The following is a 72,089-nucleotide window of genomic DNA, read 5'->3' as shown; positions in this document are numbered from 1 at the left end:
GTAGTTCAAGGATATTCCAATGCCAGCTTTCAATCTGACAAAGATAATAGAAAATCCTAGTTTGGTTATATTTTCATACTTAATGGTGGTGCTGTGAGTTGGAAAAGTTCCAAACAAGAAACTACAGCAGATTCTACAACTGAAGCTGAGTACATCTCTGCATCTGAGGCAGCAAAAGAGGCTGTTTGGATCAAAAAGTTCATCACTGAACTTGGTGTGGTTCCTAGCATTGTTGATCTAGTAACTCTGTACTGTGATAACAATGGAGCCATAGCACAAGCTAAGGAACCAAGGTCTCATCAGTGATCCAAACATGTACTTAGGAGATTCCATTTGATCAGAGAGATCATTGAGCGAAAAGATGCAATGATAGAAAAGGTCCACACTGAAGAAAATCTTGCAGATCCTCTTACTAAGGCATTGTCCCAGCAAAGACACGATCACCACCTGTAGGGTTATGGTATTAGATACATGGGTGATTGGCTTTAGTGCAAGTGGGAGATTGTTAGTGTATGTGCACTGCAGCCAATGTGTTAATTGCAAGCGTGATCACTTAATTCATATATATATACTTTATTCTTAATAAAAGGCTGCTTTATCTTTAATGTTTAATTTAATTTTAATGAATATTAATTAATAAAGATAAAGTCCATGGGACTTATATGCATAGCAGTGGAAATTATAATGTTGTTATAATTATGAGATTCTGACTGCATTATAGCATTGTTTCAAAAATGTTTCTGGTCAATGTTATATCAAGATCGGATATTGATATAACTGTTGAGACCAGTACACGTTGCATTCTTTCCTTTATGAAATGAAGCAGCAGTTCTCATTAACCTGAGGTATGTGAGATACCTAGAACCAATGTGTAAGTGCTTGTGATGACAAGTTTACTAAACTGACCCGCACAAGGATTCTATATGGAAGTTTACCTGTGTCTATGGAAGGACTCACGTGACAGTCATGTAAATGATCCTTAGACTTGAGACATTAAGTTATCTTATATAGGAATTACTGTATTTTGATACTGCTCACATGTCATTCTATATAAAGATAACGAATGTGGCAGCTGTTGGATATAGTATGAACTATGTGGAGATATTTAATTGTCAAGATAGAATTCATCACCTTAGGTAATTAAGGAAAATATTTCAATTGTTCTTGGCCAGTATGGATTGTTAAATCCTTGCGCAAGGTAAAATAAGATTGAGATCTTATTTAATTAATCAATCATACTAAGAGGACAGAAATAATTTATATATAGCAGATACATTCCATGCGTCAATGTATAAATCGAAATATTATGATGAAGGGATATTAATTACACTGACAGACTGATCACAGAAAGGTTAGTCAAACCACTTTGATAAGTTCTAATATTTGGGTGGTCGTTACACATTATTAGATGTCAATAATGATCTACAAATATAATTAATTAATTGTAAATTGATGATAAAATTAAAGTATTAATTTTATTTAATTATATTTATTGCCAACATATTAGGAACTTAATGGGTCACACACATAAAGTGAGGAATTAAATTGAATTCTCAAGTTGGACTTGATAAAAATAATTCTAGAGACTTAAGGACTGAAGTATAAGTTTTATTTAGACTGCTTAATGTCCTAATAATTGAGTGTAGACTTAATTTAACATTTCTAGAATTATAGGAATTAATTGTGTGAATTATAATTCCTATAGGGGTCAATTTATAGTTAATAAATTTAAAGGGTTAAATTTATAATTATAAAATGTTATTCCCTATAAATAGGGAAGCTTATCTTCTATTCAAAGGTGAAGAAAGAAAAAGAAAGGAGCTAGCACTCAAAACTCTCAATATTCTCTAAGAGTGTCTTGGAGAATTTCCTCATAACCGGTCTGTGTGGATACCATCAGAGGCCGGACATCTAGACGGCTGGTGGTTTGCTACAACCCGATCCGGTGTTCAAAAAATTCCTCAAACTGTTTGAGGTAATTTGCTAAATAATAAAATTTTAATTATCACCATTCCATTATTAATTAAAGTTGATCTTATTTAATTAAGAATTAATGGTTCCTAACAGTTTTTGGGATAGGTGGAGGGCAAAGGAAATGACTTGAATATATACACACAAAGAACAGAAGCAAGTCCCTTTGATGGAGCTCCAATGCCATGTGATTGGTGGATGCGTGGGCTTGCTGGGGAGGTGGGCATGTCGGCTTACGTTTTGAAATCAACCCATCAAGGTGGACCATAGGATTGTCGTGTATCTAATATAAATCATGACCATATAAGATAGCCGTAACAACGGACAAGAGTTGAACCTCTCAAGACCAGATGAATTTGAATCTACTTTTGAAGGGAACTTAGCTTGTAGAGTTGTGCAAGTTTGGTTTCGTAGTGTAGACATTACTAACGAAAACGACAGTCCAAATAACTGCTGAACACGAATGGTAACGTTGCGTGCCTCCTGTCTATATTATCAGATAATTCTTGCTTACATCAATAGCATTATGCCAAATTATACCAAACTAATGGACGAGAATTAAATCCCATAACTGTTAGTTACTAATACTTTGACATTCACTTATTGATACAATATTTAAATATTGATTTTTTTAATATATTTTATGTAACACCCCATTTGTATAGCCTGGTATATTTCATTATTCCGGTGACCGGTGTCAGTCCGGACAATTAAGGGGATTAGAACCACACTTAAGTCAATTAGAGAAGCCATAAACACAAATAATTAGTAATGTTCAATTAGTTAAGTATAAATAAGAAAAATAGAACATAAGAAGTTAAACGAGCTGAGAGTCACAACGATGGGTGACCTTCTCAGGAACGACTGCGAAGTCATTTTAAACTCAAATTTCGAACCGTAAAATGTGACGCCGCGGTCCTTAGGACCCTTATAAACACAGTGGAAAAGAGAAAATCATGAAAAAGAACTGTTAAGCCAGTCAAATAATTAGGTCAGGGAGCCGAAAGAAATATGGAATTATTTGCAAACCGGGATGAACCGGCGAGGGGCAATTTGGTCAATTGACCCCCAGAGCTGACTCCTGACCTAACTGTCAAATAAAATCGGAGAAAAGAAAATTTCAGAATCGAGAATTAAATTAAAGAACTAATAGAAAAATAAATGAAAAAGAAAAAAAAAAGCTTTATTTCATCATCTTGTTGACATCACAAATGATGTCAAAATAAAAATTAATTTTGCCCAATAATTGACCAAGTCAAATGGCTAATTTAAGAGATAAATAACATAAAAAAACAAAAAGAAATTCATTTTGCTTCTTTCTTTCTCCTTATTACCGATTCATCTCTTTCTCTCATCTCTCTCATTTTCTTCCTCCACCATGAAAGCTTGTGTTAAGCTCTCATAACCCTAAAAACCTCCATTAATTTCACAACTCCCTTAAGAAAAAAATTTCCCTTGAGCTTTGATTTGAAGATTGAAAAAAAAAAGATAAGGAAAATTGAAGGATTGAAGAAGTGGAAATTCACAAATTTAGGTAAGTCCATTTTCTCTTTTAAATTAAGTATTATGAATGGATATGAGGTTGAATAAGTGTGAATTGCATGGAAAATATGGAAAGAAAAACAATTGTTGAGGAACTATGTATGAAATTGGACAGCTAGGGTTATGTTTGAAATGGATGTTTTGATGCAAACAATGAAGTTGTTAAGTGTAAATGAATGGATGAGTATCACATATACAATTAGAATTCAAGTAAATGCAAAAATTAGTGTGAATTAGGGTTTGGATACTTAGGGTTTAGAGACCAAAAATGTGAAGAAGTGCTAAATGATGTCTTTGACATAGTTTAAGGAAAGAAATGGTTATTTGTGACCTAATTAAGTGTGTTAGAAGTGTTTGAATCAAAGTCAAATTCGGATTGGGTATGCACCATGACCAAAAATCTCCTTTGAGGGACCAAAAATGAAATTTTACAAGTCCAATGGATATGGGACCAATTGGGGATGAAAATAGGCACTAAATAACACAATTTTCATTTAGGAAGCCTGCCCAAAAAGTGACTAAAACCTAGTGAACAAAGTGGCCGAAGTCGGAAAATCGCAGGCTGTCTCTGCACAAACTGACCAAATGAACAGTATTTGTTCATTTGGTCATAACTCGAGCTAGGTAGGTCAAAATGACCTGAAATTTTACCAGTAATTAGATAAGATATAGATCTAAAACTTTTATGAAGAACACCAACCCAAATTATGCCATTAACCCAATCAAAATACTGAGCAAAGTGTGTGACCTGAATCTGCAGAATTGCAGATTGCCATATGAATATGAACTAACGGAGGGAAATCTCCATGTGTTACTTGTTCAGGAGATACCCTAACTTCAGACTGAAATGGAATAAGGGGATCGCTCAGTTGAGCAGTCTGTTGAAGCTGAGGCACAAGAGGAAGCCCCAGCTTTACCGAATGTATGTGGGTCAGTAGCACTAGCCCCACAAATGCCGCAGTTCCCTGCACAGTTTGCACAGCAGATGGCGGCAATGTTTCAACAAATGGCTGGGGGTATGCCTGTTCAAACTCCACCCCAACCACCTGTGGCATAACCACTGCCTCCAGCCAGACAGTATGATAAGTTATTGAAGTATGGGGCTGCAGAATTTAAGGGTACAGTGGACCCTTTGGAGGCAGAGTAATGGCTTAAAAGAATGGACAGAGTATTTAAGAAGCTGCACTGCCAAGATGAACTGAAGTTTGAATACTCTGTGTCGCTACTGCAAGGGGATGCGTATGATTGGTGGAAGACCATCCCCCACAGCTTGGTTGAACCACGGTCTTGACACAGGATGACTTCATCGGAGAGTTGATGCAAATACATCCCGGATGCATATGTTGATCGAAGCGCAAGAATTTTTGAGTTTGAAACAAGGAAATCGATCAGTGGCAGAGTATGAGAGGGAGTTCTCCCGCCTGAGTCACTATGCGGGGAGTCTCCTTACTACCAGCAAGGCAAGGTGCAAGAGATTTGAGACGGGTTTGAAGCCCAGCATAAGGATGCAAGTTGTGGGATTCCGACACAACAACTTCTCAGAGCTCATGTCTCAAGCACTTGAGTTGGAAAGAATAGAATCAGAAGCAACCCCAGTGAAAGAAAAATCAGAGAAAGCTGAGAAATCAGAGAAAGACAAGGGGGAAAAGTTAGTAAAGCCGAGTTCTGGTGGGACTTCTAGGAAAAAGAAGAAATTTAGTGGAGCCAGCAGGGGTCGACGTGGAAGATTTGGTAGGGGCAGATTTTCTGGACAGAGACACCCTAGGTGCAGTCGTGATCGGCAGGGTTCACATTCTGCCCGCCCCTGTGAGACTTATGGCAAGATTCATGGGGGGGAGTGTTATTGGGCCACTGGAGCCTGCTTTAACTGCGGAGGCAAGGGTCATTTAGCAAGAGACTGTACTAGTGCTCCGTCTCCGAGATATGGTCCAACTCCTACTACTGCCAAGGGATCTATTCAGAGTCCTGCTCCCAGAGGCTCACAGTCATTTGGCAGAGGAAGAGGCAGAGGTAGAGGTAAGTCTGAGCGAGCAGGCACGATTGGTCGATCGGCACAAAGAAGTGCTTCAGCCAGAGTCTACACAATGAGACAGCGAGAAGAGGCTGAGACTTCTGATGTGGTAGCTGGTACATTCTCTATCTCTGATCAAGATGTATTTGTGTTGTTTGATCCCGGTTCAACCCATTCATATGTTAGTGCTAGCATAGTCTGTTCACTTGCTGTTCCATGTGTGCAAATGGGTTTTGAAGTGCTAGTAACTAGTCCGTTAGGACAAGAGATTCGGGTCAACAGAATTTATAGAGACTATCCTTTGGTGATCCAAGGACATGTTTTCCTATCAGACTTGATTGAAATGCCCTTCAGAGAGTATGATATCATCTTGGGCATGGAGTGGTTAGCCAGGCATCACGCCATGATTGACTGTAGACTGAAGACAGTCACTTTTGGTCTCCCTTTGTTCGGTGATGTGGTAATACATGGGGAGAGGCATTTACTACCATCAAACATTATTTCGGCTGCACTAGCTAGAAGGATGATTAGAAAGGGGTGTGAAGCATACTTGGCACATGTGATAGACACTCAAGTGGGGAGTCTAGCACTGAAGGACATCCCTACTGTATGTGACTTTCCGGATGTATTTCCTGATGAATTATCAGGATTACCTCCAGAAAGAGAGGTGCAGTTTGAAATTGATGTTATGCTTGGTGTGGACCCAATCTCCATAACACCATATAGAATGGCACCTGCAGAATTGAAAGAGTTGAAAGTGCAGTTGCAAGAATTGCTTGACAAGGGCTTTATCCGCCCTAGTGTGTCACCTTGGGGAGCGCCAGTATTATTTGTAAAGAAGAAAGATGGCACTCTCCGCTTGTGTATTGATTATCAGCAGTTGAATAAGGTGACAATAAAGAATAGATATCCATTGCCCTGCATTGATGACTTGTTTGATCAGTTGAGGGGTGCAGCTGTGTTCTCCAAAATTGACCTGAGATCAGGTTATTATCAGCTAAAAGTACAAGAGCAAAGTATTCCTAAAACTGCCTTCAGAACCCGCTATGGCCATTATGAGTTTTTGGTTATGCCATTCGGGTTAACTAATGCTTCGGCTACTTTTATGGATCTGATGAACACTATTTTCAGACCATACCTCGACCAGTTTGTTGTGGTATTCATAGATGATATATTGGTCTATTCGAGGAATGCAGAAGAGCATGATAGACATCTGCGGATTGTACTGCAGACTTTGAGGGAGAAACAGCTATATGCCAAATTATCGAAATGTGAATTTTTGCTGAAGGAAATATCCTTTTTGGGGCATGTAGTATCAGAAGAGGGCATCAAGGTAGATCCAAGAAAGATTGAAGTTGTCCTTAATTGGAGGCCACCCAGAAATGTCACAGAAATTCGTAGTTTTCTGGGTTTAGCTGGATACTACAGTAGATTTGTGAAGGGATTCTCCATGTTGGCATCTCCATTGACCAAGCTGCTTAGAAAAGATGTGAAATTTCAGTGGACGGACAAATGCCAGCAGAGTTTTGAAGAATTGAAGAGATGTTTGACTGAAGCTCCAGTCCTGACTTTACCTACTCCGGGTAAAGAATATACAGTATATAGTGATGCTTCTCACAATGGGTTAGGCTGTGTATTGATGCAAGATCGAAATGTCATTGCCTATGCATCACGCCAGCTAAAACCGCATGAGAGGAACTATCCAACACATGATTTAGAGCTTGCAGCTATTGTGTTTGCTCTTAAGATCTGGAGACACTATTTGTATGGGGAAAAGTGTTACATCTACACAGATCATAAGAGTTTGAAGTATTTGGGCACCCAGAAGGAGCTGAATTTGAGACAGAGGAGATGGTTAGAGTTGATAAAAGACTATGATTGTTTGATAGACTATCAGCCAGGGAAAGCTAATGTTGTGGCTGATGCCTTAAGTCGCAAGACTGTGGCAAGTCTACGGGTTACTCCTTTGTCTTTAGTACATGAGTTGAGATCATTACATGCCAGCTTAGAGATTAATGATGATGGGCAGACAACAGTTGCATGGCATGTATAGCCAGTGTTGATTGATCAGATTAGAATGGCTGCTCAGAATGATCAGAAGTATCAGAAGCTGTTGGAAGAAGTCCGACAGGGCAAGAAACTAGAATTCTCAATCAGAGATGATGGTCTACTGCTACACCAGGGCAGAATATGTGTTCCTAATGATGTTGAATTGAGGAAGATCATTTTGAAGGAAGCACATGAGTCTCCTTTTGCCATGCACCCTGGTGGCACAAAAATGTATAGAGGGCTAAAGGAGCATTACTGGTGGATGGGTATGAAAAGAGATGTGGCAGAGTTTATTTCTAAATGCCTAACTTGTCAGCAAGTGAAGGCAGAGCATCAAGTACCTGCTGGGTTGTTACATCCACTACCAGTACCAGAGTGGAAATGGGAGAGAATAACGATAGATTTTGTGATGGGACTTTCGAGGACACAGAAGAGTCATGATGCAGTTTGGGTCATTATTGACAGACTGACTAAATCTGCTCATTTTCTGCCAGTTCGGATGGACTACAGTGTAGAAAGATTGGCCAAGTTATACATCGATGAGATTGTGAGACTGCATGGAGTGCCAGTATCCATCGTGTCAGACAAAGATCCTAGGTTCACTTCTAGATTCTGGGGTAGTCTTCAGAGAGCCCTAGGAACTAGATTGAACTTCAGTACTGCATTCCATCCACAGACAGATGGCCAGTCTGAGAGGGTAATTCAGATCTTGGAGGACATGCTACGGGCTTGTGTGATTGAGTTTGAGGGCAGTTGGGATACACACTTGCCTTTGATTGAGTTTGCTTACAACAACAGCTACCAATCAAGCATTGGGATGCCTCCATATGAAGCTTTGTATGGTAGAAAATGTAGAACCCCGTTGTGTTGGGATGACGTGGGTGAAAGAATGATGATTGGACCCGAAATTATTCAACAAACTGAAGAGAAAATCAGGGTGATTCGAGATCGACTTAAGACTGCATGAGACCGTCAGAAGTCCTACATTGATCTGAAAAGAAGGGATATTGAGTATGCAGTGGGTGAGAAAGTTTTCCTCAAGGTTTCTCCTTGGAAAAGAATTATGAGATTCGGCAGAAAGGGGAAACTGAGTCCTCGTTTCATTGGGCCATATGAGGTTCTGGAAAGAGTGGGTCCTTTGGCATATCGGTTGGCACTACCTCCAGAGTTGGAGAAGATACATAATGTCTTCCATGTGTCTATGTTGAGGAGGTATCGATCAGACCCATCTCATGTACTACCAGTAGAGGAAATTGAAGTGAATCCAGACCTCACATATGAAGAAGAACCCATAGAGATTCTGGCTTATGAGGTGAAGCAGCTACGGAATAAGCAGATACCGTTGGTGAAAGTGCTGTGGAACCATCATTCGGGCCAGGGGGCTACTTGGGAACGAAAGGAGGACATGAGGAGACAGCACCCATAGCTGTTCAGAGATTGATACCAGGTAAAATTTCGAGACGAAATTTATTTTAAGGGGGGGAGAATTGTAACACCTCATTTGTATAGCCTGGTATATTTCATTATTCCGGTGACCGGTGTCGGTCCGGACAATTAAGGGGATTAGAACCACACTTAAGTCAATTAGAGAAGCCATAAACACAAATAATTAGTAATGTTCAATTAGTTAAGTATAAATAAGAAAAATAGAACATAAGAAGTTAAACAAGCCGAGAGTCACAGCGATGGGAGACCTTCTCGGGAACGACTGCGAAGTCATTTTAAACTCAAATTTCGAACCATAAAATGTGACGCCGAGGTCCTTAGGACCCTTATAAACACAGTGGAAAAGAGAAAATCATGAAAAAGAACTGTTAAGCCAATCAAATAATTAGGTCAGGGAGCCAGAAGAAATATGAAATTATTTGCAAACCGGGATGAACCGGCGAGGGGCAATTTGCTCAATTGACCCCCAGAGCTGACTCCTGACCTAACTGTTAAATAAAATCGGAGAAAAGAAAATTTCAGAATCGAGAATTAAATTAATGAACTAATAGAAAAATAAATGAAAAAGAAAAAAAAAGCTTTATTTCATCATCTTGATGACATCACAAATGATGTGAAAATAAAAATTAATTTTGCCCAATAATTGACCAAGTCAAATGGCTAATTTAAGAGATAAATAACATAAAAAAACAAAAAGAAATTCATTTTGCTTCTTTCTTTCTCCTTATTGCCGATTCATCTCTTTCTCTCATCTCTCTCATTTTCTTCCTCCACCATGAAAGCTTGTGTTAAGCTCTCACAACCCTAAAAACCTCCATTAATTTCACAACTCCCTTAAGAAAAAAATTTCCCTTGAGCTTTGATTTAAAGATTGAAAAAAAAAAGATAAGGAAAATTGAAGGATTGAAGAAGTGGAAATTCACAAATTTAGGTAAGTCCATTTTCTCTTTTAAATTAAGTATTATGAATGGATATGAGGTTGAATAAGTGTGAATTGCATGGAAAATATGGAAAGAAAAACAATTGTTGAGGAACTATGTATGAAATTGGATAGCTAGGGTTATGTTTGAAATGGATGTTTTGATGCAAACAATGAAGTTGTTAAGTGTAAATGAATGGATGAGTATCACATATACAATTAGAATTCAAGTAAATGCAAAAATTAGTGTGAATTAGGGTTTGGATACTTAGGGTTTAGAGACCAAAAATGCGAAGAAGTGCTAAATGATGTCTTTGACATAGTTTAAGGAAAGAAATGGTCATTTGTGACCTAATTAAGTATGTTAGAAGTGTTTGAATCAAAGTCAAATTCGGATTGGGTATGCACCATGACCAAAAATCTCCTTTGAGGGACCAAAAATGAAATTTTACAAGTCCAATGGATATGGGACTAATTGGGGATGAAAATAGGCACTAAATGACACAATTTTCATTTAGGAAGCCTACCCAAAAAGTGACTAAAACCTAGTGAACAAAGTGGCCGAAGTCGGAAAATCGCAGGCTGTCTTTGCACAAACTGACCAAATGAACAGTATTTGTTCATTTGGTCATAACTCGAGCTAGGCAGGTCAAAATGACCTGAAATTTTACCAGTAATTAGATAAGATATAGATCTAAAACTTTTATGAATAACACCAACCCAAATTATGCCATTAACCCAATCAAAATACTGAGCAAATTTGGTGACCTGAATCTGCAGAACTGCAGATTGCCATATGAACAGTAAAGTTTCAATGGCTATAACTCTCTCTAGAAAACTCTGATTTAGGCAATTCTTGAACCGATGGAAACCTAAGACATAGTAGAACATTTCATATGAAGAAAATTAGACCAAATTATGGACTTAACTTGATCAAATTACTGAATGAAGTTGGATCAACAAATCTGCAGAACCAAATTCTGCAGCATGAACAGTAATAGTAATTTGAGTATAACTTGAGCTACAAAACTCCAATTGGAGTGATTCAAAAAGGAGAATAAACTTAAGACAATAAGGAACATTTTCTATGAAGAAAGTTTTGCCAAATTCTAACAGTAAACTGACCAATGAAATAGTACAATTAAGGACACCAAAACTGAAATTTTGGCAATTTTGCCTAAAAGACCTAAGTTTTGAGAAAATGACCAAAACTAACAAGTTTGGTGACCAAAATGTGGTATGTGGGTAAAGTTGGAATTCCCATACCTATTAAGCCTTAGAAAGTCAATAATTTGACTTGAATAGTATAGTGAATAGTAACCCGAAATACAAAATTTCAAGAACGTCGAATTTAGCACGTTAGAGCTAGGTAAAAGTGAAGTTAAATTTATTTTTAGATTTATGTTAAATTATGGTACTGAAACACTGTAAAATTGTGTGTTTCAGTTGAAAAGAATACCGGGAAAGAACCCGAGGAACCGAGTCAAGGCCGAGAGGCGACTCGCTTGAGGTTTGTGCACAACGTATACTTTTTATAATTATCTTCTGCATACTGTTTTGAATAATGTGAAATATTGAATTATGGCATTCTTATGATGTTTGATTTAAATTGTGAAAGTTATTGTGTATATTTGAAATGAAAATGTTTAGCAAATTATTAAGATAAGTTTTGAAACCACAGTGTCATGACCATATATTTGAACACCTCACTAGCATAACTAGTGGGGGTAATTAGTTTCGAATTTTGATTCCTTCTCTGGAGAAGTGTTGAGGTGTGCCAGTAGAAGAGGATGTGAATGGATATCCATATATTTGAGCTAGCTAGCCTTGTGATGTGATTTCTCTTTAGCCTCTGGTTATTGAGATTCTATTTGTTTCGAATGGCATGATTTAACTGTGGGTTTTATGAAATGTGTTTTGATACTTTGAAATGAACTTGGTTTGCATTTAAAATCTCATAATGCATGATTTGTACTTAATTCTCATATTCAGCCAAATTTTTGAATAAATGTGATTTAAGTTTTGCATAAAGATTATTTTAGTATGTTGTGCACCACTGAGTCCTAGTACTCAGCGATAGCTTTTATTGCTGTCGCAGATTTAGAGACTAGAGGAGCAGCAGACTGAGCTGCTGAAGATTGAGGATCATTCAGCTTGAAGTCTTCGAGTATAATTTATACCCTAACTGTAAATATTTCTTTTGATGTATATATTGCACATAAATGTGTGGACATGTAAAAATGGGTCTTGAGCAGTTTGTATAAAATTTGTATAAAGTTGTAATATATATTGTAGTTTGAAATTCTCTTAATGTAAATTTTGTAATGATATATCTAAATTGTTTTGTTTCTAATGAAATATGAATGAAACTATTTTATTTAATTTGAATGAAATGTATTGCTAGTATGCTGAGGATTATTGAATTTTGAACTTGAGAAATTTATTGAAATGATTGTGAAATTGATTGAGTTTGATTGTGAAATTGAAGTAATGGTTGAGAAAAATTTTTAGAAGTGCTTTTGACAGGTATTTGAAGAACTATTTTCTCAAAATACAGAGGGAACTCTATCAAAATTTTTATAAAATTTGTGAAAAATAAAATGGACTAAAAATATTAATTAGATTTACTTTTAATCATATGTTTTAAATACCTATTAGAAAATGCTCACCACTTAACAAAAGTAAGAAAATTGTTTTAAAATCCCTTGTAGGGTACTTAATGAGTTATCGGTAGGTGAAGTGCGGTAGTTCATTAGGTATTTTACGGGATCATGTTATGCCTTACAGAGGGATAATGTGTAACATTTTATTTATAATTAAAATATTTTTAAATTTGTATTTATTACTAAAAACAAAATTTTAAAAATATAATCCAATATAAATTTAAATTAATCTACTCCCAACTAAAATTAAAGAAGATGCATAATCACGAGACTCTCAAATAAGAATAGGCAGATCTTGAAGAGCTAGGTTGAGCACCCAATTTAATTCAGGTTGGACAGAAGGAATTGGTTCCTCAGATGGCACTGATTGATGATTATTCATGGTGGGCATCTCCATGCAGTCACTATAACAAACTTGATCTCTATATCCATAGATGGATTGAACAGGTGGGAGAGAAGGAATTGATTCCTCAGTTGGCATTGATTGATGATTATTTATGGTGGGCATCTCCATGCAATCACTATAACAAACTTGATCTCCACATCCATAGATGGGTTGAAAGTCACAGCTATAAGAAGAAGGGAGATAGGATTGGATTGGTGGCACATTATAGACAACAAAGCTATTGCTGAATGTGTTGTTCACTGGTGGAGGATCATAGTTGAAGTTATGATTCAATGTGTTGTTCATTGGTGAAGGATCATAGACAAAGTTATTCAATGTTAGATGAGGAGGATAAGAAGACCCAAAACCATTCTCGTTTTCTTCGAAAATCATCAAAGAATTATCATACTCTGGAGGTGCAGTGGAATCATCAGCTTTTGGGATTTTTGTTTCTGAATTTATAGCAATCCCTCCATCTTCATCATTATTGTTTTTCTTTCTTTTTGCTTTGGTTTTGTAGATCTTGCAAAGAACCCATTCATCCAACTGACCCAAAAAAATTAAAAAAAAAACAAAAAGAAACAAAGAAATATATCATCACCCTACTTGAATCGATTTCTAATCACTCTACTTGGATTTGCATAATTATTTTATTTATCATCAACGAAATTAAAAAAAAAAAAAGAAAAAGAAGAAATTCTATAAATGCCAGCATAGGTTGCAATGGGCATTTGGGTCTGGAAGTAGTAGCTGAAGAAATAAGCTTTGGATTAACCAAATACTCATGCATCTTCCAGTCCGTTTTCCTTCCTTCAGCTTGCTTCCTTGAATAATAATCCAAAGATTTTCTAAAACCAACAGGATTTTTGTTATTTGGGATGGCTTTATCAGTTCCTGTAGGCTTCCAAAATCCATCTCCCGCACTCCGATTCGGTCTACAACCATTTGGGTATTTTTTCTCCCTCAAAGTGAAAAAGTACCACTCGCTTTCTCTTGCTCTATTCAGTTTACAGATTTCTGCATAGTTCATAGATAAAACGGACGAATGAAATTATAACCGAGGACAAAAATATAAATGATTATAATATTTAAAGATTAAATAATAATTTATATTTAAAAGAATTTAAGTTTCGAATTATAGATATCCAAAAATTAATGACCGTAAAACTTAAAGATTAAATAGAAAATTTAAACTAAAAATTTCACTAAAGGGTTAAATATTTTAAATTTATACTAAAAATTTCACTAAAGGGTTAAACATGAGAATTTATTGAATACATGTTCATATCTAAACCACTCCCAACTAAAATTAAAGAAGATGCATAATCACGAGACTCTCCAATAAGAGTAGGCAGATCTTGAAGAGTTAGGTTGAGCACCCAAGAAGTTATTTTTCTCAGCAGCAGGTTGGACAGAAGGAATTGATTCCTCAGATGGCACTGATTGATGATTATTCATGGTGGGCATCTCCATGCAGTCACTATAACAAACTTGATCTCCGAATCCATGGATGAGATGAACAGGCTGGAGAGAAGGAATTGGTTCCTCTGATTGATGATTGTTCATGGTAGGCATCTCCATGCAGTCACTATAACAAACTTGATCTCCATATCCATAGATTGACTGAATAGTTGGGAAAGAAGGAATTGATTCCTCAGTTGGCATTGATTGATTATTATTTATGGTGGGCATCTCCATGCAGTCACTATAACAAACTTGATCTGGACATCCATAGATGGGTTGAAAGTCATAGCTATAAGAAGAGGGGAGATAGGATTGGATTGGTGGCACATTATATACAAAGCTATCGCTGAATGTGTTGTTCACTGGTGGAGGATCATAGTTGAAGTTATAATTCAATGTGTTGTTCATTGGTGGAGGATCATAGACAAAATTATTCAATGTTAGAGGAGGAGGATAATAAGACCCAAAACCATTCTCGTTTTCTTCAAAAATCATCAAAGAATTATCATACTCTGGAGGCTGTGCAGTGGAATCATCAGCTTTTGAAATTTCTGTTTCTGAATTTATAGTAGTCCCTCCATCTTCATCATTATTGTTTTTCTTTCTTTCTGCTTTGGTTTTGTAGATTTTGCAAAGAACCCATTCATCCAACTGACCAAGAAAAAAAAAACACAAAGAAGCAAATAAATATATTATCACCTTACTTGAATCGAATTCTAATCACCCTGCTTGGAGTTGCATAATTATTTTATTTATCATCAACACAATTAAAAAAAGAAAAGAAAAAGAAGAAATTCAATAAATACCAGCATAGGTTGCAATGGGTTTTTGGGTCTGGAAGTAGTAGTTGAAGAAACAAGCTTTGGATTAAGCAAATACTCATGCATCTTCCAGTCCGTTTTGCTTCCTTCACCTTGCTTCCCTGAATAATAATCCAAAGATTTTCTAAAACCAACAGGATTTTTGTTATTTGGGATGGCTTTATCAGTTCCTGTAGGCTTCCAAAATCCATCTCCCGCACTTCGATTCGGTCTAGACCCATTTGGGTATTTTTTCTCCCTCGCAGTGAAAAAATACCACTCGCTTTCTCTTGCTATATTCAATTTATAGATTTCTGCATAGTTCATAGATAAAACAGATGAATTAAGTTATAACTGAGGACAAAAATAATAATTATAATATTTAAAGGTTAAATAATAATTTATATTTAAAAGAATTTAAGTTTCAAATTACAGATATTCAAAAATTAATGACCGTAAAACTTAAAGATTAAATAGAAAAATTTTTCTAGAACACATATCAATAATCTTTAATTAAATATTAATTAAAACTTAATATAAAAGACTTATTTAAACTCTTAAAGTTTAATTAGCCTTTAAAGTTTAAACATGTCTCTCATGTTTTAATTTCGATTAGATAAGGTGTTAAAAAAATAGTAAAGTCGATTTTAATAAATAAAATATTACTTTTTACATTTAAAATTATTAAAATATGAAGAAAAATAGCAGATTGTTGAAAAAAAAAAAAAACGATATTACACTTAATATTGCTGTAAACTTTCTCCTCCCACCCACCGCTACCGCTTCTCAACCCCCTGCCACTGTCACGGCCTACTCCTGTCGCTGCAGAGGCTGTCATTCTCTTGCTGAATTTCCTATCACTCTCGCCGGAATACCACAATGGAGATACTGACTTCGGCGATGCCCAAATTTCTCACCACTATTTGTTACTTATCAACACAGAGCTAGCTTTGACAGCCAATGCAACCAGCAAAGGGTGCTTTAACAAACTTAACTTTGCAGTAATTACGTGGGTAAATTCACAGGAATTGCAAATAACCATTTAGGTAAAATTGGGATAAAAAAATGTGAAATTTAAAATTTTCGTTAATTAAAAACCCGTGGAAAACTTGCATCTTTACAATATCACATATGCGAGGCATCAGCATATGAGATGCCCTCCATCATTACATTGGAGATTGTCCAGTAGTAGGTTCCAAGTTGATGGCCAGCAATCTTGAGACTTGAAGAGTTTATTTGGAACTCTAAACACTTTAAGAATTTTTACGATTATTGGATAAAATTTTAAAAATCTAAATACGTTTTTTATTAAAATTTAATGATTGTATTAACACTCATATAATTTAATCTAAAAGAGATTAAAAATTATAATTAAAATTACTCCCATTTAATTCCTAAAAAAATAGAGTACTTCCACTTAAAATAAATAAAAGTAAATAAAGATGAAAAAGAAAACGCATAGATGCATGCAACTTAATACTAACCAGTGAGCTTTCGAGGGCTATATTTATACAAATCAACCTCATGAATCCTGTTACGAGGCAAGGGAAGTTTCTTGATCTTTTTCAGTAAGTAGTCAAGAATCAGCTCATCATCATGAGGTGCGAATCGATACCCAACTGGAAGTGAATTGACATATTTCTCATCATCGTCATCACCACTGCAATTTGCGGCAACTCCCTTGTTCTTATTATGATTTTCCTCCATTATTTGTACTGCAAACACAAACTCAGAGAAGGGTTTTGATCAACTAATTGGTTTTTGCTGCATGTATATATATATATACCTCGAATGTTCAGACCATTACCAAGTAAAAATAGGTTTCCTTCTCCTAATAGAATTAGAGGAGAGCAAGATAAGTAAAATACATTAATTTTCTTGCAAAAATCAATATCCTGAGGATTAGTAGCCAACTTTATGCCCTTTTTTTTTCCTTCCTGTCTTCCCTTCATAAAACGGTGACGTTCTATAAAACACTTTCTTTGTACGGTTTTTGATTTTTGATTTCGATTTCTTCTTTTTGTGCTGTTTTTCTTATATGTTTATGTCATTTTTTTTTTCAATCCTTCTCCTAATAAAATTAGAGGAGAGCAGGATAAGAACGGATTTTCCGCTTAATTATTATTAAATATGGATTGATAAAAAAAAGAAAAGGATAAAATTTCGGATAAAATCTGATTTGTACATAAACTCTTCAGAAGCTACAAATTGGTATTTTAAGGTATGGAAGTCAGTAATGGAAGTCGAAGACGAATAACAGAAACTGCTAGCTGTGGAAGTCAGTAATGCTTTTTCTACGTCTCTGGTGACCTGCCCTTTGATCAAAGTGACGGCATATTCCATTAGCTCTGCCTAGCATGGCAATGTGAGAGGTCCTTTTCTTTGCAATCCGAACTCTTCTTCTGCCATGTCGAATAGCTCTGATGATTTGGTTTTTTAAGGTATTTCAGAGGAAGCATGAAGCGCTTTTGATCTGCAGAGTACACAACAAAATAACCCTTCTCAGCTTTTGCTGTGCAGGAATTGCTTGTATCTGTGTTTCCAATGGTTTGTGGGAATGCGATTCTTTTTCGCCTCGTAGCAGCCTGCTTATTCTGCCATATCATTGCCAATTTGAGGAGCTTCTTGGGACTGATCATCTTGTTGAAAGGCAAAGATCTATGGGTAATCTGAATGCCAATCATGTGATGGGTTGAATGCAAGGGAAGCAGTGGCTTGGTTATATAATCACAAGGCTAGGCATAAGTCTGTTTCATGGAGCTTCCACAGTGCAGGGATAGATGGGAAGCAAAGCCATGTCATAGTGGTTGTAAGAGCCTGTTTGGGAGGTGGGTATGTTGGCTTATGATTGAAAATCATCATTTCAAGGTAAAGCATAGGTGTAACATGCGTATATCCTTCTGCCAAGTAGTTAAGCACCAAAAAAGATATATATAAGACATGTTGAATTGGCTCATGAGCCTACAGACTTTGTGAACCACAACAAGAGAAAGATCAAAATGATTTAGGCCCAATATTAACTCAAATATTGCAGAGAACTGGCAGAGTTGTGCAAATTTGGCTATGCAGTCTAGACGTTTATGTGGCAGAAGACACGTCAAGTTGGGTCCAATATGTCTGAGAACTACTAAACAGAGATGCATCACTTCCGAGTGCTTCTTCTTTTTAATCATATTAGAGATATCTTATTCAGTTCAAAGTGATCTGCAGTGTTCTGTAGCACAATTCATTGATTGTATTCTACAGAAATTGCAATCAAATACTTCTTTTAAGCTTTGGTCGTGAAAGCCCAAATTTTATTGCTTGAGATTAGAAGAAATTGATCAAATCAATATTTGCTTTTTGATGTTTCAAATATTTTAGTATTTTAAAATTTTAAATATATTTAATTTTTAAATTATTAAAATTTAAAACACTTTAATTCTTTTTTTTTAATTTCTCATTAATATTGGGATAAAAATTAAATTATTAATTTTGAATCACTAAAAATTAAAATATATTTTAAGACAAATCTTAGGATTTTCTATAATTAACTTTTTAAAAAAAAATAAATAAAGGAAACTTTTCCCTCTCATGGAAACTTAACTGTTGGGGACGTTGGTGTCACCAACCGATAAAAGCCTTATAGAAGAATAAGAGCATGGTGATAAAAAAAATAAGGGAATTTTTCTCTAAATTCAAAATTTGGTATTCGAATTTAAATGAAGAAAAATTAGCAACTACAAAGCTTATGATGAAAATGAAACAAAGAGAAAAAGAACTAACCCATCAGAGGCACCAACATCATACCCACAGAGGCATCCGTTAAGAGCTTCTACTACCACTATGCAAGCCAAGATGAGGTATGCTTATTTAGATACTTTTCCAAGAATTACAAAAATCTACGCCACCAAAGGGGTGGTTGTCTTGGAAATTGTAACTTTAGAGACTACACCATTGCCATGGAGTCAAAGTTCATTTCTAATTTTATCTGGAAATTTCTTGGGAAAATGGTGTCAATGGTAACTGAGACTTTAATTTTGGTTTATAATCTCTTGATTTGCATTTTAAACCGATTCCCAGATGTCAAAATCATATGTGTCAGATGATTTATTGGACAACACATATCATTTATAGTGATTTTGAAAATTATGGATAGTGATAATAACTGGGCAGGAGCAGGAGAAAAAATTTTGTATTTTTTATGAAATAAATTGTACACTTGTATGTGCGTCTTTACAAATCTATTGTGACTCTTCAGAAGCTGCAAATTGGTAGCTGATGGCTTGTTGCTTGATGTTGGAAATGGAAAAATGATGAGCAGCAACTGCTAGCTATTGACATCAGCAATGCTCTCTCTAAATCTCTAGTAGCATTCTGTCTGATCAAAGTAATTGCATATTCCATAAGGTTTGCATCGCAAGGTAATGTGAGTGGCCCCTCGCTTTGCAATCCAAACTCTTCTTCTGCCATGTTGAATAGCTCTTTGATCATTTCACTATTAAGATATTCCAAGGGAAGAAGGAAACGTTTTTAATATGCAAAGTAGCAACAAAATGGCCTTTCTCAGCCATTGATGATGTGCTGCAACTTCTTGTGTCATTACTTCCCATGTTTTGTGGCGACGTGATTCTTCTTCGCCTGATAGCAGCCATTTTCTGCCATTTCCTCGTCAATTTAAGAAGTTTCTTGGCACTGATCATCTTGCTAGTATATAAGAATGGAAATTTATGAAGGAAATAAAGGAAGAAACCTTTAAATTCTAAAATACTAAATGCTAATTTTTTGATGGGTAGAAGGGAAAGTAGGTGGCTTGTTTATATATTCACAAGGCCAGACAATCCATTTCATGGAGCTCCCACAAGGCAGGGGAGCGTGTAAGCAAAACTATGTGATAGGTGGTTGTGAAAGATTATTAGCAAGATTTGCATGTTTGCTTACGCTTGATAATGAACCCATCAAATTGGCGCATAGGCATGTAATATCTATATCCTTTTGTCCAGTTATTTACCAGCAAAAAGAATGGTGGGTCATGACCATATATCATAAACTATTTAAACCACTAACAATGAAGAGAAACTTATAAGCTGATTTGAATCTGGATCTACTTTTGATGGGTCCTTTTAGTGAATGCCAATCTGTAGATAGGAAATTCAACTATTGGTGAAAGTTGGGAAAGTCCTTCAAACTTAGTGCTGTGTTCTTCACTAATATGTGGTAGAAGTGGTAACACAGAGCAAGTTGGACCAATTATGTCTGGGAACTGCCAAAGAGACACATGGAATTTATGGCTCACGTAAGACATGGAATTGACTATTCACAAGTTCTGTACAATATGTGCAGGTACAGCCATTTGTTGGTGTGATTATATGTGTTACACTATGTCCAGGCACAGACTTAAACAACTTTTCTAACAAATGTAACAAAGACTAACTTCAATTCGATAACTTCTAGCTCAAGTTATGCCTTGATTAGCTAGTGCAGAAACCATTCTCTGCTTAGTCATTGTAACTTACTCTAATAAATTCTTCACTAAACAAATACATATTGCAATGAAATATTCTGTTTTCTAATAATTTGCAAAGGCTGGATAGGTAGAATCTCTTTATATGTGGAATATTATATATGATATTATGGGTCAACTTGAGGTCTGATTATTTAGACAAAGTTCTTGAGTCAAAACTAGAAATGTATCTCCTAGCAAATGTTGTTGTTTCATTCACAATATATTTTGCATGGGGAATTGTTGAATGATACAGCACATAAATTAAAGTTAACACTACAGAACTAAACTACTTCAATAGCCGCAAATTAGTAATCAATGATCTATATGTCCTTGATGGAAACCAAGAGAAATTGAGCAACAACTTGTTTCCATGAACATAATCAAAGCTTTCTTAACGTCTTTAGCTAAACCCCTTTTGATAAGGGAAACCACATACTCCATGAAGACAGCATCACATGGAAATTTGGTAGCACCTTCACTTGGGAGCCCAAACACGTCTTCAGACATCTTGAATAGCTCTCTGATGACATTATTGCTGAGATATGCTAAGGGAATAGCAAATCGCCTGCAATCATTGGTGTAGATGACAAAATTTCCTGTTCTAGTTGATGATGATGTATTGGGCAAATCTGCAGTCGTGTTACTACTAATCCTACGAAACGAAGTTCCTTTCCTCCTAACGGAAGCTATCCTATGCCAATTTCTTGATATTTTGATGAGCTTTTTTGGGCTGATCATGCTTCTTGTTTTGTGTTGAAAGGAAAGATTTAGATCTTAGGATGGTATTGATTTGGGTTGTGAAGGGCATAAAAGTTTGTTACTTATATAGTTAAAAAAGTTTGAGATATTCCATTTCATGTAGATTTCCTTATGTTGATATTTTCAATACAGAAGCATGTGGTTTAGTATTTTGTAACTTTCCATAAAGATTGGAAATTGAATAACATCATAGGTGGTTCTAGATATCTTTGGTCATCTCCAACTCTTAGGAAAGCTAGAGTGAATAGTGCCTTAAATTTTGATTTCAGTTAGTAATCATATGAACTAAGCATATTATAACTCTTGAGCTTTCTGATAAATTTTATCACTGTACTTTTATATATCTTTGTTTACGAATCTAATTATAACTCTATGAAGAGATATCCAGTATATGAAGTTTCTGAGTGTAAAAGATCACAAGCAAATAATGCTATCTGTTAGATGTTAATACAATGGCTGAGTAACAGCAAAGTTAAAGTTTGATTAGTTTGTTTTTAAATTTCCTCTGTACTTGTTACTGGAAAAGTTGCAGTCAATTCCTTGTGATTTTGATAATGAAGAAAATAATAATAAAATGAGAATGAAACAAAGAAGAAGAAAACCCAACCCATCAGAAACACTAGCATCATACCCAAAGAGGTATCCCACAAGAGCTTCTACTACTACTATGCAAGCCAATATGAGGTATGTATAACTTAATTTTCTCTAGAATTACAAAAATGTATACTACCATCTTACTAAATGTATATTACCTTGTCGAAACCACAGGGGTGGTTGTCTTTATTATTTTTATTTGGCTTTGTGTGGAGTTGGAAGTTGGAATTTGTACCCTCTCAGTGGCTGTTTAGAGACTAATCCACTGCCATAGTGTCAAAGCGCATTTCTAGTTGTGTTTTGATAATATATAAAAGAATTTTCTTGGGAAAATGGTGTCAATGGTAACTCGAACTTTAATTTTGGTTTATAATCTCTTGTTCTGCTTTTTAAACTGATTCCAGATGTCAAAATCATAAGTGTCAGATGATTTATTAGACAACACATATAATTCATAGTGATTTTGAAAATTATGGATAGTGATAATAACTGGGCAGGAGCAGGAGAAAAAAGTTTGCTTTTTCTATGAAATAAATTGTACACTTGTATGTGTATCTTTACAAATCTATTGTGACTCTTCAGAAGCTGCAAATTGGTAGCTGATGGCTTGTTGCTTGATGTTGGAAAAGGAAAAATGATGAGCTACAGTTGCTAGCTATTGACACTAGCAGTGTTCTCGGCACATCTCTAGTAGCATTTTGTCTGATCAAAGCAATTGCATATTCCATGAGATCTGCATCCCAAGGTAGTGTGAGTGGCCCTTTGCTTTGCAATCCAAACTCTTCTTCTGCCATGTTGAATAGCTCTCTAATCATTTCATTGTTAAGATATTCTAAGGGAAGAAGAAAACATTTTTTATCTGCAGAGTACACAACAAAATGACCTTTCTCAGCCATTGATGATGTGCTGCAACTGGTTGTATCTATACTTCCCATGTTTCGTGGCGACGTTATTCTTCTTCACCTGATAGCAGCCATCTTCTGCCATTTCCTTGCCAATTTCAGAAGTTTCTTAGCACTGATCATCTTGTTAGTTTGTAAGAACAAAAATTTATGAGGGAAATAAAGGAAGAAACCTTTAGACTCTAAAATACTTAATGCTAATTTTTTTAAAGGTAGAAGGGAAAGTAAGGGGCTTGGTTATATACTCATAAGGTTAGACAATCCATTTCATGGAGCTCCCACAAGGCAGAGGTGCATGGAAGCAAAACCATGTGATAGGTGGTTGTGAAAGATTGTTATCAAGGTTGGCATGTTTGCTTATGTTTGATATGAACCCATCAAGTTGGAGCATAGGCATGTAATAAGTATATCATTTTGTCTAGTAGTTTACTAGCAAAAAAGAATGGTGGGTTATGACCATATATCATAAGCTATTTGAACCACTAACAATGAAGATAAATTTATAAGCTTATTTGAATTAGGATCTACTTTTGATGGGTACATTTAATGAATGCCAATCTGTATTTCGAAAATTTGAGTGTTGGTGAAGTTGGGAAAGTCTGTTCAAGCTTAGTGCTGTGGTCCTGACTAATAGAAAAATGTTTTTATTGGGGACCCTCCAATACCTAAGTTAGAGGTAATCCATTTATATATAAAGAATTGATAGAATTTTAGAATAGACAGAATAAGAAAATGAGTACCAACTTTTGCTTTACCAGAGGACATACATATAGGAATAGGGGCTGGGGGGTTAATTTATTAGGGTAATATCTTTGGCTAAATAATTCCCCAAGCATACATTCATATATGTTTTCATCAATGCAATTATTATGTATGAAGAGATGTCCAGTATAATCATATTAAGTTGAAAGTTAATGCAGTGTGCAGAAGTATAGAATAAGAAAATGAGTACCAACTTTTACTTTACCTAAGCACATACATATAGGAATGGGGGGTGGGGGGGGTGGGGGGGGGGGTTAATTTATTAGGGTAATATCCTTGGCTAAATAATTCCCCAAGCATATACATTCATATATGTTTTCATCAATGCAATTATTACGTATGAAGAGATGTCCAGTATAATATTATTAAGTTGAAAGTTAATGCAATGTGCAGAAGTAGACTTCAATTAGGATCTGAGTTCATTAGGTTCTAACCAGAGTGTTTGGTAGTTGAGTTTAAAGAAGAAAAAGAGGGAAACTGAAATGATAGGTGGTCAATTTGTAATAGAGTTGCATATGTTTATTGTTACTTTGTTTTGTGCAATTATGATTTAGTTGTGAAATAATCTTGTGGAGGCCATGGCATGATGTGGACTTATTTTTAGGGACAAAAGGAAATAGGAGTTCTTAGATATCTATAAGTGTCTCATTTGTTGTGCTTATTGTCTGCAAGTTCAGAAATAGTCTTCACCTATTAACCTAGGATTGTAGAAGGTAGGTCAACATGATCATGGTGAATTAATGATTTTACTTTGTTTCTTCAATATTACATTTTCTTGCATTCCCTTAAATGAGGACCACAAGGCACATGTTTCGCTGATTCTGATCAGACTAACAAAATAAGTAACAGAGTTGTTTTTTTTTTTTTTTTCCCTAAAACTCATACATGTCATGAACAATGATTATAAAATTCAAATTTCAAAGGTGAATGTGGAAAATTTCTCATGAAGAAGAGTAATATTATGCTGATTATGGTGATCAGTAATTGAGGCCTGTATGGGTTATAATTTACTGTTACAAACCAAAGTTCAAAACAGTACACATGATAATTCCAAGTATACTTGTGAATTTGCTGCACGCCAGGTAGTGTGAGCATATGCAGGCCTACACTTTGAGTTAGAACTTGTCACGACCCAATCTATGGGCCGGACCGGCACTAGGACCTGGGCCAGCCTAAAGCCCCCGAGGCCCGTAGTAAGCCTAACTGTTCATTAACCCAACTCTAAGGCCCATTTGGGCCCAATTTCAAGAAACCAACCGGACAGAGTCCGGCCATAAAGTGGACCTTTCAACGGAGAATTTTTGACTCACCCGACCTGTAAACAAAATATATCATCAATTGGGGAGCTCAGCTCACCCTCCACATACTCATATCAGCATAAAAATAAATGGGAGCTCAGCTCCCTCATCCAATCCATCAAACATGCATATAATTTTACAGGTCTACATGACAATTTATATTACAGACCCGAATCATTTAAATATTTCTAACACATGCGGAAATTCTAAGATTTAACAAGTTTATACAAACAGTAATAATCGACCTGCGAGGGAGAAAGCAGGTTAACCTCAAAAAAATATCCTCCTGTGGCCTGTAAAAATTTTTGAACAGGAGTGAGCATTCGACTCAGAGAGTAAAATATCAATTTTAACCATAATCTCTATAACTATCTAGTACTAATGCAACCTGTGGAGTGAAATGCAACAGCAACAACATTTTCACATCATAACATCAAAAAGGTAATTTGGAGCACTCACGCACCCTGTAACATCAATCATAATATATGGGAGCTGATCCCCTATCTGACTCTCTTAAATCCAACTTTGGTGCCGTGAAGAACTCACTCGGACTTCCACTTAATAACCAAATCGGGGTCCCGAAGAACTCAAGCCGTGACTACCCCAGAAGGATCGGGTCCCAATGAAGAACTCAAGCGTGACTACCCGTCCTATCCATAGTCCACACCACATCACACGCACGCCAACGCACGCTGCTTGCTCCAAATTACCACAACAACACTCATGGCACGTTAACAGTTATGAATGCAACATAAATCGTGCCTAGAGTTTAACTACATAAATATATGCATATAAGTGATGCATGGGCATGTTGAACATATAATAATATCGAAATTACAATTAAAATTAATATTTTACTCACAGACTTGACGGTGGTCACTGAGGCGGCTGGGCGGAGGAAGAAGGCTGTCCCGGCTCACCTGACAATTACATTACAATTATTTAACACAATTGACTCAATACAAATTATGAAAAGACCAAATACGTCCTAAGTCGTGCCGAAAATCCGGCAGAGTTTCCCCTATACCTAGGACCTACCCAACTTGCAAAATGGCTCAAAACACACTTTTATATTTACAATCCATATATCCACAGCTCAATCATATCACACAGCCCCTCCTGGGCCCATCAAATCAATCATCCATCACAGTATGTAATATTTCAATTTAGTCCTTATAATTAACCATTTTTGCAAAAACTGCCCAAATAAGCTCTAAAAATTCTAAAACTTTGCCCCGCGGTCCTTAGCAATATTACTAAGCTATTGCAAAAAGAATCATAATTTTCTAAGCTACCACGAATATTTTACGGATTTTTAATCCTATTTAAGCACTAGAAAATTACGTAAAAACAAGGTTCGGGTTTACCTTTGCCGATTCCGACTTCGGGAACGCGCTCGAGACGTCTGACAATGGGGGGGGCTAGCCAAAACGTCGGTCCAATTCGGAGACTTTTCCGGTAACGGGTCTGTCGGGCCGGAATTTCACAGACCCGGTCAACTGTCGAATTTCCACGAATTGAGGATACCTACACGAAGCCCATAACACGGGGGTTAGTACATAAATTTTTCAGAATTTTCTAAGCTCATTAAATGCTCGGAAAAATACTGCAAAGTTCCGTGGGACCCACCGAAAAACGGTGTCGGAAAAATTCGAAATTTATGTCGCCGCGAAGCTCTCGACGAGTGGAGCGTGCTGGTACCCTCGGTTTTCTCGTGGGATTCACGGTTTTCGAGAAATCTAGCCCAAAAGTCGAAATGGGCTAAAAACTTCCCGAGCAAAAATCGGAAAAACTGCTCGATGGATTTCGGCGTTCTTGGTGTCTATGGAAAGCTCTCGCCGAGTAGATGATTTTAGACACAAGACCCGGTCCAATTGGCGGCCGGATTTTGGCCGGGAAGCCCAAGAGTCGCGCGCGCGCTGCGAGTCCGTTCTAAGGCCGTTTTCCGGCGTTCCAGGCGGCGGCCGGCCGTGGGGGAGGGCCGAGGTGGGGCGCCGGCGAGGTGGGGACGCAGGGGAGGCGGCGGCGCGGCAAGGGGAAGAGGGAGGAGAGAGAAAAGAGAGAGAGAAGAGGAGAAGGTCGACGCGCGCGGGAAGGAGAAGAAAAAGAGAAGAAGGCCGGTCCGATTCGACCGGTCCGATCCGGTCCAGTTCGATTCAGAATACAAAATTTTAAATTTTTACTCTACCTCGGGACCGAAAACGAGGTCCAAAAATTTCGAAAAAATTTCAGAAAACTCAGAAAAATACGTAGACTCCAAATATATTTTTAGTTTTGCCACGTGGTCTTTAAATTAATTTTTAAAAATCATCAAAGTTTATATTTTCGGAAAATCGAACCCAATTTTTAAAATCCGAAAAATCTCAAAAAAAAATTCAAAAATTTAATAAAATTAAAATACCAAAAATGCTCATAAAATTTAAAATTTTGGGGTGTTACAGAACTAATCATGAAAAGAATTTGAGATTTCTATTAAATTGTGTTCATTGCATACATTGTTTTTTAATCTAATTGTAACTCTTCAAAAGCTACAAACTGGTAGTTGATGGCTTGTTTCTCTCTGTTGGAGATAGAAAGACGATGAATAGCAGCTAGCTATGGACATTATTAATGCTTTTTCAATGTCTCTAGTAACCTGCTGTTTGACCAAGAAAATTACATACTCCAAGAACTCTGCATCGCATGACAATGTAAGAGGCCCTTTGCTTGGCAATCCAAACTCTTCTTCTGCCATATTAAATAGCTCTTTGATAATTTCATCGTTGACATGCTCCAAAGGAATCAAAAATCGTTTCTGATCAGCAGAGTACACAACAAAGTGGCCCTTCTCGGCCATTTCTAATGTGCTACAACTGCTCGCTTCTCCAATGGCCTACGGCGGTGTGATTCTTTTTCGCCTTATAGCAGCTAGCATATGCCATTTTCGTGCCAATTTGAGTAGTCTCTTGGTGCTGATCATCTTGCTACTAAAGGAAGGGATTTGAGGGAAATTGTGAGGTATGAAAGAGAACTTTAGAATTCAAAGTTGCAAATGCTGTTCTTGTTAGTGTATGTGCACTGCAGCCAATGTGTTAATTGCAAGTGTGATCACTTAATTTATATATATATATATATATATACTTTATTCTTAATAAAAGGATGCTTTATCTTTAATGTTTAATTTAATTTTAATGAATATTAATTAATAAAGATAAAGTCCATGGGACTTATATGCATAGCAGTGAAAATTATAATATTGTTATAATTATGAGATTCTAACTGCATTATAGCATTGTTCCAAAAATGTTCCTGGTCAATGTTATATCAAGATCGGACATTGATATAACTGTTGAGACCAATACACGTTGCATTCTTTCCTTTATGAAAGGAAGCAGCAGTTCTCATTAAGCTGAGGTATGTGAGATACCTAGAACCAATGTGTAAGTACTTGTGGTGACAAGTTTACTGAACTGACCCGCACGAGAATTCCATATGGAAGTTTACCTGTGTCTATGGAAGGACTCACGTGACAGTCGTGTAAATGATCCTTAGACTTGAGATATTAAGTTATCTTATATAGGAATTACTGTATTTTGATACTGCTCACATGTCATTCTATATAAAGATAACGAATGTGGCAGCTGTTGGATATAATATGAACTATGTGGAGATATTTAATTGTTAAGATAGAATTTATCACCTTAGGTAATTAAGGAAAATATTTCAATTGTTCTTGACCAGTATGGATTATTAAATCCTTGCGCAAGGTAAAATAAGATTGAGATCTTATTTAATTAATCAATCATACTGGGAGGACAGAAATGATTTATATATAGCAGACACATTCCATGCATCAATGTATAAATCAAAATATTATGATGAAGGGATATTAATTATACTGAGAGACTGATCACAGAAAGGTTAGTCAAACCACTTTGACAAGTTCTAATATTTGGTGGTCATTACACATTGCTAGATGTCAATAATGATTTACAAATATAATTAATCAATTGTGAATTGATGATAAAATTAAAATATTAATTTTATTTAATTATATTTGTTGCCAACATATTAGGAACCTAATGGGTCACACACATAAAGATTGTAAGTGAGGAATTAAATTGAATTATCAAGTTGAACTTGATAAAAATAATTCTAGAGACTTAAGGATTGAAGTATAAATTTTATTTAGACTGCTTAATGTCCTAATAATTGAGTGTAGACTTAATTTAAAGTTTCTAGAATTATAGGAATTAATTGTGTGAATTATAATTCATTAATTCCTATAGAGGTCAATTTATAATTAATAAATTTAAAGGGTTAAATTTATAATTATAAAATGTTATTCCCTATAAATAGGGAAGCTTGTCTTCCATTCAAAGGTGAAGAAAGAAAAAGAAAAGAGCTAGCACTCAAAACTCTCAATATTCTCTAAGAGTGTCTTAGAGAATTTCCTCCTAGTGGTCTGTGTGGATAGGACATCAGGCCGGGACGGGTGGTTTGGTGGTTAACATTTCTCGGTGGTCGAAAAATTGTTTGAGGTAATTTGCTAAATAATAAAATTTTAATTATCACCATTCCATACTTAATTAAAGTTGATATTGTTTAATTGAGAATTAATGCTTCCTAACAATGATATCAGAGCCATTTTAATTAATTGTGGAATGGTTTGTTGTTGTTGGTGTTAGTTTGATTATTAAATTCATGTGATTATATATTATTTCTCCCATTTTTTTTTCTTTCCTCTGCTCAAATTTGGATCTGAAAATTTTGAAGATTTGGTTTTGTTTCTTATAGATTTTACTCTATAAAAATTAATTATAATCAAAGTAATTTTGAAATTTTCCTCATAAAATTGAAAAAGGAAAAATCTGGAATTTTTTTTTCTTTTTTTTCTGTTTTTGAAACCCATTTGAGGGTCTTCCAGATCGAGCAAGGAAGCTCATTTGCTGCAGATTGGCTATGCCAAAGGACCATCCGGAATGCATGTTGAACGTCCGGTGGTCTTCCTGGTGGCGATGCGTCGTCCAGCCGCCTCAAATGCAGCAGATTTATGGCTGTCAAAGCCATGCGAAGCTGCTAGTTGTGCGATAAATGGCATCTTGATGCTACTGCTGGCTAGTTCTGGCAGTGTAAACGACACTCCTGCGGCCGGAAACAACCATGGAAATGGCTAGTGATGGCTGCTGAACCTGCTGCACTTGGTGGTTTCAAGTGTGAGCTGCTGGTTTTTTTTTTGGAAAACCAGACTGGACGAGGAAGGAGAAAGGGGCAGTCTGCTGCCCCTCTGTTTCATGATATTTACAGTTTTACCACTGTGTAATACTGCCATTAATTTTGCTTGTAATTGCAAAACTGCCACTGCTATTTATTTACAGAATTAAATAGGTTCTTGTTTTGGCAGAATTTGCAATTATGCCATTATGATTTCCTTATTCCAGTTTTGCCCTTGAATTTCCTATCGACTAAAATTAATAAGTACATAATATTATTTTATTAAAATTAATTCTACTTTTGATTTTTAAATAAATAAAATTGTGATTTTATTTTAGTTCAATTGGAAAATAAATTAAAATTGTTTAATTTAATATTAATTTTAGAAATTAGTTTCTAAAATTAATTTAGGGCATTTGAAATAAAGGAATTTATTGAATTAAATTGTTTAATTCAATATCAATTTTGGAAATGTGTTTTCTAAAATTGATGGCAAATTATGGAGCATCTAAAATTGTTTTAGATTTTAATTATCTAATTAGATTAGATATTGAATTAAATTGTTTAACTTACATATATATAATATTAGAAAATTGTTTCTAAATTATATATTGCATTGGGTAGTGTAAAATTTGATTTAATTGTTTTGTTAAATTAATAGGTATTTAATTGTGATTAAATTACTTATTAATTAAAGAAAATTGTTTCCAAGACAATTAAATAGAATTATTCAGTGGGAGGAACATTATATATTTTGATTTAATATTTCTAATTGTTAGAAATATTATTTTAATTACACATGAAACCAACAACAACAATGAGGATGATTAAATTTATTTATGCATTTTAATTTGATTATAATGTATGAGGGATGGTTATGGACTAAAGAACAATGTGATTGCTCTTTATATGGTTGAATGTTTGTATATTCATAAATAGGGACTGTGTTTCCTGCCTTCTCTTATATTCTGTGTTGTAAATTCTTTTCTCATCTTACTCCCCTCGAATGTAACTTGAGGTTTCTATTTCTGAAATATGTAAACGTTATATAATTTTAGAAAGAGTAGATAAGAAAATTATTTGTGAATGTAAGCAGAAAGAGGAGCTAATGAATATACTTCAAGGAGCTATTAAGAAGACTTATGAAGTCCTACAATGCTTTTACCTAGGTTTTTGACACAATAATTCTCTCAAATGGCTCGAGAGAATTATTTAGTAAAGTCCATAATCATCCAATTAGAAATGCACGCTAGGGGCGTGTGTTATATATATGTGATGTATGATATTGCTAGCATGTTAATTAATGAGACCTAAAAATTGGCATAGACCTAAAATCCCTCATTCAAATATTAAATACATGTTATGAACTTGATGCCTTCCATTGTTATATTAAAACCTGAGTTTTATATTAAAGTTAACTTGTCGAGCACACTTAAGGTTGCTTTTCTCTCGAACATGTTTATGGCTATGAAATATTGGATATTTCTGAACAATGGGTTTTACTTAACTGATTTACATGATTTGGATGAGCATACTCATGATCATGTAGAATCAGAGGCATAGTTAGAGAAACATAAAATTATGTTTAGACAAATAGTTATCATCTAACTGATCTAGGAGTCACATAAAGATGTGATTGATAAATAGTTATCTACCTAATTTAATTTTATTTTGATTTGTTGAGCACACTCAAAGGTCAAATAAAATTAAATGGGGTCCTAGCCCACTAAGGAAATTAATGCGTTAAATTTCCTGAATTAATGGTGAGGGCTATTAATTTGAGTAAAATAGTGGGAGACCAAATGGATATTAAAGACCTTATATTAATTTGGTTAATGAAAATTATATACATGAAATTAATACAAATTTATCTTTGCATTTGTAGATCACTAGTATCATCATGAGTAACAACCATTCTCTACGTAGCATACTGGATGCTAATAAGTTGACTGGACCAAATTTCTTAGACTGGTACAAAAACTTGAGAATTGTTCTCAAGCAAGAAAAGAGGCTATATGTCCTTGAACGTGCCAAACCCAGTATTCCTCCTGTTGATGCTCTTGAAGAGGTACTAAGTGAGTTTATTCGTCACACAGATGATGATGAGCAAGCCACATGTGTGATGTTGGCTAGCATGTCTCCTGAACTTCAAAGGCAACATGAGAATATGGATTCTCGAACTATCATTTTGCATCTCAAGGAGTTGTTTGATTCAAAATGCAGGAATGAGAGGAATGAGGTATCAAGGGAATTGTTTCGCTGTAAGATGAAAGAAGGATCTTCAGTGAATGTTCATGTTCTGAAGATGATTGGCTATATTGAAAAATTAAGCCAATTGGGTTTTGTCATGGATCATGAGTTAAGTATTGACTTGGTCTTACAGTCTCTACCTCCTAGCTTCTCACAGTTCATAATGAACTTCAACATGAATCTGTTGGAAACTACATTGCCTGGACTGTTGGGGATGCTAACTACTGCTGAAGGGGAACTTAAGAAGAGCAAGTCCCTTGTTCTTATGGTTCAATCTTCTAAGACCAAATCCAAAAGGTCCAAGAAAAAGAACAATAAGAAGAAAGGGACTTTCCCTAAAGCACTTAAGCCTACTGGGGGCATTAAAAAGGACAAAGGTACTTGCCATCATTGTGGCAAAGAAGGTCACTGGAGGAGGAAATGTGCTGATTATCTTGCTGCACTGAAGGAGAAGAAGCTTAATGAAGCTTCTAGTTCAGGTATGTTTATGATTGAGATAAATTTATCTATGTCAAATTCATGTTCTTGGGTATTAGATACCGGATGTGGATCTCATATTTGTAATAATATGCAGGAACTAAGAAGACCTAGACCTTTACAGGAAGGTGAAATGGACCTACGGATTGGAAATGGAGCAAGGGTTGCTGCTTTAGCCGTAGGAACATGTATTTTGTCTCTGCCTACGGGCCTTTTGCTTGAACTTGATAACTGTTATTTTGTTCCAGTACTAACTAAAAATATCATATCTGTATCTTGCCTAGCACTGAATGGTTTTAAATTTATTATTAAAGGCAACTGTTATTCCTTTTATAATAATGATATTTTCCATGGATCTGGTGTTTATGCAAATGGTTTGTATATGCTTGATCTTGAAAGGCCTGTTCTTAGCATAAATAGCGAGAAATTAAAATCAGATAATCAAAATCCATCCTATCTATGGCATTGTAGATTAGGTCATATAAATGAAATAAGAATCACAAAGTTACATAAGGAAGGATATTTTGATCCTTTTGATTATGAATCATATGAAACATGTGAAGCTTGCTTAATGGAAAAAATGACCAAATCACCCTTTACTGGAAAGAGTGAAAGATGTACTGAATTATTGGGCATAATACATTCAGATGTATGTGGGCCAATGACTACCCATGCTATAGGAGGGTACTCATATTTCATTACATTTACTGATGACCATTCTAGATATGGGCATGTATATCTAATTAAATATAAATCTAAATCTTTTGAAAGGTTCAAAGAATTTAGAAGTGCAGTGGAGAAATAAACTGGAAAGAGTATTAAAACACTTCGATCTGATCGAGGTGGAGAATACTTAAGTCAGGAGTTTCAAGATTATTTAAAGGAGAATGGGATTCTTCACCAGTTGACACCTCCTGGAACGCCACAACACAATGGTGTTTCTGAAAGAAGGAACCGAACCCTATTAGATATGGTGCAATCCATGATGAGTAATGTTGACCTTCCAGTTTCTTTTTGGGCTTATGCCCTACAAACTGCTGCATACCTTCTGAATAGAGTTCCATCCAAATCTATTGAAAAGACACCATATGAGATATGGATGGACAAGAGACCTTCACTGTCACATATAAAGATTTGGGGATGTGATGCTTATGTGAAGCGTTAAATTTCTGATAAGCTAGGTTCTAAATCAGATAAATGCAAATTTGTGGGATATCCAAAACAAACAATTGGATATTATTTCTATCATCCAACTGAGCAAAAAGTGTTTGTCTCAAGACATGCTACCTTTCTTGAAAGGGAATTTGTTCTCAAAGGTAGCAGTGGGAGTAAAGTAGATCTTGAAGAAATTCAAGAACCACAAATTACCATCCAAATGGAACCGATGAGTGAGACTGTAGCATCAGATGCACAGCCTGAAACTCAAGTAACACAGGAACTTCGAAAGTCTAGTAGAATACGTCATGCTCCTACAAGATTGGATCTTTTAATAGAAGCTGATAATGACATGTCATTCTTACCAGAAGAGCCTACTAACTTTTAGGAAGCAATGTGTGACATTGACTCTGTGAAATGGCTTGTAGCCATGAAATCTGAGATGGATTCCATGTACACTAACCAAGTATGGACTTTGGTTGAACCACCTGAAGGGATAAAACCCATTAGGTGCAAGTGGGTCTTTAAGAGAAAGACTGACATGGATGGCAATGTACAAACATATAAAGCCAGGCTGGTTGTTAAAGGTTACAGGCAAAGGCAAGGCATTGACTTTGATGAAACCTTCTAGCCAGTAGCTATGCTAAAATCTATAAGGATTTTGCTTACTATAGCTGCATACCATGATTATGAAATTTGGCAAATGGATGTCAAAACTGCATTCCTAAATGGGAATTTGCAAGAGGATGTGTACATGACACAACCTAAGGATTTTGAATCCAAAGAATTTCCTAACAAAGTATGCAAGCTTCAAAAGTTCATTTATGGACTAAAGCAAGCTTCACAAAGTTGGAACATCCGTTTTGATGAAACAGTAAAAGAGTTTGACTTCATTAAAAATGTGGATAAACCTTGTGTTTACAAGAAGGTTAGTGGGAGTGGAATCATTTTCCTTATTTTATATGTAGATGACATATTATTAATAGGAAATGATGTGCCATTACTCCAATCTGTAAAGATATGGTTATCCAAGAAATTCTCCATGAAGGATTTAGGAGAGGCAGCCTATATTTTGGGAATTAAAATCTATAGAGATAGATCCAGAAGGCTCCTTGGTCTCTCACAATCTGTGTACATAGACAAAGTGTTAAAACGGTTTAACATGGAAGAATCAAAACGAGGATTCCTGCCTATATCGCATGGTATTTCTCTTTCCAAAGATATGTGTCCTAAGACACAGATTGAGAAAGAGAAAATGGATAGGATCCCTTATGCCTCAGCTATTGGATCTGTCATATATGCGATGCTATGTACAAGACCAGATGTATCTTATGCTTTAAGCATAACTAGTAGATACCAAGCTAATCCAGGTGAACGTCACTGGACTGTAGTAAAGAACATTCTTAAGTACTTGAGAAGGACTAAAGATATGTTTCTGGTCTATGGAGATGGTGAACTGGTAGTTCAAGGGTATTCCGATGCCAGCTTTCAATCTGATAAAGATGATAGCAAATCCCAGTCTGGTTATATTTTCATATTTAATGGTGGTGCTGTGAGTTGGAAAAGTTCCAAACAAGAAACTACAGCAGATTCTACAACTGAAGCTGAGTACATCTCTGCATCTGAGGCAGCAAAAGAGGCTGTTTGGATCAAAAAGTTCATCACTGAACTTGGTGTGGTTCCTAGCATTATTGATCCAGTAACTCTGTACTGTGATAACAATGGAGCCATAGCACAGGCTAAGGTACCAAGGTCTCATCAGCGATCCAAACATGTACTCAGGAGGTTCCATTTGATCAGAGAGATCATTGAGCGAAAAGATGCAATGATAGAAAAGGTCCACATTGAAGAAAATCTTGCAGATCCTCTTACTAAGGCGTTGTCCCAGCAAAGACACGATCACCACCTGTAGGGTTATGGTATTAGATACATGGGTGATTAGCTTTAGTGCAAGTGAGAGATTGTTAGTGTATGTACACTGCAGCCAATGTGTTAATTGCAAGTGTGATCACTTAATTCATATATATATATATATATATATATATATATATATATATATATATATATATATATATATATATATATATATATATATATATATATATATACTTTTTTCTTAATAAAAAGCTGCTTTATCTTTAATGTTTAATTTAATTTTAATGAATATTAATTAATAAAGATAAAGTCCATGGGACTTATATGCATAGCAGTGAAAATTATAATGTTGTTATAATTATGAGATTCTGACTGCATTATAGCATTGTTCCAAAAATGTTCCTGGTCAATGTTATATCAAGATCGGACATTGATATAACTATTGAGACCAGTACACGTTGCATTCTTTCCTTTATGAAAGGAAGCAGCAGTTCTCATTAAGCTGAAGTATGTGAGATACCTAGAACCAACGTGTAAGTACTTGTGGTGACAAGTTTACTGAACTGACCTGCACGAGGATTCCATATGGAAGTTTACCTGTGTCTATGGAAGGACTCATGTGATAGTCGTGTAAATGATCCTTAGACTTGAGACATTAAGTTATCTTATATAGGAATTACTGTATTTTGATACTGCTCACATGTCATTCTATATAAAGATAACGAATGTGGCAGTTGTTGGATATAATATGAACTGTGTGGAGATATTTAATTGTCAAGATAGAATTCATCACCTTAGGTAATTAAGGAAAATATTTCAATTGTTCTTGGCCAGTATAGATTGTTAAATCCTTGCGCAAGGTAAAATAAGATTGAGATCTTATTTAATTAATCAATCATATTGGGAGGACAGAAATGATTTATATATAGCAGACACATTCCATGCATCAATGTATAAATCGAAATATTATGATGAAGGGATATTAATTACACTGACAGACTGATCACAGAAAGGTTAGTCAAACCACTTTGATAAGTTCTAATATTTGGGTGGTCGTTACACATTATTAGATGTCAATAATGATCTACAAATATAAATAATCCATTGTAAATTGATGATAAAATTAAAGTATTAATTTTATTTAATTATATTTGTTGCCAACATATTAGGAACCTAATGGGTCACACACATAAAGACTGTAAGTGAGGAATTAAATTGAATTATCAAGTTGGGTTTGATAAAAATAATTCTAGAGACTTAAGGACTGAAGTATAAATTTTATTTAGACTGCTTAATGTCCTAATAATTGAGTGTAGACTTAATTTAAAGTTTTTAGAATTATAGAAATTAATTGTGTGAATTATAATTCCTATAGGGGTCAATTTATAATTAATAAATTTAAAGGGTTAAATTTATAATTATAAAATGTTATTCCCTATAAATAGGGAAGCTTGTCTTCCATTTAAAGGTGAAGAAAGAAAAAGAAAGGAGCTAGCACTCAAAACTCTTAATATTCTCTAAGAGTGTCTTGGAGAATTTCCTCACAACCGGTCTATGTGGATACCATCAGAGGCCGGACATCTAGACGGCTGGTGATTTGCTACAACCCGACCCTCTAGTCAGAAAATTCCTCAAACTGTTTGAGGTAATTTGCTAAATAATAAAATTTTAATTATATCCATTCCATTATTAATTAAAGTTAATCTTGTTTAATTGAGAATTAATGCTTCCTAACAGTTATTGGCATAGGTGGAGGGCAAAGGAAATGACTTGAATATATACACACAAAGAACAGAAGCAAGTCCCTTTGATGGAGCTCCAATGCCATGTGATTGATGGATGCGTGGGCTTGCTGGGGAGGTGGGCATGTCGGCTTACGTTTTGAAATCAACCCATCAAGGTGGACCATAGGATTGTCGTGTATCTAATATAAATCATGACCATATAAGATAGCCGTAACAACGGACAAGAGTTGAACCTCTCAAGACCAGATGAATTTGAATCTACTTTTGAAGGGAACTTAGCTTGTAGAGTTGTGCAAGTTTGGTTTCGTAGTGTAGACATTGGTAACGAAAACGACAGTCCAAATAACTGCTGAACACGAATGGTAACGTTGCGTGCCTCCTGTCTATATTATTAGATAATTCTTGCTTGCATCAATAGCATTATGCCAAATTACACCAAACTAATGGATGAGAATTAAATCCCATAATTGTTAGTTACTAATACTTTGACATTCACTTATTGATACAATATTTAAATATTGATTTTTTTAATATATTTTATTTATAATTAAAATATTTTTAAATTTGTATTTATTACTAAAAGAAAATTTTAAAAATATAATCCAATATAAATTTAAATTAATCTACTCCCAACTAAAATTAAAGAAGATGCACAATCACGAGACTCTCAAATAAGAATAGGCAGATCTTGAAGAGCTAGGTTGAGCACCCAATTTTAAGTCAGGTTGGACAGAAGGAATTGGTTCCTCAGATGGCACTGATTGATGATTATTCATGGTGGGCATCTCCATGCAGTCGCTATAGCAAACTTGATCTCTATATCCATAGATGGATTGAACAGGTGGGAGAGAAGGAATTGATTCCTCAGTTGGCATTGATTGATGATTATTTATGGTGGGCATCTCCATGCAATCACTATAACAAACTAGATCTCCACATCCATAGATGGGTTGAAAGTCGCAGCTATAAGAAGAAGGGAGATAGGATTGGATTGGTGGCACATTATAGACAACAAAGCTATTGCTGAATGTGTTGTTCACTGGTGGAGGATCATAGTTGAAGTTATGATTCAATGTGTTGTTCATTGGTGAAGGATCATAGACAAAGTTATTCAATGTTAGATGAGGAGGATAAGAAGACCCAAAACCATTCTCGTTTTTTCAAAAATCATCAAAGAATTATCAAACTCTGGAGGCTGTGCAATGGAATCATCAGCTTTTGGGATTTTTGTTTCTGAATTTACAGCAATCCCTCCATCTTCATCATTATTGTTTTTCTTTCTTTTTGCTTTGGTTTTGTAGATCTTGCAAAGAACCCATTCATCCAACTGACCCAAAAAAATAAAAAAAAAAAAAAAAAAAAACACAAAGAAACAAGAAATATATCATCACCCTACTTGAATCGATTTCTAATCACTCTACTTGGATTTGCATAATTATTTTATTTATCATCAACGAAATTAAAAAAAAAAAAAGAAAAAGAAGAAATTCAATAAATACCAGCATAGGTTGCAATGGGTTTTTGGGTCTGGAAGTAGTAGTTGAAGAAACAAGCTTTGGATTGACCAAATACTCATGCATCTTCCAGTCCGTTTTCCTTCCTTCACCTTGCTTCCCTGAATAATAATCCAAAGATTTTCTAAAACCAACAGGATTTTTGTTATTTGGGATGGCTTTATCAGTTCCTGTAGGCTTCCAAAATCCATCTCCCGCACTTCGATTCGGTCTACACCCATTTGGGTATTTTTTCTCCCTCGAAGTGAAAAAGTACCACTCGCTTTCTCTTGCTCTATTCAGTTTACAGATTTCTGCATAGTTCATAGATAAAACGGACGAATGAAATTATAACCGAGGACAAAAATATAAATGATTATAATATTTAAAGATTAAATAATAATTTATATTTAAAAGAATTTAAGTTTCAAATCATAGATATCCAAATATTAATGACCTAAAACTTAAAGATTAAATAGACAAATTTTTCTAAAACACATATCAATAATCTTTAACTAAATATTAATTAAAACTTAATACAAAAACCTATTTAAACTTTTAAAATTTTATCCAATAATTATATTAGTCTTTAAAGTTTTTCATGGTCTAAATAGATTTTCATGTTTTAATTTAGATTAAATAAGTACAAAATTAATAGGGTTAACTAATGGTGTTAAAAAAAAGTAAAAATTATTAAAATATAAAGAAAAATACCAGATTGTTGAGAAAAAAAAAAAAAACACGATATTACACTTAACATTGAGGTAAACTTTCTCCTCCCTCCCACCGCTACCACTTCTCAACCCCGTACCACTATCACCGCCTACTCTTGTTGCTGCAGAGGCTATCATTCTCTAGCTGAATTTCCTATCACTCTATCCGGAATACAACAATAGAGATGTAACAACCAGAAAAAAAAAATGATTTGACTTTGGCGTGTGACAGTGGATTTCCACTGTCACTGCCAACTTTTTATAAAAAAAAAAAAAAAAGAAATTCAAAAATCGGGTGGAGGACTCCCCCCCCCCCCCCCCCCTTTTTCTCTTCTCTCCTCTCCTCTCCTCTCTTCTTCTTCTTTCTTTCTCTAGTGACCGGCCGGCGACTTCCCAAGCGGCTCCCCACCTGGCCGGCGACCCTCCGGCGACAGCCAGACACTAGAAACGGCGGCAAGAGAGGGAGAAGAGAGAGAAAACGCGCGCATAGTGGGCAGCGGCTTTCCGGCGCGATTCCGGCTTCATCCGAAGTCCGATCGAGGCGATTCAGGTGGCGTTGGAAAGTTTGTTCCAAGACCTTTCTTTTGATACAAATTTTGCAACAAATGGAGGTCGGATGAGTGAGATATGGAGGAGAGAAGTTTCGGGTTTTTCAAGCTTTTTCGTCAGATCTAGGACGATCCGACCGTTGGATCGACGATACGAGACCACATATGGACTGAGGAAGAGGGGATGAACATGATGATATGATCAGATCCGGCAAATATCGCCGGCGGCCGGCGGCCGGCCATCGTGCGCGATGGTTTTGGCGGTGGCTCCGGTGGGCTTTGGAGATGATTCAACTTCCAGAGACTTCCACATAAATTTTTGGAATTTTTGAGACACAGATAAACTTCGGGTAAGACTATTTTCATTATTTCTCTGTCTGTGGAGCATAAATACAGTGTTTCGTAAACAAGAAAAATTGGAGAAAAATTCTAAGAAAAATATATGATGAAAGTAAAATTATTTGAAGATATTCTATGGTGTTTGTTGAATTTTTGAGTGATTGTAGAATATTTTTGAAAAATATAGATGGATTTTAGTTAGATTTTTAGCATATGGGTATATAAGATTATTTGAAATTAAGATATTTAAATTTTATATGATTGGTTAAAACTTGAGGATGAGGGTTTAAATATGTGGATATTGAATGGGGTTGAATTAAGAATATGTTAGCTGTTGGAAACTTATGAAATTGAGTAATATTCTTGAATAAAATATTCATGGGTGATTAGAAAATTACAATTCATTTTGCAATAGGCTTATAATATTATTAAGGACCGCGGGGTAAAATTTTAGAATTTTTAGAGCTTGTTTGAGTAGATTTTTACAAATGTCAATTATAGGGACTAAAACGTAATTTTTAAGGTTTTGAGTATTGCTTGGTTTAGAGGGCCTAGGAGGGGCATATAATGATAATGAGATATGAGTTGAATTTAGAAGTATTATTTGAGCCTTTTTGCAGGTTGGGTAGGTTCCAGGTATAAGGAAAACTCTGCTGGATTTTCGGCATAAATTAGGCTGTCTATTGCCTCTTTAGAGTTTTACCTTAACTTAGTACTAATAAATTTATAATTTAATTATTAGGTGATCGAGGTCAGCTATTTTTCTACATCCAGCAGCCACAATAGTCATCGGTGTACTGTGAGTAAAATATTAATTTTAATTGTAATTTCGATATTATTATATGTTTAAGCATGCCCATGCATCACTTATATGTATATATCTATGTAGTTAAACTCTAGACACGGTTTATGTTGCATTCATAACTGTTAAAGTGCCATGAACGTTGTTGTGGTAATTTGGAGCAGTGTGCGTGCGTTGGCGTGCGTGTGATGTGGTGTTGGCTATGGATAGGATGGGTAGTCACGGCTTGAGATCTTCGCTGGGACCTGGTCCTTCGGGGTAGTCATAGCTTGAGTTCTTCGCTGGGGCCCCGATTTGGTTTATTAAGCGAAAGTCCGGCTTGAGTTCTTCGCTGGCACAGGTTGGATTTAAGAGAGTCAGATAGGGATCACCCCATATATTATGATTGATATTACTAGGTGTGTGAGTGCTCCAAATTACCTTTTTGATGTTATGACGTGAAATTATTGTTGTTGTTGCATTTCACTCTACAGGGTGCATTAGTTTTAGATAGTTATAGAGATTATGGTTAAAATTGATTTTACTCTCTGAGTCGAATGCTCACTCCTGTTCAATATTTTTCCAGGCCACAGGAGGATATTTTTTAGTTTAACCTGCTTTTCTCCCTCGCAGGTCGTCTATTCATGTTTGTGTAATTCTATAAACTTCTAAAATTTTCGCATGTGTTAGAAATATTTATTGAATTGGGTCTGTAATATAAATTTTTATTTTGGACCTGTAAACTTATTACTTTATGCATGTTTGATGGATTGGATTAGGGAGCTCAGCTCCCATTTATGTTTATGATGATATGAGTATGTAGAGGGTGAGCTGAGCTCCCCAATTGAGTATTTATTGTGTTTACAGGTCGGGTGAATAAAAAAACTCCCCGTTGAAAGGTCCATTTTATGGCCGGACTCTGTCCGGTTGATTTCTTAAAATTGGGCCCAAATGGGCCTTAGAGTTAGGTTAAGGAATAGTTAGGCTTACTACGGGCCTCGGAGGCTTTAGGCTGGCCCATGTCCTAGTGCCGGTCCGGTCCATAGGTTGGGTCATGACAAAAGATACTGACTTCTGGCGATACCCAAATTTCTCACCAGTATTTGTTACTTTTTATAAACACAGAGCTAGCTTTGACAGCCAATGCAACTATTTCCTTCAGCTGCAAAGGGTGCTTTAACAAACTCAACTTTGCAGTAATTACGTGGGTAAATTCGCGGGAATTGCAAATACCCATTTAGCTAAAATTGGGATTAAAAATGTGAAATTAAAAACCTGTGGAAAACTTGCATCTTTACAATGTCTCATATGCGAGGCATCAACATATAAGATGCTCTCCATCATTACATTGGAGATTGTCCGGTAGTAGGTTCCAAGTTTATGGCCAGCAATCTTCAGACTTGAAGAGTTTATTTGGAACTCCAAACACTTGAAAGATTTTTACGATTATTGGATAAAACTTTAAGATCTAAATAGGCTTTTTGTCAAAATTTAATGATTGTATTAACACTTATATAATCTAAGAGAGATTAAAAATTATAATTAAAATTACTCCCACTTAATTCCTAAAAAAATAGAGTACTTCCACTTAAAATAAATAAAAGTAAATAATGATGAAAAGGAAAACGCATAGATGCATGCAACTTAATACTAACCAGTGAGTTTTCCAGGGCTATATTTATACAAATCAACCTCATGAATCCTGTTACGAGGCAAGGGAAGTTTCTTGATCTTTTTCAATAAGTAGTGAAGAATCAGCTCATCATCATGAGGTGCAAATCGATACCCAACTGGAAGCGAATTGACGTATTTCTCATCATCATCATCACTATTGCAATTTGCGGCAACTTCCCTGTTCTTATTCTGATCTTCCTCCATTATTTTTACTACAAACGCAAACTCAGAGAAGGGTTTTGATCAACTAATTGGTTTCTGCTGCATGTATATATATATATCTCGAATGTTCAGACCGTTACCAAGTAAAAATAGGTTTCCTTCTCTTAAAAATAGGTTTCCTTCATGCAAAAATCACTGTTCCGAGGGGTTATTGACTTATTTCCTCCAACTTTATGCTTTTTTTTTTTTCTTCCTGTTTTCCATTCATAAAACGGTGACGTTCTATAAAACGCTTTCTCTTTTGTCCATACGCAACAGCCTTTTCCCATTCCGTTCACATATGCGGTTATCGCAAAACGGCGCCGTTTGATAGTATGGATTGCCGTTTTCTTCTTCTTCCTTTCTTAGGACGATTTCTTCTCCCCCTTTTTAGGTCTTTGCCTTCATTTCCTACGAGCCATTTACATTTTGTTCAGATAGCAATTCCTTCTACTCTTTTCGTGCTTAAAGTAGGTTTTTTTCCTCCTTGATTTGATGGGTAATAGTTGCTTACCCATGATTGCATGTAAATAGTTAAATTACTGTTATTTTTTTTAAGCATGCTTATAAGTAATTATAAGTAAGCATGATTGAATCTTTTTGCTTTACAATTTATGGTTTTAATTTGTTGATGTGGATTTTATTTTGGGCATATTTTCTTGAATTGCTTATCTTACTTGCTCTTAACAGTATCTGTTGATTTTTTTGTATTGCCTTCCAAGTCATTTACTCAAATTGTAACTAGAAAAGGCTTACCATAATTCGGATTTACAACTTTTTAATCCTTTTGGAAGAAGGATTAGTTCTTCTTTAACTGCTTTTAGCTTTTTTAGATGCCCATAAAGATTAAAATAGATAAATTCAATAATAAAACTGTCCAAACATGATGCACTTTTCAGTAAAATCTCAGTTGTAGCTAACTATTAGATCATTAGCTCCAAAAAAGTCATAATGGTGATGGTTTTTAGATGTGCTGAAAAATAAGGGGGTGCTGGTTCCAAATTCCAATGCTGATTCATACTTCCCTTTATGTGTTGACAACTCAATGCCCTACATATTTGGATTATTGATTGGCAGCAATTTCTGTTAGGCTGACCTTCTTTTGACATCTTAATTTGTTTGAGCCCAGCAATTTTAATATAGATTCCTATTAGAACTATTGAATCATTTGTTTTATGTTTTTACTGATTATTATAAGTTCTTGGTGGCAGTATGGTAGAAATTAAAGTCATTCAGGGTCTTTAATATGGATCATAGTGAATTTTTGTTGACAGCTTGATTTAGTGAGGCTAGGTTGTCTCTAAGTAGTGCTTGAGGGTGATATAAGAAGAAAGGGATTGTTTGGGTTTCTGTATTTCTTCAAATGGTATGAACACCATTTGACTGACTGGACCCAAAACAATGTCTTTCTTTTTGTTATGGAATCTTAGTTTCATTAATTGACATGTGATATAAAAAACTTCTGAAGAAGTTTACTTTAGTTAGCTACCAAGATACCTCTACCCTATCAAAAGCACACCATTATTTAGATGCTAGGTGACAATGTTCATGCACTATTATACCTGCAGTGACAAAGGTGGATGATGGGTTTCTGCTCTCTAGAATTGGAGTTTCATGGTCTTTCTGGACTTCCAACCTGTTGAAGCCTTCATGATCCGCAACATTGCTAAACTGGTTCCTGCATTTAACCAGGTTTTTATTAAAACTTCCTTTTCTTTTTTATAATCCAATCCTTAATCCATATATGTTGTTTTAATTATTCATGTTTTCTGTAACTAAAACTTTTGGGTTCTTTTCCCACGGTTGAGGTACTCTGGTGTTGGAGCAGGCATTGAATATGCTGTGAAATATTTAAAAGTAAGCTTATATATCCACCATCAAATCAAAATTTTTTCATTAATCAATACAATTTGGATACTAACCCAATAATTTATTCTGCTTTCCAATTCCTTTTTTCTTTTGATTACTAAATACAAGAGAATTTTATGAGTAGAAAATCATCCTGATTATTGGACATAGCAATTATGGTGGGATAGACACACTTATGAAACTTCCAAAGGATGGTTCTATATATATATATAATCTACTTGGCTATAGAAAATTTACTAATAAATATGATCAATAACTCCAATTTCTAAATTCATTATTTATGTGTTGCCCAGTACTTCATAAATGAGTGGGTCAAAATCGGTTTACCTGCCAAGCCCAAGGTCCTGACAGAGCATCCACATCTCTCACATGAAGAGCAATGCCATATTTATGAAAAGGTAAGCCCCCATATCCCTTTTCTTCTCTTACTCAAATGCATTAAAATGAAAGTATGTGGGTATTAACATTTTGGATGGGAAAAAATTGTTGTGCAGGAAGCAGTGAATCTGTCACTGATAAACATTCAGAGCTGCCCATATATTAGAGCAGCAATGGCTTTGGAAAATCTACCACTGAAGGATGGCTAATATAATTTGTTGACGGATCCTTTGAACTTTGGAAGATCAAGTATCACATTGCATACCCTACTACCATAATTACACGCTGAAGTCTCTCTCCCCATTTCGTTTTGCTTGCTCTTTTGGTCTAAGCATGCATGTGCTTTTTGTTTGCCTTTGGTCTTTGCAAAAAAAAAAAAAAAAAAAAAAAAAAATAATAATAATGATAATTGTTTTCATATTAATGAATAAAACAAGGAAATTAATTTGTTTGGTGATGATTTTATGAGAAATTCTCAACTGGCTAGGAATTTCTACCAAGTACCATGAAGCTGATATGATCATCTTCAACACAGGTCACTGGTGGACTCACCAAGAGACCAACAAAGGGCAAATTCCGCTTCTTATCAAATTCTTTTAGAGATTAAAAATTACAAACCTTTTTATCATAGTTATTACTTACTATGATCCAACCAGTTATCTTTTATTGTTTGTTATTGCAGCAAAAATTACTTCCAAGAAGGCATTCATATCTATAAGAAGTTAGAATCCAAGCATGAATATATAAGAGAGTTCAATGAGAAGATTCAAATTTATATAATATTTTATTCTGTTTTTGAATTGGCTTTGTCAAAAATTGATACTATTTATGGATCTTGGAACTGAACATTTGGAATTTCTTAGCAAATAATCATAATATCTTTGATCAGTTCGTAAGAAATCGTTGCATTTTTGAATCCGTATTTCACTTTAGATTTCCCAACTCACAAACCCCTTAGAGTTCTGAATTTTTTAGCCATGCCACAGCCTTGGAATTTTGTGAATGGAGAGCAAGTTCCTGCGATATCAGCTTCCAAGTTAGAATTTTTAATTTAATATGTCCTTTTAAGACTCAATACCCTTTCTTAATTATCTATTCATTTAAAATTGTGTAACTATCCGTCCGTTGCCTCACTTTTTTTTTTCAGAGATCTGGCTGTGAAGTTTATATATCAGAAGCTACATATAAAGACCCTAGGGTCAGCATGGAGATCACACACATGCATACATATATATTTGTTCATAAGATTTTTTTATTACTCTAATTGGCGATTGATGCCTCACCATCTTAAAAGACAATGTGCAGCTATCATAAATTGAACAAAAGTTCCTCACCGAGGTTTGGTGATTTCATATTGATAATCCTGTGGAATTTCAGGGCTATGCAACTAGGAATGTACACGGTTTACACTAAGTGAAAAAAAAAAAAAAGAAAAGTCTCGGCAGGGGGAAGATGCTCCGGTATTATACTTGCATCTGGATATCAAGGCTTGCCATGGCTTAGGTCTCAATTTTTATTTTGGGTTTCATGTGTTCTCTTTTGATTGTTAACAAATCTAATCTATCTATGTTCAATTATTGAGCTTATTTTTCATTTTGTATAGACATTTGGGATGTTTATCATGGGGTTGGAAATGGTACCCATGAAGAAAGGAATTTGGGAATCATTTGTAATTGGAGGATTTGATCACAGCTAAAAGCTGCTAATTTTGTCTGATTTGAATTAGATATTCACATATTTTTTCAAGGGAAATTAGAAAGTTATCATTGTCATTTAAATGTTTTATAGATGATTGTTTTTACACGATTCTGCAATCCGTAGAGAGTTCTAGTTGCGCCTTGTTTTTGTTGGTGCAATGCACTGTTTCATTTATTGTCCTGCTTGCATGCACCGTTTTGTTGGCTTAATTATTAGATACATTGGGAGAATTAAAAAAGAGTGCTTCCTCTGTCACAAAAAAATGGGCTTTCCTCTTACATGATTGTAAGAGATGGTGCATGTACACCGAGTACACCTAAGAATTTGTCGTTTTACTTTGGGTCTTATTAGCTTCAGGCTACTTTGTTCTTGTTCTTTGTACTGCATCTTCATAAACAGTTGAATAATTTAATAAGTTAATAATAGATATAATATTTAAATATTAGTATGTTTTAATAAATTTAATTCATAATTTGAGCATTTTTAAATTTATATTTATTATTAAAAGTGAAATTTAAAAAATATAACCACTAAATTTTTTCATTTTAGCTATAATAATAAAAGATATATATATTTTTTTAAAAGTTTTTACAATGTCAACTGATTATATTTTTTTTAATTGATTCAATAAATAAATAAAAATATTTTAAATTTATATTAAAAATTTTATTAAAGGGTCAAATTTGAGAATTTATTAAAGACATGTTCATATTCAATCTACATCCCAATAAAATTTAAGAAGAATGATCACGAGACATTACAATAGGAGTAGGCAGATCTTGAAGTGCTAGGTTGAGTACCCAATTCTAAGTTATTATTCTCAGTAGCAGATTGGAGAGGAAGAATTGGTTCTTCAGCTAGCCCCGATTGATGATTATTAATAGTGAGTATCTCCATGCAGTCGTTATAACAAACTTGATCTTCACATCCATAGAAAGGTTGAACAAGTGGGAGAAGGAATTGGTTTCTCAGCTGGCATTGATTGATGATTATTTATGGTGGACATCTCCATGCATTCACTATAACAAACTTGATCTCCACATCCATAGATGGGTTGAAAGCCATGGCTATAAGACGAAGGGAGATAAGATTGGATTGGTGACACATTACGGACAATGCAATCACTGAATGTGTTGTTCACTGGTGGAGCATCATAGTGTGTGTCAATATATATATATATATTGATTGTTTAGACCATTATCAAGTAAAAACAGGTTTCCTTCGCCTGATAGAATTAGAGAAGAGCAAGATAAGAATTCACACCCGGTTTTTCCGCTTAATTATTATTAAATATGGATTGATAAATAAAAGAAAAGTGTTAGAATTATGACTCAAAATTCTAGTGGGATTTGAAGAGAGAGGTCTTTTCCTATATAGATTAAAACTCTTATTTTAGTGTTATTTCTAAATTGAGTGGGACTCTAATCAGATTAGGGTTGATGGTATTAATACTATAAATAGTAGAATGGTGGAAAAAATTATTTGGCTTTCAGCTCATGGAGTGAGCTGTCGCCGAAGTGGCTTCGGGCTATGATGGAGAGAGGGCATAAAATTCAAAAGGAAGCTCTTTCCCATACAGTTGAAGACACTCTTTGTGATGTAAAAATAGTTGTAGTAGTAAATATATTGGGTCATGTCTAGAGGAGACTGAGAGGACTAACTAATATATTTAACATGAACAGTTTGTAGTGTGGATTATCTTAGGTGTAATTGAGTTAATGGGTAGTATAGCTTAAGCTTGTAACATGATTTATTATTATGGATAGTGGAAGATGACATGCTCATGGATGTAGTTCTATATTGAGGGGATGAACCACGTAAATATTAGTGTTTTGTATGTTTATTTTATTTCTTTGTAATTTACATGCTTCCTGGTGTGCAACAAAAAGGATAAAGTTTCTGATAAATATGATTTGTACATAAACTCTTCAGAAGTTAGAAATTGGTATTTTAAGGTATGGAAATCGAAGACGAAGAACAAAAACTACTAGCTATGGAAGTAATGCTTTTTCTACGTCTCTAGGGACCTGCTCTTTGATCAAAGTGATTACATATTCCATAAGCTTTGCCTCGCATGGCAATGTGAGAGGTCCTTTTCTTTGCAATCTGAACTCTTCTTCTGCCATGTCGAATAGCTCTTTGATGATTTGGTTTTTTAAGGTATTTCAGAGGAAGCATAAAGTGCTTTTGATCTGTAGAGTACACAACAAAATAACCCTTCTCAGCTTTTGCTGTGCAGGAATTGCTTATATTTGTGTTTCCAATGGTTTGTGGGAATGTGATTCTTTTTTACCTCATAGCAGCCTGCTTATTCTGCCATTTCATTGCCAATTTGAGGAGCTTCTTGGGACTGATCATCTTGTTGAAAGGCAAAGATCTATGCGTAATCTGAATGCTAATCTTGTGATGGGTAGAATGCAAAGGAAGCAGTGGCTTGGTTATATAATCACAAGGCTAGACATAAGCCTGTTTCATGGAGCTCACACAGTGTAGGGATAGATGGGAAGCAAAGCCATGTCATAGTGGTTGTAAGAGCCTGTTTGGGAGGTGGGTATGTTGGCTTACAATTGAAAATCAACACTTCAAGGTGGAGCATAGGTATAACACGTGTATGTCCTTCTGCCAAGTAGTTAACCATCGAAATAGATATATATGCCATGTTGGCTCATGAGTCTGCAGACTATGTGAACCACAACAAGAGAATCTAGGCCGAATATTAACTGAAATATTGCTGAGAACTGGCAGGGTTGTGCAAATTTGGCTATGCAGTCTAAACATGTATGGTTGAATTATTGGACACTACATATCATACAAAGTGATTGAATTATTTTTCATGAGAAAGATCACTTGGTAATAACAAAATTTTAGAGGTTTATATATCAATGTACAATCTTATGTATGCATCTTTAGAAATCTTCATTAGAAGCAGCAAATTGGTATTTGGTGGATTGTTGCTTGACATTGGAAATACAAAGAAGATAAACAATAACTACTGGCTATGGACATCACCAATGCTCTCTCTATATCTCTAGTAACTTTCTTTTTTATCAAAGCAATCGCGTACTTTACAAATTCTACATCACATGGCAATGTGAGTCGATCCATTGTCGATATTGTTGATAATGCGAACTCTTCTTCTGCCATGTTAAATAGCTCTCTGATAATTTCATTGTTAACATATTTTAAAGGAAGCAGAAACGTTTTTAATCAGCAGAGTACACAACAAAATGGCCCTTTTTTGATATTGGAGATGTGCTACAACTGGTTGTATCAGTATTTCCCATTGCTTGTGGCAGCTCGATTCTTCGTGGCCGGAAAGCAGCTGCCTTCTACAATTTTCTTGCCAATTTAAGGAGTTTCTTGGCACTGATCATCAATGCAGGGATGTATGAGAAGCAAAACCATGTGATGGAAGGTTGTGAGAGGCTGATTGACAGGTGGGTATGTTTGCTTATGTTTAGACAATCAAAACGTGGAGGTGGAGCATAGGTGTGACATATATCTATATCCAACAAAATAGATATAAGAAAGTGCTTGAACCAAAAAAAAAAAAAAAGGTAAAAGCACATGAAATTGAATTTGTTTTTGATGATTGATTAGATTGAATACTGTTCTATCTCAAGTAACTAAACTACAGGTGAAAGTAGGCAGATAGAGGGGTATGCTAGGCTTTTTTTTTTTTTTTTTTTCGATGGGGTTATTCTGAAAATAATAATAATAAATTCTTGTTGTTTAGTATAGATTTTGATATTTATTGTTTTAAAAAATTATATCTTCCCACTTAGTCGATATTGTAAGATTATGATTTTTTTTTATTAAAGTTTGATTTTTGATGTTTCAAATATTTTAGTATTTTAAAATTTTAAATATATTTAATTTTAAAATTATTATAATTTAAAACACTTTAATTCTTTTTTTTTTTATTTCTCGTTAATATTGGTAAAGATTAAATTATTAATTTTGAATTACTAAAAATTAAAATATATTTTAAGACAAATCTTAGGATTTTCTATAATTAACTTTTTTTTTTTAAATAAAGGAAACTTTTCCCTCCCATGGAAACTTAATTGCTGGGGGCGTTGGTGTCACCAACCGATTAAAGCTCTATAGATGAATAAGAGCATGGTGATAAAAAAAATTCAGAGAATTTTTCTCTTAATTCAAATTTGGTATTCAAACTTAAATGAAGAAAAATTAGCAATTATAAAGCTTATGATGAAAATGAAACAAAGAGAAGAAAAACTAACCCATCAGAAGCACCAACATCACGCCCAAAGAGGCATCCGTCAAGAGCTTCTACTACTACTATGCAAGCCAAGATGAAGTATGCTTATTTAGATATTTTTCCAAGAATTACAAAAATCTACACCACAACAGGGGTGGTTGTCTTTTTTATCTGGCTTCTAGTGGGGTTGGAAAGTGTAACTTTAGATACTACTCCACTGCCATGGAGTCAAAGTTCATTTCTAATTGTATCTGGAAATTTCTTGGGAAAGTGGTGTCAATGATAACTCGGACTTTAATTTTGGTTTATAATCTCTTGTTTTGCATTTTAAACTGATTCCCAGATGTCAAAATCATATGTGTCAGATGATTTATTAGACAACACATATCATTTACAGTGATTTTGAAAATTATGGATAGTGATAATAACTGGGTAGGAGCAGAAGAAAATATTTTGTATTTTTTATGAAATAAATTGCCCACTTGTATGTGCATCTTTATGAATCTATTGTGACTCCTCAGAAGCTGCAAATTGGTAACTGATGGCTTGTTGCTTGATGTTGGAAATGGAAAAATGATGAGCAGCAACTGCTAGCTATTGACACCAGCAGTGTTCTCTGTACATCTCTAGTAGCATTCTGTTTGATCAAAGCAATTGCGTATTCCATAATTAAGATCTGCGTCCCAAGGTAGTGTAAGTGGCCCTTGGCTTTGCAATCCAAGCTCTTCTTCTGCCATGTTGAATAGCTCTCTAATCATTTCATTGTTAAGATATTCCAAGAGAAGAAGAAAACATTTTTGATCTGCAGAGTACAACACAAAATAGCCTTTCACAGCCATTGATGATGTGCTGCAACTGGTTGTATTTATACTTCCCATGTTTCGTGGCGACGTGATTCTTCTTTGCCTGATAGTAGCCATCTTCTGCCATTTCCTTGCTAATTTCAGAAGTTTCTTGGCACTGACCATCTTGTTAGTTTGTAAGAACAGAAATTTATGAGGGAAATAAAGGAAGAAACCTTTAAACTCTAAAATACTAAATGCTAATTTTTGGATGGGTAGAAGGGAAAGTAAGGTGCTTGGTTATATACTCACAACGTTAGACAATCCAATTCATGGAGCTCCCACAAGGCAGGGGTGCATGTAAACAAAACAATGTGATAGGTGGTTGTGAAAGATTGTTATCAAGGTTGGCATGTTTACTTATGTTTATAATGAACCCATCAAGTTGGAGCATAGGTATGTAATATGTATATCCTTTTGTCTAGTAGTTTACCAGCAAAAAAGAATGGTGGGTCATGACCATATATCATTAGCTATTTGAACCAGTAACAATGAAGATAAATTTGTATGATTATTTGAATCTGGATATACTTTTGATGGGTACATTCATGAATGCCAATATGTATTTAGGAAATTCAAGTGTTGGTAAAAGTTGGGAAAGTCTATTCAAGCTTACTATTGTGGTCTTGACTAATAGAAAAATGTTTCTATTGGGGACCCTCCAATACCTAAGTTAGAGGTAATCCATTTATAAGGAAAGACTTGACAGAATTTTATAATAGACAGAATAAGAAAATGAGTACCAACTTTTACTTTACCTAAGCACATACATATAGGAATGGGGGGTGAGGGGGGTTAATTTATTAGGGTAATATCTTTGGCTAAATAATTCCCCAAGCATATATTCATATATGTTGTCATCAATGCTATTATTATGTATGAAGAGATGTGCAGTATAATCTTGTTAAGTTGAAAGTTAATGTAGTGTGCAGAAGTAGACTTCTATTAGGATCTGAGTTCATTGGGTTCTAACCAGAGTTTTGGTAGTTGAGATTAAAGAAGAAAATGAAGGAAACTGAAAGTTAAAACTATTTTACTTCAGGAATTGTTGAATGATACAACATATAAATCACAGTTAAAACTACAAAAGTGAACTACTTCAATAGCCACAAATGAGCAATCGTTGATCTGTATGTCCATGATGGAAATTGATATAATACGGATAAAAATCCAATCGGAATCCAATGGGGGTTGGGTCTTGGAAACCTGAACCAAGGGTAGACATTAGGTGTTTGAGCAAATAATGAAGTGCTTGGAAGAGGTAAGATTAATGATATGGTTAGAATGAATATATGATCGGATAAGAAAATAGTGATCGTATGAGAGAGAGAAACAGAAGAAAAGCATGTCTTGTGTTAAAGTCGGGGAATATAGGGCATATTAGTTGATGATATGCCACGTAGTTCCCAATGTGTGCCTAAGAAGAATCATCACTACCTTGATTAAAGAATTAACGTGGAAAACTATATGCAACGTGGAGCATATAGCCATGCAACGCCATGCAGCAGTTCTGCAGGATGACTGGGACACGTTCTCAAGCTTACCAGCTTAGGAATAGAATTTGAGCAGTGGTTTAACTGTTCTTTTGAAGTTTGTTTTTAATTCAAAGATGTGATCCTATTTCTTAGAGTATATGTGCTGACAAATTGGGGGGGGTAGTTGTTAATTTCTTTTATGTATTTAAATCCTTTTCAGTCATGAATGAAAAGATAAGTTTATTACCAAATTCCAATATGTGGTTTATTCTCACTCGAAGTAGAATACAACTTAGACTCAAATTCTTCATAGCTTTGACTGGGACCTATCATTGGTATCAGAGCTATGGCCACCAACAAAGAGAGAATTGAAAATATGGAAGTTAGATTAAGTGGACTCCAATCCAGTGTCAGCCGCATGGAGGAAGGTATGAACGACAAACTACAAAATTTGGACATGGCAATCAATAAGGTATCCGACTTACTAATCTATACTCGAGTAACCAGACTGAACCCACCACTAGTTCTTTCACCCCACATATTAACCTTATCAAAAATGAATCCCGTAGCTTTTTTTGAAGGAGGACAGACAGCCTTTAATTTGAAACTAGCCAAATTAGAATTTCCCAGATACACAGGAGACGATCCTACGGAGTGGTTCACGAAAGTGGACCAGTTCTTTGAATACCAGGGCACCCTTGACTCCCAGAAAGTACCTCTAGCTTCTTTCCATCAGGGCGGCGAGGTGAATCAGTGGTGGCAGTGGTTACGACAAACTTACAAAGAGGAAGGACGAGAGGTAACATGGCAAGTCTTCCAGGAAGAACTGTGGACTAGGTTTGGCCCTACTGACTCTGAAGATTTTGATGAAGAATTGTCCAAAATCAAGCAATCAGGTTCACTCTGTGACTATCAATAGGAATTTGAAAGATTGGGCAATAAGGTCTAAGGATGGACACAGAAGGCTCTAGTGGGGACGTTCATGGGAGGGCTTAAAGCAGAAATTGCGGATGGGATAAAAATGTTCAAACCTAAGATATTGAAGGAAGCCATTAACCTCGCCCGAATGCGAGATGATCAATTACAGCGTCAATGGAGAACCACGCGGATGACTAGTCGATTCCTAACAGAGACCACCGCGCCATCGAAAGTGAAAACTATTCCAACAGCCATGAAAAGACTCACCTAGGATGAAATGTAGAAATGCAGGTCCTTGGGGTTATGCTTTAACTGTGATGAAAAATTCGAGATATTCCATTTCATGTAGATTTCCTTATGTTGTTATTTTCAATGCAGAAGCATGTGGGTAGTTAATTTGGAGGAAATGCTTTAGGTTGTTGGCTTAGTTATTTATGTTTTAACAACTCCCACACTATGAAAGAATCGAATTTTGGCTTTGTTATCTTTGTCTTTTGGTTCAAAGACACTACAAGTCCTATTGGTTATCTTAATTAGTTATATATATGACAAGATATCTTTGGTCATTCCCAACTCTAAGGAAACCTAGACTGAATGGTGCACCCAATAATCTCTCTTAAAACCCTTAAGCCTTCTGATAAATTTTATTAATGTATATTTGTATATCTTGTTTATAAATCTAATTATAACTCTTCAAAAAATGCATATTGATAATTGATGGATTGTCAGCACTTGATCTTGGAGAAAGAAAGACAGTGGATGGCAACTGCTAGACATGGACAACATGGAGCATTCTCCACATCTCTAGTAACACGCTGTTTAATCAAAGCAATTGCATATTCTATAAGCTCTGCATCACAGGCAGTATGAGAGCCCCTTTACTTTGCAATCCAAACTCTTCTTCTTTGATGTTCTCTCATGTGAATTTCTTATGTTTTTTTTCTTGCATATGAATTGGTGTAAGCTTGAACTTCCTCTATACTGGTTACTAGAACAGCCACAGTTAATTCATTGTGATTTTGATAATGAGCAAAATCACAATGGAAAAATAATATTAGTGTTTTGTTTCAAAATATCCATAGCCATTAAAGATTAAAGGATCAAATATTATATTTTTCAAAGTCTAAGAAGAAAGATTAACAAGACTAGAATGCTTGAAGATAAAATGAAATTTAGCTTTATAGGTATTTTTAGGCTTGTATACTTGATGTGAGAGAAAATCCACTGAAAAACTAATGTTTACTTATCAAAATGAGCTAAAATTTTTCAGAATCTCTCACCATAAGTGTTTAAAAATTTTTTTGAACATGATTGCAAAAGTGTAACTTTTTAGTACAATAGCTAAAATCTATGAAATATGAAAACTCCAATCACTAGCGTTTCACCTTTTTAGAAACGAAAACGATAGGATATTGCCCAAGACACACTTTGGGGTCATGTTCGGAAAAATCAAAATATGAAAACGTGTTTCCTATTGTAGAACATGGCTCCTATCTTACTATTTGGCTTTTGTTAATTCTCCCCGCAAAATCCATCGTTAATCCCATCTTCTCTCGTGTCTGAACTTCTTGGATCAATTAGTTGCTTCGCCGGTGTCGAGAGTGATATGAGTTTCATCAATGATGTTCATAGTGAGTAGGAAGGATGATGCCATATACTTTCTTGGCTTTTAATCGGTGCTTAGTTTATTTTCTTTTTAATTTCTTTTCTTTTCATGTTCTTTTTTATTTTCAAAACTTAATAAAATATAATAGATTATAATAAAATAACAAGTTGTTGTCCTATCTACTTGTACTATATTTATTTTAAATTTTTTTCTCAAAAATTAAGTAAATTAAATTAAACGATACTATTAATATTAACAATAAAAATAAATAAAAATACTAATAGTGATAAGTTATATATAATTAAATTATTAATATAATAAATTTATTAGTTTTAAATTAATTTCATATATTTATTTTATTTAATATTTATAAATATACCCTTATATTTTTTATATTTACATATTTTTCCACATTTCCGTTTCTTATATTTTTTAAAATATTATTTCTTCATATCCGTTCTTACGTTTGCCCATATTTGAGTTTTTGTTTTTGTGCTACATAGGCCAAAATTGATAGACTACTTCTAAAATTAGAACTTCTAAAATTTTCTTTGATTATTTTTTAATAGTATATCTTTTCTCTTATTTTATTTAGGTTTCTGAATTATATTAAATTATTTAAATTTTTTTTTTAGAATTTATATTACTTTTTAAAATTTATTAATAAAACAAATCAAAATCCAATTTACTTTATTTTAATTATAAAAAGTGACGTAATATTTAAAATATAGTATAATATTAAGGGTGGAAGTTAAATTCCTAAATGCTCAGCCCATATCTTAAAATCCTTTCTGAATGCTTTTCTTAGCCCAATTCTCAAAGCCCATAGCTTATAAGAGACTTAAAGCCCAGAGTTTGCAAGAGCTTGTGAGAGAGTTGTGAGCGCAGGGCAATCTTGATTTCTTTATTCGTGTTTATTCATTCAACAAAAGGTCGAGAGACAATGCCTGCGGTTTGATCCTCTTGTGGTGCAAGAGGTGGAAAATCAGCATCATATGATGTTGGAAAAACATCATACAAAGTTGAACCAGTGGTAAGGCAGGAGGAGGAACAGAAGGCGGAGAAAGAGGAGGATATCTTTCTTTCCGTAAGATTTCAAGAGCCAAGTCATAAATGGGGAGTGGCTTCTTTGCCTGTGTTTCCTTGTGATTAATGCCGATCGAAGGACCTGAGTTCGGGTGATCGTCATGATGAGGACGATATGTTCTGCAAGATGTCCCCGTAAGAGTTGTGGCTCTGGTAGTCTTATTTTTGAACTCTAGAATGCGAGGGAAAGAGGAGCTGTTCAATTTGCATATTATTTTTATTTTTTTTAAATTATTTAACGTATATTAATAAAAAATAAATAAAATTAAAAAATAAATATGCCATGTGGTGATTTTTGAAGTAATATTATTAAAATTCTTTGATTTTAAATATAATAAGGAATGTTTATAAATAATATTTAGTGAATAATTATTTATATATATATATATATATATATATATATATATATATATATATATTCATATAATCTTAAAAAATAATTCATTCTTTTTAATTTAATAAAAAAATTAATTAAATAAATTAATTTTAAAGATATATAATATGATAAGTAGGGTTTTATAATGTCTGAAATTATAAATTCAAAATTTTTTAAATTCTTAAAATATATATTAAAAAAAATTAAATAGGTATTAATATTTTTATATAAAATAAAATTTTAATGTATAGTTGAAATTAAAAAAGTTTAAGTAAAAAGTTGATATTATTTTTTTATATAATAAAATATAAAAAAAATTATACCACAATAATTTATGAAGCAATTTATTAAATTATATATCACACTCTTATAAATGAAAAAATTATAGGGTAAGGTAGTGATAATATCCCATATGTATTAACAGATTTCCACCATAATTATTCCTTGTGAATGAGGGCTTAAATTTAGTATTCCAGTCGCACTGATGTCGGCTCCATTTCCTCCGTGACTTGTCGACTAGTCGCCTTGTCCCAAGTCCCGCCTCAATCCCGAAGGCTAGAAATGGGTTTTCGCGTTGTGCCCGTCCCAACTTGTCGCACTTCACTTCAGTCCTTCTCTCCCTTTGCTTTGCATCTGGGTTTTCAGGTTATTAGAATCAATTTGTGTTGTGCATTTGTATGTTGCGTTGGTGATTTTGTTGAGATATTTTCTTTTGAATTTGTTATGACTTATTAGATTTGTTATTGATTTTGTTCTTGCCTGTGGGATTGATGGATTGAAATTCATTTTTTGATTGCTTGGCCATAAAGATGAAAACAAGGGCACCAACATAGTAAGAAGTAATGAATTCTGAAACAATTTGACATGACAGATCATTTTAGAAGTAAAGAAACTAGTTAGAATTCATTCTTTTTTTTTTTTTTTTTTTTGTGCAATAGGTACTTAATTATTACTTAGTACAGCAACCCAATGAAAAGAAGCAGACTAAAACTAAAAGGAAACCATATTTGCTCAAGTGAAGATACTTGTTCAACTTATAACTCGATGCATTCGTTGAACAATTTCCAGATTGCATTGGCCAACGCTAGCTTTTCTTTTGCCTTATACCAGTTTTCATTTGCTTGCTTGATTTCCCCCTCCAGCACCTTCTGTTCTGCTAGATTATTGGATTCCATTTTATTGATGTTTTCCAATTGAAGTGCAGTGAACTTCTTATGCTCTAGCAGCTTTTCTTTCCTGGAAATCAAGTTCTGAATTTTGATCTCTAGTTCTTCCTCTTCTTTAGATATCTTGGAAAGCTCAGCCTCTGTAGAACGGAGCTTTTCTTGTTGTTGAGCTAGACTGTTGTTCAGCTTTCTAGACTTCTTGAAAAGAGATGTTCTTTGAGCTTGGGTACTCTTTGCAATGGCCATAGAGCCAGGAACACTCCCTTTGAATTCTGCTAAACGATGCATAAGCTTTACCAGGCTTGCTTTCTCGTATAAATTAGCAGAATGATGAGTCAAGGTGCTGACAATTTTTTCAATGTCGTTAAACGCTTCAGCTTTATGGATAGCTTCTAATGACATATTTAAGTATTCTCCTAATGTTTGTTTCTGCTGCTGCAAAGATTCAGGGCTAGGTCTGTATCCTGAAATTTCATTTCCAGACGGTACCTGGAAGCGAATGTAATATTAGACTAAAAGTTCATAATGGAAAATTGAAGACTTCAAATGGATGAGACGATCACAAGGGGTTTACCGTTGGGGCTTTTGGGCCATTGGACAGAGGTGTGGCTTCTTCTTTATCTTCTTCAGCGTGTGCAGGAAGCTCCATTTCAGCAACAGCTGGTTTCGCCATTGTTGCTTCATTGTGAACATCTTCTTCATGAAAAAGTTCAACTTTTGGAATCTTAAAAAACCCGTTTGGCTTTAATTCTTCTTGCTTTTCCATGAGAGATGGAGGAACCTTATCAAAAAAATTCCCGTTTCAGGAGTTATGGTTCTTAAATGAAAGTTTTCATAAATTGAAGAAAGAACAGCTGATCATGGAATTATATGTATTTCTTTGTTCTCTTTCGATTATTAAATATTGTCTAATTAGTTAAACAGAGTGGAAACCACAGCAACTTCGTCACAAACCATAGCCCTTTTAATATACTAGATTCGTCTTCAGAAATGTGAGGCTTCTAGTCCAAGCTTATCAGAGCAAGAGTAAAAGATTAAAAAAAAACATAAACAAAAAAAAAAAAAACAAAACCTTTCCTTCTGTTTTGGTAGAGGACTGGTAATTAGAGTGAAAATCTATACCTTCTCTATTTCCTGTTGGGGAAAATCTTCTTTCGGTGTAGTACCATCCATCTTGTTTGCGGCTTTGCTGGGCTTGGTCTTTTCAGGGGACACTTCATAATCTATTTCCTACAATTAAACACAAAATGTGTTGGTGGAATGAAAAAATTCAACTCTCAAATTATTTCATTCAATCAACGTATGTATAAACCATTAATTATAATGGAACTTCCATAAAACCCATCAGAATCAATTGTTATAATAAAGACGTTATTCTAAAATTTCTCATGAAGCCACCTTACAGCAATAAAAAGGACAAAGATCCGAGCTTTAGGTTGGAGCTAGCTTACCAAAATGTTGAGTGTTCTATGCTCATGTAGCAATAGATTGTCATCATCAGAAATTGTAAATTCATCGATGTGAACCTTCATCCCGACGTTTACTAGGAGACCACTACCCAATAGTAATTTATTCCAAGTTCTCATTGCATTTTCAATATTGTTCATCCCCTCGAAAAAACATACAATATCTAGGAATATTTTCTTATCTCTGTTGGTCGGACCCTGAAAATTTATATGAAGTACTTTCATGTTATTTTCAATCGGATCGCCAAATGATATGATGACTCTACTTCCAGGGCCAAACCAGTCTTGCTCTCTAGCAAAATATACTAGTTGTTCTAGTTTCTCCACTTCATTAACAATTACATCTACTTGTTTGTTTTGCAACCTTTTCTTTTTCAGATTGGTTTCCATAGCACTATCCGGCCATATCCTTCTACTCCATTTCAACCCACAAAATTTTATATTGCCTTTCTCCCACTCTTCACATAACTGAAGATTCAGTTCCTTCACTTTAGAATTCAATTGGACTAGCTGCTTGTCAACACTTGGGGATGCCTTATTCAGTTTACGCAATACCTTATTTGCAATTATTCTAATTAACTTTGCTTCAGATCTGCAAAATGAGAAAGAAAAGGATTATATATATATAGAGAGAGTCAGCAGTAGTAAAAAGGAAAAAAAAAAATGTTTTAAGTTCAGATCATCATTAAACCAGTTCATCAATCTACTCAGATTCAAATCTCTAATCTCCATGTACTATGATTCATAGTTTGCAAAGAGTTACCTGTAATTTGGCATGTCCCATCCGCTTATTTCTGCTACTGTTTTAAGAGCAGCCTTCCACTTTTCAACCCTCTGCTTATTGTTCTTGTACTTGTCTTCATACTCGCGAAAGATTTTCCTGTAAGGACCTGTTTGCTTAGCAACATGGTCAGGGCTTACATCGTAGAAAACAGGGAGAATAATGCTCCCAAAGAGCTGGTTACATTTAACAATCTTTACAAGCTCATCCAAGCACCATTTTGAAGCAGCATAATTCTTGGAGAAGACAATGATAGAAATCCTGGATTTTTCGATTGCTCGTAGAAGTGATTTTGTAATGAGACTTCCTCGTTGCAGGTTTTTGTCATCCCTGTATGCCTTGATCTGTCTCCCTAATAGACCAGCAAGAAGATGGTCTGTGAATTTATCGCGGGTGTCTTTGCCACTAAAGCTGAGAAAGACTTCGTACTTCCATGCAGGTGTTGCAAGAGGAGCAGTAGAAGGAGGAGAAGGAGGAGGATGAGGGTAAGAACGAGGGAGTTCTTCCAAGGCCTCCAATGCCATCTACTAGCCTGTTTGTGCTTTGATTAATGATACTCACACTGCAGGCTTGGATAGCACTTTCAGCCTGGACTGGTCCTTATATAGTAGTTTTCTGAAAATTTATCTCCAAATGTTTTGTCATGCATGACACAAACATGTGAGTCAACTTAGGTGGATTTCATTGCATGTCTTATTGGAAAAACTTGCACCACCCAGCTAATAAGACATTAGAATCCTATATGTATAAAGGAAAATTCTTAGTTGCATCAAAGTGTAAACTATTTTATACACCCAAACAATCAAAAATTTCTTAATTAAGAAATCATATTTTATAGTGGGATCATCATATTTTGTAGAAGAGTTCATCATTATTTTAATAATACGTCGGCTATTCATTGGAGGATTAATTATTTAAATAATGCAATTTTAAAAACTATTATTACTATTGTAATGCAAAATTTAAACTATTTATTAAAATAATGTGGTGTAATAAAACCACTAATTGAAATAGCAATTTTATGATATGTCACATTAAGTATTAATTATAATTTAAGTATATTAAAAATATCATCTTAGTTTGTGGTTTCAAGAGCAACATTTATGACTTGTCACATTAACTGAGGAACTCAGTTTATGTACACCAAAAATACTATTTGAGTTGGCAGTTTCAAAGGCAATACCACTGCAACATTGTAAAAGACGGATTGTAAGGATGTTGAGAATTTATTTCTTCTACTCATGCATGTCCAATACAAATACTGCCCATTCCTATGGCTTACTTGCTAACTTTAAAAGCCAGTTGTAAATACATAAAAATTGAGACAAAAATTTTTAATTATTGGTACATAAAATTATAAATACAAAATTTTAATTAGAATGTATGTGCTATGTGTATTAAATTATTGTACATAAATTTACATTTTGTGAAATTTTCCCAGTAATTTAAAACAGAGTAAAATTCTCTACTAAGATAAAATTGTCATATTTTATAAAATAAAAATTATAATATTATAAATAAGTTTAAAGCACAATAAAAAATTACACATAATAAAAATATAAATAAAAAAGGTGTTGCAATACTCCTAATTATTAATTTTCAAAATTTTAAAAAAAAATTGATATAATATATCACTAAAATTATTGCCAAAAAGTAAAATATATATCAACTGTAATTTACTTTTAACTAATTATTCAAAATACTAATTTATTTTTAACTAATTATCACATTTTACACACATACCATTAAATTTGTCACTTAATTTAACATATAAATTAATAAAATTATAAAAAGATAAAATATTACACAATATATCACAACAATAAACACATCAACAATTTACATTGAAGTTTAAAATTTTACATTAGTTATAATAAAGCTTCTTAATGTGAAAAATCAACTAAAATAAAACTCTAAAATCTTATATATAATATAAAAATTAGAGCAAGAGAAAAGAAAAAACTTGTATCGAAGAAAAGCAAAACTCTAAATTTGATAGAGAGAGTTGCTCTTTTGTAAAACTAGTTGAGACTCTTTAAATTATTTACGGTCATGCATGTTGCAAGGAAGTAATAAATTTCCTGCCAATATTTTCATTTCCAAGGATTTTGGGTATTTGGTGCTGCTTCTAAAACTGTCAGTTCAAGTGATGTTTTCTATATCTGCTCCATTTCAGTGCTTTTCAGTGAAATGGCATAACTTTTTACTATTGAAATTGTCAATTTAAGTAGTGATTTTTATGTTTTAAGACTGTCACAATTAGTCTGACGTTTTACTTCTGAAACTACCAATTCAAGTGGCAGTCTTTATGTCCTCAGGTTGCACGCTTTCAATGATGTGATGTGCATAAGGGCAGTATTTTGTTTCTGAAACCACCATTTCAATTGGCGATTTCTTGTTAACTTTCTATAACTTGAAAATTGGTGTTTTTTCAAGTGGCAGTCTTTATTAATCTTAACATTTGCAATTGGTGTTTTTTCATATAAACACTAGAATTATAAAATAGTTTGGATTTCACACTATAATGATAATTTGTTTTTAAAAACACATTATTTAAATAATTAATCCTTCATTGAATGGGTGTATATGCTCTGGTGCAGGCAAGTTTCCTATATATAATAGGCCCTACTATATTTTTAAATAGGGTTCATCATGATTTTAAATTACATGTGTGTATATATCTAGGTGCATGTAATAATTTTCTTAGTTTCACCTATTTTATATATAAGTCAATCATTTATATTATATTTTAAATTCATAAAAAATAAAACCTAAGTAAAAATTTTCTGCATCTCGAGCCCAACAATCTAACTAAGAATTTTCCTATCCTCTAACCAAGAATTTTCCTTTGATGATAAACTATTTAACTTAGTCAATCAATAGTAATTATGCACCGCCAATGATAATTTAAGATCATTGTTTAATTTTATAATTTTTTACGAGTGCAGGTTGAAATCAACAAATAATAAACTGAAGACCAAATTGCTACCGCTTTTGAGATCCGGATTTATAAGGGAAAAAAATTTGTCTTTTACTCGTCACATGAGTTGTTGATGAAGTTAACTTGGAATTTGGCAATGGAGAAAGGTCAAGTTATTTACAATATGTTATTTATTGATTCTTAGATTTTGACTAGTAGCTCTCAATTATTTTGGTAATTATTTGTTTAATTAATTATTTATTTATATACAATACTAATTAATTTGAAGGGATTAGGTGTGATGTCAAGTGTGTCATTTTTAAATATTAGACTCATAAAAAAATTATTAAGTAGAATAATATAAAATTATTAGTGAATAGAACGTATTTCTCATCGAAAAGTTAAATTAAATACTTTATCAATATGATTAAATTTTCGAATCAAGATTATTACAATTATAGTTTATATAAATAATTTATTTAATTTTTTTATATAAAATTATAATAATATAAAATTTTATACTTTAAAATTATATTTTGTCTCTATTTAATAAAATTTCTATCTTTTATTTTTTTTAAAATAATTATTTAGTGGCAACACTAAATAATCTAATTATATGAGAATTCAATTTAATCAATAAAATTATGGAATCCTTACATAAATTATAAACTTACAAACTTACCGTGCTTACTCTCTTATTTTTTGCCATGCTGGAGCGCTATGCTAGTGCTACACTGCTACTGCTGTGTCTTTATTTTATAATATTAATTATTTTAATAATTATTTTAAATCATATTAAATAATATTAATTATTATAATAATTATTAATTATTTTAATAGTTATTCGTTATTTTATTAGCCGTTAATTATTAGATATTAATTATTAATAGTTAATTATTCATATAGCTATTAAAATAAAAATATTTAATAAAAATAATTATTTAATTAGTTAAAAAGTATAATTTTTCATAAATTACTCCTTCAATCTCTAAACACTAGTATAAATAATATATTATTAAATAAGATAAATAAAAGAGTTAATATTTTGATCTTAGTCAAAATGCTAAAAGCTATTTTAAAAGTTATTATCAAACAATACCTTAGCAACTGTTTATTATTTTACTAGTTGTTAGTTAGTAGATATTAACTATTAATGGTTAGTTATTTATATAATTATTTAAATTATAAGTGTTCGATAAAAATAATTATTATATTAACTGTTAAATATAAAATAGTAATATTATCTTGTTAACTCTATTTAAGATGATCTCTTAACCTCTAAAAGTTATGAGTGATAATTTTTATAAATCATTATCTCAACATTTAAAAGCTCGCATAACAATATATTATCAAATAATATAATTAAGGAAATATTTTGACTATAGCAAAAGAGATTGTAGAAAATAATTATAAAAATATAATTTTTATCATATAATTAATAATATTTTTTTGCCATTTAAAATGCAAATTCAGATAATTTTATAAAATTATGTAATCATATAATCATATCCTAAAAAAGAAAATTATGTAAGTAACTGATAATGAATATTTATCTCCCAATAGAATGCAAAATTTACGCTTTTATTTTTTTTTTCCTCTGATTTAAAAAAAAATATATAAGATTTTAAATGGTCTAAAATTTTCATGGGCCAAGTAAAATTGTAATTACATTAATTGCTAAATTAATATTTACAAAATGCATTTATATTTTGAGTGTCGATATCTCTATTGTTAAATAGTAATTATATAAAATCAATTAGTTGGTATGAGTGATAAAAAATTTTATATCACTTAAGTAAGATTAAATATTTAATCTTTATGAATAGAGAAAATTTTCATTGAAAGCATTGTAGAATCTCAAGATAAAATATTTTATATATCACAAATTTTTATATATCATTTAAAATATTAAAGAATTATAAATAAAGTATATATATATATATTTTTTAAAAAATTACATAGTTACTTAAACTCTTTTATATATATTAATTTAAAATATAAAATTAACACTAACCTTATTTTTTTACTTATTTTAATAAAAAATTTATTTAATATTATTAAAAATGTTTTATATATGATACATATTTTAAAATAATTTATAAAATTGAGTGAATCTGTTGATATCATTTAAAAGCGTGGAGTTTCATCATTACGTCGGCCCCTTTAAGACAAATTCTCTGACTCCGCGCTAAATTAAGTCAAAATTTAACTAACGCTAAAATTATTAATCAAATCAAATTAAAATGAGGAGAAAATTAAATTTAATTAAAATTAAAAATATTCAATTGATTATTAATTTAATTAAAGTAATTAAAAGATATAATATATATTTTATATTATTAATTAATTATTAATAAAATATATTTATAATTACTTTTTATTTATAAAAAATAATAAATATAATTTATTATTATATTACAAATTAAATATTATTAATAAAATTATAATTAAATATTAACTAATTAAAATTTAATTATTTTAATCATTTTGATTACAAAATCGACTAGAAGTTGAAAGTTTTTAAAACTATTAACGAAAAATTAAATCAAATTAAATTTACTTTTATTAAAAAAATTTCATTAATTTAATTTAATTATTAAGTTATAACCTAAAAATACATATTCTTAATATTAAACGGGTTTGAATAATAGATACTCAATATATAAACTCTGAATTCGATTCGAATTTGATTATATTTTTCTAATAATTACAAATATTATTTTTTAAATTTAAATTTAATTATATAATACCTAAATTCATCTTATTAAAATTTAATCAGATCGAATATTCATAAAAATTCAACGAATTACCATCCTCAAGAGAATGTTCATATTATCAAGCAAGCAATGAACTAATTAGAGAAGACGTCAGAACATGATTAGAATAATTAGTCAAAGTTTACTTATTTACGAATGGCGTTGGGTACGTAACTATCACAATGATCTCTTAAATTTTCATATTTTTAATTAATAAAAAACAAGAGCGTGTATTGAAATAATTAATATATAGATTTCATGTTCAGATACTGCAAGATCCAATGCACATAATTAAGAGCAGTCTTTTTATTTTTTTTTCAAATTCAATTAAAATATTTTTATATTTTAAATCAAATTCTTTAATCCAAAATGTATGTTAACTCATTTTAGTCTTCGATATTATACTGTTTAATCTATAAAACTTTAATTATTCATACTTGTAATTTTAATTATTTATATTATTTAATCTTCATAATTTTAATTATTCATACTATTTAATCTCTCTAATTAAGGCTTAAATAAGTTAATTAATATATTCTTTCACATAAATTTAACCAAAGGATTAAAGAGTTGTTGATGAAGTTAACAAATAATAAACTGAAGACCAAATTGCTACCGCTTTTGAGATCCGGATTTATAAGGGAAAAAAAATTGTCTTTTACTCGTCACATGAGTTGTTGATGAAGTTACTTGGAATTTGGCAATGGAGAAAGGTCAAGTTATTTACAATATGTTATTTCTTGATTCTAGATTTTGACTGGTAGCTCTCAATTATTATTTTGGTAATTATTTGTTTAATTAATTATTTATTTATATACAATACTAATTAATTTGAAGGGATTAGGTGTGATGTCTCGAGTGTCACATTCAAATATTATACTCATAAAAAAATTATTGAGTAGAATAATAGAAGATTATTAATGAATAGAATGTATTTTTTATTGAAAGTTAAATTAAATGTTTAATTAATATGATCAGATTTTTAAATTAAGATGATTATAATTATGATTTATATAAATAATTTATTTTAAATTTTATCAAGATAATAATTTATATAAATGATTTATTTTAAATTTTTTTATGTAAAATTATAATAATATAAAATTTTATACTTCAATATTATATTTTATTTCTATTTAATAAAAGCCTTATTTTTTATTTTTTAAAAAATAATTATTTGGTAGCAAGATAAGGATTGAAGACAAGACCAATGAATAAATAAATCATTAATTGTGGACTTACTGTCACGACCCAAAATTCAATGCCATGACCGGCGTATAATTTAAGTATTTTTAAATCATGCAAGCCTTATCAAAGAATTTTAAGTAAATATATTATTACTTACTAATCAAAAAAATAAATAAATAAAATCTAAATAAACAAAATACTGAATAAACATAATAAATATTCCATAAGTAAACTGCGGAGTCTCTACGGATTTCAAATAAAAACTTAAACTGTTCAATAAATTAAACTAATTATTAGCCCGAGGAAATATGAATTCGGGCATACCATGAGAACAAATTAAAGATTGTCCCTCTCCAAAAACTGGACTGAATATTTGGATCAGCTGCAGAATTCTACTGATCTGAAACAGATAACAGACGGAGAAAATGTAGTTTGAGTTAATGCTCAGTAAATGATAATTATAGCACATAACAGAATAGGAACAGGTAGACGCTTGATTAATTTCACAATAAATTTTTCATTCAATAAAATCATGCTTATGCTATCAAAATCATTAATAAAATAATTCCATAAAACATATATATAAAAGAAGTTCATTTAAAAAAAATTTATGGTATGGTACATCAAGGTGATGATACCCTACATGACCAAAGGTCAAATGGTAAGCGCGCTACCAGATATTAGATAACTTCCTCCTCCTTCACAGATATCAATGCATATGATACTAATACAAACCATAAAGTGCAATGATGCATGACTCAACAATGCAACCTAATACCGTGATAGTCCACACGACGGGGCCAGATAGCAGATACAGATATTGTGCCACACCTTACTCCTCCGTAAGGTATAACATGCTCCCGTAGTACACCTAATGAATTACCGTACTTCGCCTACTGGTAATCCATTAAATATACTATAAGGGATTTTAAAGCAATTCTATCTTCTTTTAAAGGTGGTGAGCACTTTTGATGGGTATTAAAAACTTTTAATTGAAGTTAAAACCATATCTCAATATTTAATAATTTTTAGGCTTCTGCAAATTTTATAAAAATTTTGGCAGAGTGCCGGCTGTATTTTGAGAAAACAATTCTTCAAAACCTGAAAAGAAAAACACTTCCAATAGTTCTTTCTCAACTACAACTCCAACACAAATCACTTTTGTATTCCAATTCAACATAATCAACTCAATTACATTTTCAAGCCATACTTATCATAAAGGAAACCATTCATTAATTACAAAACTCAGGAAGAAATTGAAAGAGTGGAAGCATGAAAATTATTAGATTAGAACATTGAATTCAAAAATTTTCTTCTAGGGTCTCATGCATCATGCAAGATTCATTATGTACCTAATTGATTTTAATGTTCAATTGCATATTAAAATACTTGTAATATGTATTAGGATTTACATTTGCCATTTAAGATTTTAGAATTAACAAATTAATTCATTAGAACCCTAGATTAATACAAGAATATGTGCACTAATTGATACAAGAATATGTGCAATAACCTTTTGATGCACTGTAGATGTGATTGGTACCTTTGTGAAGCACCTAGGACTCCAAATGTTGTCCCTCTAGCTTGTCCACACCAAGATCACTAATGACAGCCCCTTGAACAGCTTCTCAAACTTTGCCAACCAATTAGAAATTAGGAATTTGCCTTTAGAGAGGTGGTAGATGTATACAGGACACTAGAAATAATTTCTAGCAATTTTAATTCAAGAGAATATGGGCAATTCTCTTTGAATTGATGAGAGAAGAAGAAGAAGAAGAGAGGAAGAAGGCTTCAAGGGTGGCGGCACCTCTTTTGAAAAATCAGAATGTGTGTTTTATTCTTTCATTCTTTCCCTTTTATAATTAGGTCATCACTTAAAACCCTCGCCATATGTCATCTTCTGATTGCATCTTAATTTTAATTGACCTAATCACATTAAGCCAAGTGTCAAAGCTAGGTTTAATCTTGACTTTGATCATCATGCATGATAGGAAGACAAATGACAAACCATGATGCCATGTGTCACCATCTCATGGTGCCACATCTCACCCTGTGAAATGACCAAATTACCCTTGTGTTGTAATTTTGAGTTCTCAATCCAAAATAATTATTTCTCCTCTTCTAATCAATTTATATCAAATATAAATTAATTAATTAATCTCTATTAATTAATTTCTCATAATTAAATTCATATTTAAACACTTTAAATATAAATTTAACTTATACTATACATCCAATAACCTAGATTTGGTTTCCAGTCATGCTAGGGACTTTGCAATCTTATTACAAACCAAACCTATTTAATTAATCAATTGAACTCTTTAACTAATTAATTAAATCACATTTAACTTGGTGATTACTTGTGTATATGTGTGATTCACTAGGCTCATCACTAATTGGCAATGAGATATGATATCAACTCTTAATATCATCAGAACTTTTTCTTGCCATAAATGATTTCTCTAAATCATTTTAGGCACCTCATAGACCATGGTTAACACCTAGCATAGCATGCCATGGCCACCCAATCAGTAATAAGGAATACCTTAAATGAACCTATAATCATATGTTACCATGCACTAGAATCTCTCTTTTACAAAATCCCAATTCGAGCTGGAGTCATGGTTTATGTCAAACCCCATTTGCTATGAATATTATGTTCTCTTTTAATTTCAATTCTTGATTAAAAAGATTTTTCTCATCAGAAACTCTATTCTGATTAAATCTGTCTGTCATGGCCAAGAACTTGAAACATCAAGAATAATTAAATAAACATAGGATTTTATCCCTATTTACTTAGGATAACAGATTCCATCTTGATCAACACCTACCTCCATACATAACTAGTAAGAGCCAACACATGCCCATATACCCATACACAGTACAAGTATGAAAGCAGTATCAAACTTAAACCACCTATATACAAGATAACTGTGTTATCTCAGGTCTAAAGATTATATGCGCTAATATGATTTATGACAATGTATTGACAATAGTAAACTCCATGTGCTTGTCATAAGTGTCACTGGTTCGGCCTACTTATCATGTATAAGTGTCTATCATGTTTGTTATATGGTATGAGACTCACCATTCCATCTTATTTATATCTCATATAAATACCTTGGGAACAAACATGATTACAATCTTTCTAGATAAGTTGTATCCTGTGTGAAGTATCCTCGATTGTGAACCAATTTATGATACTTTGTGCTAGAAATACTGTCACTCATACTCTTAACAACTTAAGAATATAATTTCTAATAAAATATCAATGGACATTTTCTATTACACATAAATATATTATGTACATGGAAAAGTGAATTGCCTTTTATTAATAAAATAAGTATAAGATAAATACTAAATGATATGCTCTAGGGCATACTACTAACAGAAATATGAATATTATGTTCATTAAGGTAATAAAATTAATATTACAAAACTATACAGGCAAATAAAATCTCAAATTTACAGTACAATAATTTGCATTTAATTACATATCAAAATATTTTATAAGAGTTTTTGTACAACTGCTCAAATAAATTACATACATATAATTACATGCATACATCAAAATCTAATGTACAAGAGTATACCTATGATATACCCGGAGCTAATCCCAATGAGTCTTCAAGGAATCTTACTCAGCTGCTTTATAGTCCTTTCACCTGCGATAGCATACAATGCTATCGCTGAGTAGTGAACTCAGTGGTGCACAACTATAATTTAAAGTATATATAAATATATATATATATATATATATATATATATATATATATATATATATATATATATATATATATATATATATATATACACACACTGTGACAATTTAGAACAAAAATTGG

General features: G+C 33.5%; 6 protein-coding genes, 1 long non-coding RNA gene and 2 pseudogenes across 9 annotated transcripts; 2 read left to right on the top strand and 7 right to left on the bottom strand.

Moving 5' to 3' along the window:
* Positions 1-12,875: 12,875 nt before the first annotated feature.
* Positions 12,876-14,016, bottom strand: LOC110642195 (NAC domain-containing protein 2-like). Its single transcript, XM_058150660.1, has 2 exons — positions 13,696-14,016; positions 12,876-13,532 (listed from the first exon to the last, which is right to left on the bottom strand). The coding sequence occupies exons 1-2, from the start codon at positions 14,014-14,016 to the stop codon at positions 12,876-12,878; spliced, it is 978 nt and encodes a 325-aa protein (XP_058006643.1).
* Positions 14,017-21,047: 7,031 nt separating this feature from the next.
* Positions 21,048-21,473, bottom strand: LOC131182034 (auxin-responsive protein SAUR68-like). The gene has a single exon (XM_058150659.1). It carries the CDS (start codon positions 21,471-21,473, stop codon positions 21,048-21,050), a length of 426 nt encoding a protein of 141 aa, XP_058006642.1.
* Positions 21,474-22,666: 1,193 nt separating this feature from the next.
* LOC131182033 (auxin-responsive protein SAUR67-like) lies at positions 22,667-23,023 on the bottom strand. The gene has a single exon (XM_058150658.1). It carries the CDS (start codon positions 23,021-23,023, stop codon positions 22,667-22,669), a length of 357 nt encoding a protein of 118 aa, XP_058006641.1.
* Positions 23,024-27,535: 4,512 nt separating this feature from the next.
* LOC131182484 (auxin-responsive protein SAUR68-like) lies at positions 27,536-28,087 on the bottom strand (annotated as a pseudogene).
* Positions 28,088-35,380: 7,293 nt separating this feature from the next.
* LOC131182032 (secreted RxLR effector protein 161-like) lies at positions 35,381-36,037 on the top strand. Its single transcript, XM_058150657.1, has one exon. It carries the CDS (start codon positions 35,381-35,383, stop codon positions 36,035-36,037), a length of 657 nt encoding a protein of 218 aa, XP_058006640.1.
* A 2,825-nt stretch (positions 36,038-38,862) lies between these two features.
* Positions 38,863-43,497, bottom strand: LOC131182031 (NAC transcription factor 32-like). Its single transcript, XM_058150656.1, has 3 exons — positions 43,275-43,497; positions 39,245-39,552; positions 38,863-39,072 (listed from the first exon to the last, which is right to left on the bottom strand). Exons 1-3 carry the CDS (start codon positions 43,495-43,497, stop codon positions 38,863-38,865), a joined length of 741 nt encoding a protein of 246 aa, XP_058006639.1.
* Positions 43,498-43,830: 333 nt separating this feature from the next.
* On the top strand, positions 43,831-47,519 carry LOC110642196 (uncharacterized). 3 transcript variants are annotated; one of them, XR_002492399.2, is made up of 4 exons: positions 43,831-43,964; positions 45,063-45,351; positions 45,657-45,761; positions 45,858-47,519. It is a non-coding gene; the product is annotated as an uncharacterized LOC110642196 (long non-coding RNA). The 3 variants fall into 3 exon arrangements; XR_002492398.2 differs by having other exon boundaries at positions 43,833-43,993; XR_002492397.2 differs by having other exon boundaries at positions 43,849-45,351.
* Positions 47,520-51,747: 4,228 nt separating this feature from the next.
* LOC131182483 (auxin-responsive protein SAUR68-like) lies at positions 51,748-52,809 on the bottom strand (annotated as a pseudogene).
* A 6,064-nt stretch (positions 52,810-58,873) lies between these two features.
* LOC110642168 (uncharacterized) lies at positions 58,874-61,965 on the bottom strand. Its single transcript, XM_021794116.2, has 5 exons — positions 61,363-61,965; positions 60,585-61,191; positions 60,256-60,363; positions 59,708-59,914; positions 58,874-59,622 (listed from the first exon to the last, which is right to left on the bottom strand). Exons 1-5 carry the CDS (start codon positions 61,902-61,904, stop codon positions 59,002-59,004), a joined length of 2,085 nt encoding a protein of 694 aa, XP_021649808.2. The 5' UTR covers positions 61,905-61,965; the 3' UTR covers positions 58,874-59,001.
* Between the last annotated feature and the right edge of the window lie 10,124 nt (positions 61,966-72,089).

The sequence above is a fragment of the Hevea brasiliensis genome, chromosome 8 (genome assembly GCF_030052815.1).
Source record: "Hevea brasiliensis isolate MT/VB/25A 57/8 chromosome 8, ASM3005281v1, whole genome shotgun sequence".
NCBI classification, from domain to species: Eukaryota; Viridiplantae; Streptophyta; class Magnoliopsida; order Malpighiales; family Euphorbiaceae; genus Hevea; species Hevea brasiliensis.
This window is presented reverse-complemented; position numbering and strand designations above follow the sequence as displayed.

Coding starts and splice junctions, on each gene's coding strand:
- LOC110642195 (XM_058150660.1), bottom strand. CDS start 14,016: ATGAACTATGCAGAAATCTGTAAACTGAATAGAGCAAGAGAAAGCGAG. Junction 13,533..13,695: donor GCCCATTGCAACCTATGCTG/GCATTTATAGAA, acceptor TTTTTGGGTCAG/TTGGATGAATGGGTTCTTTG.
- LOC131182034 (XM_058150659.1), bottom strand. CDS start 21,473: ATGATCAGCCCAAAAAAGCTCATCAAAATATCAAGAAATTGGCATAGG.
- LOC131182033 (XM_058150658.1), bottom strand. CDS start 23,023: ATGGGAAGTATAGATACAACCAGTTGCAGCACATCATCAATGGCTGAG.
- LOC131182032 (XM_058150657.1), top strand. CDS start 35,381: ATGGATAGGATCCCTTATGCCTCAGCTATTGGATCTGTCATATATGCG.
- LOC131182031 (XM_058150656.1), bottom strand. CDS start 43,497: ATGGAGGAAGATCAGAATAAGAACAGGGAAGTTGCCGCAAATTGCAAT. Junction 39,553..43,274: donor TAGCCCTGGAAAACTCACTG/GTTAGTATTAAG, acceptor TGAACTATGCAG/AAATCTGTAAACTGAATAGA. Junction 39,073..39,244: donor ACCCATTGCAACCTATGCTG/GTATTTATTGAA, acceptor TTTTTGGGTCAG/TTGGATGAATGGGTTCTTTG.
- LOC110642168 (XM_021794116.2), bottom strand. CDS start 61,904: ATGGCATTGGAGGCCTTGGAAGAACTCCCTCGTTCTTACCCTCATCCT. Junction 59,915..60,255: donor CCCAACAGGAAATAGAGAAG/GTATAGATTTTC, acceptor TTTTTTGATAAG/GTTCCTCCATCTCTCATGGA. Junction 59,623..59,707: donor ATGGCCCAAAAGCCCCAACG/GTAAACCCCTTG, acceptor ATTCGCTTCCAG/GTACCGTCTGGAAATGAAAT.